Source organism: Marmota marmota, unplaced genomic scaffold, assembly GCF_001458135.2.
Source record: "Marmota marmota marmota unplaced genomic scaffold, marMar, whole genome shotgun sequence".
Classification (NCBI taxonomy): domain Eukaryota; kingdom Metazoa; phylum Chordata; class Mammalia; order Rodentia; family Sciuridae; genus Marmota; species Marmota marmota.
This window is the reverse complement of record NW_026000240.1, coordinates 15,036,298-15,108,386: the sequence shown is the minus strand read 5'-3', so window position 1 is coordinate 15,108,386 and position 72,089 is coordinate 15,036,298. Positions and strand designations below refer to the sequence as shown.

At 44.6% G+C, this 72,089-nt stretch overlaps 2 protein-coding genes across 5 annotated transcripts; one reads left to right on the top strand and one right to left on the bottom strand.

The window, feature by feature from the left end:
- The first annotated feature begins 28,935 nt into the window (after positions 1-28,935).
- LOC107143129 (P2Y purinoceptor 3-like) lies at positions 28,936-30,014 on the top strand. Its single transcript, XM_015486740.2, is given in 3 exon segments — positions 28,936-29,591; positions 29,594-29,895; positions 29,897-30,014. Coding segments are annotated over 3 exon segments (1,014 nt in total). The 5' UTR covers positions 28,936-28,997.
- Positions 30,015-47,885: 17,871 nt separating this feature from the next.
- On the bottom strand, positions 47,886-67,565 carry Mfsd1 (major facilitator superfamily domain containing 1). Of its 4 annotated transcripts, XM_015486948.2 has the most exons (16): positions 67,393-67,565; positions 66,271-66,323; positions 65,083-65,195; positions 63,583-63,625; positions 63,262-63,329; positions 62,074-62,182; positions 58,966-59,068; positions 57,185-57,283; positions 56,492-56,603; positions 55,339-55,395; positions 54,831-54,987; positions 53,302-53,399; positions 52,624-52,736; positions 50,780-50,827; positions 49,930-49,987; positions 47,886-48,541 (listed from the first exon to the last, which is right to left on the bottom strand). In XM_015486948.2, exons 1-16 carry the CDS (start codon positions 67,535-67,537, stop codon positions 48,538-48,540), a joined length of 1,380 nt encoding a protein of 459 aa, XP_015342434.1. In that variant the 5' UTR covers positions 67,538-67,565; the 3' UTR covers positions 47,886-48,537. The 4 variants fall into 4 exon arrangements, with proteins under 4 accessions (XP_015342434.1, XP_048649840.1, XP_015342435.1 ...); XM_048793883.1 differs by lacking the exon at positions 65,083-65,195 and having other exon boundaries at positions 67,393-67,535; XM_015486949.2 differs by lacking the exon at positions 47,886-48,541 and having other exon boundaries at positions 49,926-49,987.
- Positions 67,566-72,089: the final 4,524 nt, after the last annotated feature.

Sequence of the window (72,089 nt, the reverse complement as noted above, 5' to 3'; positions counted from 1 at the left end):
AGAGGGAGGTGGGAGAGCAGGAAACCCCTGGCTGGAGCATAGGACCCCCAGGCCTATAGTCAGACCCCTGGGCTCCCCTTTCAGGGATCCATGGTCCTTTTAGCTTCAGTAGTTGGGGATTTTGCCACCTGCAATTAGAGTCTAACTAATCCCCACTCACCCCCAGGGTCTCAGGTAGTCACTAAAGTGCACCTCGGCCTCCTACTCTGGCTGTGTTGCCTGCTCCAGCTTCAGCCACAGCCCTAAACCTGTCCAGCACCTGACGCCAACCCCTGTCCCTCCCTGGAATTTGGAGTGGCTCCAACTCCAACTTAGAGCACTAGAACCCCACAAGAATCTAGAACTAGACGTGGAGGTGGAAATACACCACCAGGGTGTCTGTGGTACTCCTGCTCAGCATCCTCAGCCCCTAGTTGAATACCTCCAGAGACAGCAAGGTCACTCCCTCAGGTGCCATCCCACCCCATGTGAGCAGCTTCTGCATCTGAGGACTGTCAGCATGGTGCCAAGCTGACACTTCTCCCTCAAACCTCTGCTGTTTGGGGCTTTTTGTTAGAGCAGCAGAGAGCAAGCTTCCTCCCGTCCATGTCTTGCCTCTTCAAACATTTGGAAACAGCACGTCTCCTATCGGTGTCTGTCACAAGCCATCCACAGTTGCATGTGGGTTATCATGCACATCAAAGCCCAGTGGATAGAAACATCTGGTGTCTGGGAATGACCAATGGACATTTTCTCTGGTCAGTTGCCCAGGGACATTGTGAATTTCTATCCAGCTCTGCCATGTCCCACATAGCACCAGAGATGGGTGTGACCTGCCAAGATGCCAATCAACCTGTTGACTGTAAGACATCACAAAGCAAGACTCAGCCCTTGAAACCTTATTCCTGCCTTTGATGTGCCCCCTTAAATAAACCACTGAGCCATCTTTCCTTATTCTAGCTCCAGCTCTTGGGTAGACTGAATGTAAATATATTTCCAGCTCTTAGCATTTTGTTCTTCACTAATTATTTTAGACTGTAAGTTTTCAGGTGGCTTACACCCTCTTCAACAGGAAGAAGAACCCCCAGAATGAGACTCTGGCTATCACCCCCTATAAGTGTCTATTTTTCTGCAGTTACTCTATTTCTTAAAATCCACAACTTCTGAGTCCTATGACACCCTGACTCTAGGTCTCTGCACTCTGGCTTGTCACATGTGAAACCATGTACTATGGTTTGGATGGGAGGTTTCCCCTAAAAGATAATATGTGAGACAATGCAAAAAGGGTTAGAGGAGAACTGGTCAGGTTTTGAGAGTTTTAACCCAATCAGTGAGTCAATCCACTGATGGGATTAACTGGGTGGTAACTGAAGGCTGGTAGGGTATGTATGGCTGAAGGAGGTGGGTCCCTAGGGGTGCCTCTGGGATATATATTTTGGAGTTTTCTCTGTCTGCTTTCTGATAATCATGTGAGTAACTTCCCTCCACCATATTCTTTCGCCATGATGTTCAGCCTCACCTCAATCCCCAAGGACTGGAGCCTGCTGTTCATGGACCAAGACCTCTGAAACCACTATCCCCAAATAAAATCTTCTTCCTCTACAATTGTTCTTGTCAAGTCACCACAGTGAAAAAGCTGACTAAAACAGCATGTTACCCCTCTCGCCCTGCCCGCCCTGGAGCCCAAGTTGCTGCTGATTGTAAAGCTCAGAAGACAGGTCACTTCCAAGGCACTGAGCGCATCTTTATTCTTTCTTTCCAGTTCTGGGATTGAACCCAGGGCCTCCTGCATGCTAGGCAAGCGCTCTACCACGGAGCCACTTCTCCAGCCCCATGAGTGTAGCATTGTTGATGACAAATCCTAAGACATTTTGTGGGCTTGCTCTCTTCCTTTTAGCAAACACACCACATGCTTGCTCAACAATTTTACAACAATTCCTGACACAGTGTATTTCCAGAATGTCTATGGCATTAAAGTTCCTGAGGAGCAAAAGTTCCCAGAGTTTTTTTCACAAGAACCTATTGCTGTGAGTGTCCCTCCTTTTCCTCCCTGTTTTGCTTAATGGTAGTTTGCATTTTATCTACTTTGTAACCCACGCTCCAAGCTAGACCCTTGGTGATTTGCTCAGCACTGGTATGGCCAGTCCCCAGAACAGTGTCTTTCACGCAGAAGGAGCTCAGTAAGGGCTGAAGAACTAAACAAATTCAAAGGCATGGATTTGTGGAGCCTACGTCCATTGCTTTTACTTGATTTTTGAATTCCAGGCTTGATTCTGTTAGTTGGGTAATTGGAGTCTAAACTCAGTATTAGACTTCTAAATTCATGCTCCTCTAAATTTAATAAGTGTGCTTTGTGCCTGCCTCAGCCTCCAGAGCCACTGGGATTATAGGCGTGCATCACCATGCCCAGCGGAAATTAGGCAGTAATTTGAGAATCTTGCACACCTTACATTGGTGAGCTGTCATGGTAAGAACCTCCATGCTTGTGACCCCTTTTTATTTTCAGATAGTGAGAAAGCTTCTGCTTGGCCTGTTGCCCTAAGTCGTCTTCAAAGCCAGCTCTTGAAAGGGATTTGCAAGTGGAACAAAGGTGACAAGTTGACCTTTGCTGGCCACAAAGAACTTTGTCCTAATAACCAGCTGCTTCGTGGTCTGTAAGGGAATGGTTCTCCCAGCTTTCTCTCATTCGTTGCTTCTAATATCAGCGCTGCGTGATTATAAACATCATTCTGCAAGTCTGCAGAGAGCCAGGTTTGAGTGATGATGCCCTTGAAGTGCCCCAGACCTAATTCCAGCTGGAAAAATCAGTCAACGAGGTGTTTTCTCCTGCATTGCATCATCTGGAGAACGGTTCACTGCGCCGTTTAATAAATTAACCAATAAATTAAACAATTTTATTATTTAACAAAATAACCAAATTATTTTCAGTTAAAGGTATGTCATAATCCTTGTGTATTTCCTAGCTATTTAAATATGATGGAATCTGCCTCCAAAGAGACCCCCAAGTTCACAATAAATCATCTTCTAATTCTTCTCCCCCAGAACCCACAGCCATTTCACTAGCACGTCTGTATATTGGAAAAAAAGAACTACCCAAACTTTTAGAGATTACTAAACACTGGTTCTAAACCACACTAATTTCTAGAAACCTAAATGCCACTCTGGCAAGGCAGAGCTTAGAGGATCCAGTGATAGCTTAGGTCAGTCTCAAGTTACAGGGAGCCACCTGGTCCAGGGACCTGCTTTCAGGTACTCCCAGTTTCCGAGTGCGTAGTGGAGGTAGGTACTTGGCCACTGAAGGAATCCCCAAGGGATGAGGGCCCCTGGAACACCCCTTCCCTACCAAGATGGTGAGCCTGGGGAATGGCAAAGACTTCAGAGAAGCAAGAAGAGTGATACCTGTCACATACCCTCTGGCAGCTCTCTCTTACTTGATCCAAGAATGTGGGCAAATGGATTTTTATTCAAGACCCAGACACAGGTACACAACTCTGAAGGGGCATCTGAGAGACAATGAAACCCTTCCCACTGAAACCACCTCCTTCATAACCCTCCAGGTTCCAGAAAACCACAACATTGTTGACCACCTTGGACTCAACCCCTGAGGGCTTCTGACAAAGAGGCCCAAGTCTGATGTAGGAGAAACAGCCTGCTGAGTAAAACTCCTTTACATTCTGTTCCTAGAGCCTCTTAAATGCCACTGGATGCTTTGGAAGCACACATGCTGGTTAAGCTTGGATTTGTTGCTAGCTAGAGATATGGCCCCTGTAACAGAAACTTGTTTTCCAAACCAAGTTTATGAGTGTGAGCTTCAGTCAAGTGGGTAATGAGTACATTTAACAACTGTACTTAAATGCAAATTTCAGGTATCACCAGCAAGATCGGAGGGAGAAGGAGATGCTCTCTTGGTTGCTAGGAGACTGGAAAATTCTCACCCCAATTGTTGACATGGTACCTGGGAAAGACAGAGGCTAGAGAGCCACTGTGGGGTCACCTTCCTTTGGCTTCTGTTGGAAGGCAGCAAAGGGAGAATTATGTAATAGTGGCTTCGGCAGCAGGCTGTAAAACACAGTCAGTGAAATGATCCACTACATTGAAACAGCCAGGGAGCTGCTGATGGAAGTTCAGAAGATTTGGGTACAAAGAACCAAGGCCATGAAGAGTGTCCAATGGGGCCAACAGTCCATGTGAGGAGTGGCGATGACCTCCAGGCAAGGGCTAAAGATAGTTGTGTTAGAGACTGAAATGTGTTGACCAGAGGGAAGCAAGCAGCTGCTCCAGTGATTGCTGGGAGCTGATTCCATGAGCCCCATGCACTCGTACAAGCCTGTGCCTCTACAGCTTATGAACAAGCCCAAATCAGGGGTCAACGAGCCTTAGTGTATTCCCTGCCTGACTTCCACCCTCCCCTGGCCAAGCACCTCAGTGGGACTGTTTGTCCCAGAGGAGCCCTTTCTGAGGCTGCTTGTCCCATCTCCAGACCACCTGTGGTCAGAAAAATCTACCCCACCCCATTCACTGGTCCACATTCTTCTAAAGTAAATACAAGCCCCAAGCCATTTCCAGAAGAAAAATCCTTGAAATCCTCTGGATCCCACGTCCTTCAGTCTAAACAGAGTTCCTTTCACCTTTGCACACAGATGTTCCTGGCCTCCATCCTCCTGGTTTTCTGTACCCAAGTGAATTCCCCTTCCTCTGTCCTCCAGGGGGCAGTACCATTCAGCCTGTTTTCCCCCAGCAGAGTGGAAGCAATGGCCCTCCTCCCGCCCTGCTGTCCTCCTGTGAGCATAGCACAGCATAGGACAGGCACTGCACAATGCTTCCTCCCTCATCCTGGGCCACGGGCGGTTTTCCAAACACAGAAAGGGACCTGCCTTCCACTGGCCCCTCTAACTCTAGACCCTCACTTCATCTCCCAACGTCTTCTGTGCCCTTATGCTGTCATCCGGCAGGTCTGCTGGCCCTGGCCCCCTATGTCCAGCAAGAGGAAGATAGCACAGAAAGAGGCCTAGGACCTTGTCACACACCCTTCCCGTGGATGGGGTCGGCTGATGCCTTTACCTTACTCACGTCCTGCCACTAACACAACACGCCACTTCTCTCCCAACCCAAGTCATGCTTCAGATGCCCCTGTGGCCCCTCTCTGGATAGCTGCCCCTGACAACGAAGGACCTGTCCTTTCTCAAAAACATGTCACCTCTGGCCCTTACACTTTGCAGATTGGTAATCGCCCTGCCCAAGTTGACTTAAGTCCTGGAGCATGTAAAGTCAACCTTTTATGAAATACTGAAAAGGTGACTTCACCAACATGAAAGAGGAGAAATACAAGGAGCCTGGGCATGAAGACAGGAGAGCCAGGGAGCATGCTTGCCCTTCACAAGGGAACCACCCTGTCAAAGTCCAACCTGTGTGCAGGCTTCTGGAATGCACCCCCTGGCCACCACTGCTTGGCTCCTCCTCCTCCCACACTGCACCACAGTTGCACCATTGGTGACTTGGTACCTGTCTGTTCCCAGATCTGCTGTCTCGGTATCACAGCGCCTGTGCACCAGAGGCCCTTGTTTTATTTAATGAGGGCCGCATGGGACCAGAGCAGTGCTACTGGCAATTTACACTCACCAAAACAAGGTCACCAAGGGCTCAGGGAAAAGTGAAAGTTCTTGGCTTTAAGGAGACAGCAAAACACCACTACAGGAACTAATACTACACCTGTGGGATCATGAGGAAGAAAGAGGCCACGTGCCAGGCTCAGTGGTAAACCTCAGACTGCAAAAGTGGGGCCCCGTGCACGAGTCAGTTAAGACGCGAAAGACAACAGATGGCCCGGCTCAGCCCTCTGCAAGCCAGGCTTCCTCTGGAGCCTTGGAACATAACCCTTGTGGGTCAGGGTCTACCCTGTCTCTGTTGCAGTGTTGACTTCCATGTCACTGTGAAGCAGCGCAGAGGACGTGTAAATCAGTGGGTGCAGATGCGTCCAAGAAAACCTTACTCATCAGCAAACTAGAAGAAGGGCTGCAAATGTTGTCACCATAAAGAAATGACAGAGGTTAGAGGAGGAATGTTTGCCCTGATTTGTTGAGAGCCACAGCCGAAGGGGCCCCAGCAAACTTCCAGCTGCCAGCAAACTTCCAGCTGCCAGTTGATGATTGGCTCACAGCGGCCCCAGCAAACTTCTAGCTGCCAACTGATTGGCTCCTCTGCAGTGATGCTCATTGGGCTGTTTCCCCCGCCCTTTCAGACCACTGGAGCTGCTCATTGGGGGACTTTTTTTGGCTCTGCCCATGAGACCCAGCCAATCAGACTCAAGAGCAGGAGGAGTGGGGGAGGTGGAGAGGCTTGGGGGAAGCCGGTGGTGGCAGTTGGGCTCTGAAGGTTTTTTCCTGAGGAGCAGTGTGGTTTGGTGTGTGGTTCTAAAAATAAAGTTTGTTTCTTTTGACAAGTGGCTCCNATATATATATATATATATATATATATATAAAATTTTAATTCTTTTAGTTGTTTATAGACCTTTATTTTATTTATTTATATTCAGTGCTGAGAATCAAACCCAGTGCCTCACAATGCCAGGCAAGTGCACTACCGCTAAGCCATAGCCCCAGCTCCTAAAATTTTTTTAATTAAAAAATTGTAAAAAAAAAAAAAAAAAACACAAAAGACTTGGGGCTGCGCTTGTGGCTCAGTGGTAGAGTGCTTGCCCAGCATGGTGTGGCTCTGGGTTTGATCCTCAGCATCACATAAAAATAAATTAAATAAAGGTTAAAGTAAACAAAGGAAGAAAAAGGTATGCAAAAAATTTTTTAAAGTCTTTACTTTGAAACACAGGTGACAGGCTGGATTGGCTTGTGAGTCACAATGTGCCAACCCTGTCTTGTATCATGATTACTTATTTCTGTGTTATTTCTCACCTCTAATCCCCAGCTGCCATGAGCTGAGCAGTGTTCCTCCAATGAGAATATCACTGGCATATCGCATTCATCTTTGAATCCTCCACTCTCACAGCTAGTAAGGCCCTTATTGAAGTCTACAGAGACATAAGCAGACAGCACTTATCAGAGGGGACCCAGTCTTATGCCTTCGTAAGTTCCAGGTGGATGGTGTCTACCCTACTTCTGTCACCTTTAGTCTAGGATCCAAATAGAAAGAAAAAAAGACTCACCCAACAAAAGCCCCTGCTAGAACCCAGGCATGACTTTTCAACTAGCTCTACGTCCTGCTGAAATCAACATGGAGATCACCAGCATCTGTTTTGTGGGCTCTCCCTCTGCGTGGAGTCCATCTCCAAGAGTCTTAGCATTGCTCAAAAGTCCAAATCCAAAGTCTCCAAGGCTCAAGGCCCACTATTGGCTGTGAGCCCCTGTAAACAGCAAAAGGAAAATCACACACTTCTAAGCTGCAACACACGTACTGAGCACCTGCTATTCATACCAATAAAAATATTTCTTCAGTTTTCCATCATTCTGGCTTGGTAGGGGGCCAATAAAGATTAGAAAGCTGGGAAGCTAAAGGCCTTCAGGCCTTTCCTTGGAGACTCAGCCAGAAGTGCACTGGGGTGAGCTTCCCTCCCTCAGGGCCAGCTTCCCTCCCTGGGTATCAGGCCACTGGAACAACAGTGCTTCTCATTTCTCTGAGCCTTTTGACAAATTGTCGTCCTTGCCCTGCCGACCATCATGAATTCTTCCCTGTGGAAGCCATTCCTTCAGACCTTCCCGGCTCCTCGGGTCAACCACCACTTCCTGAATGTCCAAGATTAGAACCAGCCTGGTGGATTCCCTCTGACCTCCTGTCCTCTTCAGCACAGACAATGTCAGGTTAAAAATGTTGAGGATGCTCCGCCTTTGGCCACAGGTGACTTAACAGACAGCCAGAGAACCAAAGTCCCCTTCCTCCTGCCATGTCTTGAGCTTTGAGAATGACCACGTGTTTCATAATCTTGTGGGCATTTCCACTCCTAAAAGTGTCATTTTCTGGACACAAAAATCACAAGAAGTGAATGGGTGCACATGTTTCAGAACGTGGCCTGCACATGCTTCAGAAGGACACATTTCTCAGCCCTACCCCCCTGTCAGGCCCTGGGCTGGGCAGGAATAGAGAAACCAGCTCTGAGCTCCCAGCTGCCTTCTCCAGGCTCCATGGGGCTCTGATAGGATTCCTCTCCTTCTCTTTATCTTCTTCCTCCTCCTCTTTTCCTTCTCCTTCTTCTTCTTATTCCTTCTTCCATTTATTCTCCTCCATCTACTTTCTTAGAAATTTCATCTACCTCCACCCACAGGAACCAGCACACCAATGAGACCTCTCCAGGAGTGGTAGAAATTTTCCTGTCACCAAAGAGAATAACCAGCATGACCAACACGAAGCAGGGCTCCCCAACCCTCTTGGCTTATACAGAGAGTGGTTCAGGTAAGCCCTTGATATTAAGCTCCACTCCAGTGCTCCTTATGATAGCCTCCGTCCCTGTGCCTATCAACAGAGTCTGACCCCTTCCCTTGGTCATCCTCTTTGTGAGATCCCTTTTGTTAATGGTGCCAAGCTCCCACCCTCAGCACCACACCTGGCCAGTTCTGAGAGTGGCCACCCAGTCTGCCTCACACGATCTGGCCTGGACTCCTCTTTCACTACAGATCCACTTACATCCTTGTCCCCGGCCACCTGCCCAAGTCTGCCTGGCTTTTCTGACTTGCTCTCATTTCCCTACTACCATCTGGAATTTGGCAGCACCCCTAAAGGAAGAAGCTCTCCCCTCTGAGACCAACCCTTGCTCAACTCCTGCCACTTCTGTGTCCTAACAAGTCCCCCACTCCCCAGGTCTCACATCCTATAAATACTCGTCCTCACTTAGGTGTATCGTTCCCTGCTCAGCTCAGACCCCAGAGCAGAATGTCCCTTGAGAGCTACATAGATGTGTGTTGGAGGAGGAGCCTCAGTCTCCATCAGTCCATCTCACTGTCCCCACCAAACAGGCTCATCTGATCCAAGAAACTTTAAAAAGGACCAACAAGGAAAATACTTTCCATATGAAACTCTTATCACTAACTGATATGTACATCGTATATTTATATAAAATTAATGTGCATTTAACTTACTTATCTTGCCTATATGTCATTAGAATGTAAATTTCATGAAAGCACAAGTTTGTTTTATCTTATTTCCTAAGTGTTGAGGAAAGCGCCTAACACATAGTAGGTACTCAATAAACATTGAGTGAATAAACAAATGAATAAGCATTCACAGTCCCAATCAAAAATCTTTTTCTTGTGAATTCACATATGTCCACTTACACATTAAGTCATCTGTTTGGGGCAAAAGAAGCCACCTCTGGCTTGATTAGCAAAGTGAGGTATATTTAGGATGCTACCAACGGGCTCCCAGGATTACCTAACATAAAAGAAACAGACTGGGAAAGCAATTTCCACTCAGATGGCCAGAAGGCAGGGTGACAGGACAGCAGGATCAGACTGGAATTCAGGACTCCTCAATCCTCCAGGGTCTGTCTTACTCCACTGCAGAGATGGACACTTGCTCGGCTATGTTGGATCAGCACTTAGCCCTTAGGGAAAGATGGCGCCAGATTATAGATGGTGGAGAAGGACTCCCTTCCCCCAGGAATTCATAAGAAGGAAGAGAAATTCCGAGAAACCAAATACAAAAACTCTCCAATCAAAAGATTGGGCAATTGACTTGGCTTAGCCACACCCATGCCCACACCAATCCAAAATGGCTTTCCCTCTAAGACGAGAACTTTCATCCACAACTGCATGCTCAGATAAGCAAAACTAAATTGTAGCATGATGTGTTAAAAAACAGTTTCAATGAAGTTTAGGAGTCGATAGTATAAAGACCTGAAATAGATTGACTCATTCAAAGAAACATTCGCACTTTAAACCTTCTCTAGTGGCCAGTCACAGCTCTAGGCTCTGCTGATTCATGGCACTGATCACCATAGCCTAGCCATTTAATCTTATGATCAACATCTATCACCAATTTTTATTATGAGATTTTGCAGACTGAGCAAAAAATATTTCTCTTGAGGACAAATTAGGCATCCAAAGTGACTCTTGCAAGTAAACACTGATGGCTGTGCCTCCCTGAGCTGCTGTCCACTCATAGGCATCGTGAGAGCCACAGAGGCCAATTCAACTGCACAATTTAAAAAAGAAAAGAAATACCCAAAGCGATTCATATACCATAATGGCCATCTGGTGACTGAGTAAAGATTTTTAGTGGTCCAATGATAACATGTACTTTCATTTATGCCTCCAATGGTTGTCATCCGTGGATATTAAGTGTGTCCAAATATCCTTCAAGACAGACCATAACTCACCATTAAGATGATGCAAGGCCCCATTAGGATGGCAGGCAGACCACCCATTGGTTCAAGGTGCTCACCCTGGAGCTTACACTCAATAGTAGAAAAGTAATGGCCAAAGAGAAGACCCCATGCAGGATGGCTAGCTGCCAGACCAGCGTCAGTAAATCAACTGGACCCATTAATACGTAATGGAGCTAAACTTACTGTTAATTTAGAGACTCCCGGCAAACCCAGGGAGCTCTTTAAAAGTAACTGCAGTAATAATTCCCTTTATGTAACTCAAATAAAATTAGCATTTAATGCTGGAGTTGAATCCTGTAGAAATAATCATTACAATGCATTTTTTAAATATTTCTCAGCACAGATTCTAGGATTCTGTAGTCCTGGCTTCAAAATCCCAGCTTGGCTGTCAACATTCTATGCAGCTCATTGTCTCTGCTTACCTGTGTTTCTGCTGGAAAAACAGGGAGTCCTAAATATTCCAAAAATAATACGCAAGTCCAGAGTTAATCCCTGTTAGCTACAATAGAGAACAGTCTGCTTCCTGCCATCTCTGTGTGAACTGACACGTTTTTAGCCAGAATAGGGAGGAGTGTTCAATGAGGAATCCAGGACTTCCATCAATGGTGAAGTAGGATACAGTTTCTCCTTAATCTTAAGGTTTTTCCCTGCAAAAGCACTGGTCATTCGCTCCCACTTCTATCTACCAGGTGAAATAATGACTTCAAGTATCTCCCAGGATTGACCTTTCTTAACCCAATCTGAACACTTGCTACCATGTAGGTGGAAGACACAGTGAAAGGAAGCCTTGTGCGCCTGTGGCATCATTTCTTCCCAGCATTCCTGGGACACCTCAAACAGGGTCTCCCCCACCTGAGGTTCTTGTGAGGAGCAAAAGAGATGATGCATGTAGCAGCACTCTGTGAAGAGAGAAAGCTACCCATACTGGACACGTGTGGCATATTGTTAGTACAACTCAGGAATAACCAGATGCACTTGAACTCACCATAGAGACACTCCACAGTTGATTCACCCAGGCCTGTCTGCAGTCTGGTGTTTTAATGCAGCATATCCTTTGAGAGCTATTCTGGGCCAAACACATACATTTAGAAAATACCATCACTTCTAAGTCACAAATGATTTTTTCAGAATACCACTTTGGCACTGGGCGCAGTGGCGCAGTGGCGCAGGCCTCTAATCCCAGCGACTCAGGAGGCTGAGATAAGAGGATCTTGAGTTCAAAGCCAGCCTCAGCAGTTTAGCAAGGCCTTGAGCAACTTAGTGAGACCCTGTCTCTAAAATAAAATATACAAAAGGGCTGGGGATGTGGCTCAGTGGTAAGTGCCCCCCGGGTTCAATTCCCAGTACCAAAAAAGAAAAAACAGAATACCACTGTGTCTATTAGAATGGTTAAACATATCTTTAAAACAATAAATGCTTTTAAACAAATGTCTGAAGAAATGTTTTACAGGGAGTTTTGTTGGTCTTCAGGGGCCTGAGCTGATTCACAGGACAGGCTGAGACATCACTCTTCTCCATCTAGCCCAGCAGGCCCCTCCTAGCTCTTGTTTCCCCAGAGCCGAGTCTAGTAACATGTTCCCACCTTCCCACCAATACAAACCACATGGATAACTTGGGTCCTAGGAAGAAACCAGGGTCCAGGCAACAAGAACTTCTAGCACATAAACTGCAGGAATTCCTATATACAATATGGGAATTTTAACACATTTCACATCTTATTTCAGTATGCAGATTTTTTTGGTGGGGGGGGGGCAGGTATGGGGACTGAATCCAAGGGCTGAACCACTGAGTCACATCCCTAGCCATAGACATATATATATATATATATATATTATATATTAGAGGCAGGGTCTCACTAACTTGCTTAGGGCCTTGCTAAATTGCTGAGGCTGGCTTTGAACTCACAATCCTCCTGCCTCAGCCTCCTGAGTCACGGGGATTACAGGTGTGCACCACCACACCCATCTGCAGATTTATTTGAATAAATACATAAAATTTTCTCAGTTCTCATGAATACTTGTAATCCATTATTAAAAAAAAAAAAAGACCAGGACCTTCTGTTCAAATTAATAACCAGCTTTTGATATACATGAATTTGCTTAATTGAGTTCAAAAGGCTCAAAGTCTAAGTACATAAATGAGAACACATGAACGAGTGCTACACTGCAGCTCCCTGGAATGCGATATCCGAGACAGGAAGGGTGTATTCCTACTGTCTCTGATACCAGTCATGGTACCATCCTAATTAGAGAAAGCACAGACTCGTGTGACCATTACCACTGTGAGCTCTTGGAGATAGAGGTTTTCAGCCAGGAACAAACTTCCATTTGCCACAAAGCCCTGTGAAGAATGCAGCTCCCCAGACTTGGATCACCAGAAGGAAAGGCCCTGGAAGACGCAGGCCATCACGGTGCTTGGTACAGCTGCCCACTCCATACAAGGGCCTTACTCAGACAATTGCAGAAGCTGCCACGCCCTAGTGGCCTGGCCGCACAACTGTCACACTATGCATCCTGCACTCTCCACACCAAGCAGGGAAGCCTACCAGAATAGGAGAAGCTGGTACAGCAGGTACCAGAGCACAGAGGGATAATACAGGGGTAGCTACAGTTCACGAGGACCCACTGTATATGTTAAGAAGGACTGGGAAAGAGGCTCAGAGCCTTCTCTAGACAGCCCCAGTGAGGAGATGGAAAGGCTAACTGTCCTGATGGGGTGGGTACCATTGCAGAAATTTGCTGAGATGCCATCCTATGCTCCATAAATATGCAAATTATTCCATGCTAATGAAAAAAACTTTTCAATGTTCAAGGGGATGGAAATGCTACCCAACTATCTTGATTTGGTCATATTGCACATATATTACACACAAGAATTATCACACTGCGCTTAAAAATATACAAATTAAAGTAATAATAATTAACCTCTAAAAACTAAGAAATTAAGACCTGCATTTTGCATGATTTTTTCTATCAGAAGCAGGGTCTTACAAACTGGCAATGTGCCATAAATTTAGATACTATTTAAATAACATTTAAATATTAGTGCATACTTGACTATTTTCATGAACCTTTGGAAATATCACTAGCAAAGGAAACCCATATGTTTTGTTATTATTTAAAATGTAACTAAATTTCTTCTGTGTCAATTTAAATTTGTATTTAAAAATTTAGCATAATAGCATGTACACATGGAAGAAACCATAATGCTTCGAAATACCTGAGTATTTAGAAAGGGTAAAAAGTCTTTTTTTTTTTTTTTTTGGTTATTGAAAATGCATTTACTCTTAATGTTTATAGTTCAGGTTACAGAGTGTAAATTTTATCAGCACGAGTGGCGCTGGGATTGGTCCTCTCAGGGCTGCTAACAGTGCTGTCAATGGCAGGCTGTAGTGACAAGCAACACCAAGGTTCTGCCCTGTTTCATCAGCACATATTTTCAGACATACAGAAACATTCAAGCTTCAAATCAAGGTTATGGTGTGCACTAAGAAGAATTTAAATTTTTTAAAATAAAATCTATGGACACCGGAGGTCCAGAGGGGATGAGTGACTATGGGATAATGCTGGGAAGGGACAGTGGCCTCCTTTAGGTCTCATCTGCAAATCAGAGGTGAGCACAACACCATGTCATCAAGTCATGGTGAAGGGAAAGGAAGGATTCCTACGAGGACATGAAGATAGAGGCCATGTCTTCTTGCTGTGTCTCTTCCTATTCAGAAAGCCCTGTTCTCTAACAGGATAGAAACAATTCCACATACTGCTCGCTCCAAATTTTAAGCTGCAGGTAACCTGGCTTTCAGGGAGTTCAGGTGAGGGGGGGAAGACAGCAGTACCAGATTCATGTGCTGGGTGCTCAGAGCTGCACCTCCAGCCCCCCTTGACCTATCAGCAGACCTCCCCAAATGCACGCAGCAGCTCTCAGAGCCGCACCTCAGCTCAGCCCCTGGGATCTGCCAGTAGATCTCCACACTCACCTGGGGCTCACCACGCAGCTGCTCAACTGCCCCTGGGGCTAAGTCTGCAGGAAAATGGAGCCCAGAGCTCTTCCCCATGGAGAAAGCAGAAGCTGCTGCACAAGGCCTTAATAGGACCAGTGAGGAGACCCACCGGAGAGGCCCTGAGGCAGTAGGGACAGCAAAGGTTGCAGCACCAGTGTGAGAGCTGAGAAGGAGCCGTGCCAGGGCCTCAGAGCCAAGTGCCTTCTGGGATAAGCAGATAAGGAACAAAACTGGACAGGTGAGGGCCGCAGTGAACAGGTGATCAAACACCTTGGCTGAGAGACACAGCCATTGCCCTGTAGCAGCGGGCTGCCATCAAGTGGAACTGACCTCTTCTTTCAGGAGAAGCTGGGACTCTTGGTGTTTGTGTGAAATCTTCCACTAATGAGGAGCCAGTCCCCAAAGCGGACATCCTCTGCAAACCAAATGAACAAGTCTGTCAGCCCCAGGCCCTTCAACAGCTGCCCTTTTGCACACTCTGTTACCTACTTGGGAGGTGAGTGGAGAAAAGGTAAATCACAAGGAGAAGGAAATTACTTTTCTTCAGCCATTTCCTAAGGCCAGGTAAAAACGACAGCCAGCATGCAGCCCGGGAGTGTTGCTCTTTGGGAATCACAGGTGGAAAGGATCAGATGAGGAATTGTGCTGCCATTACCTGCCATCAGGAGAAGCTTGTGAATAGGAACTTCCCCTACCCTGCTTAAAGTAGGTAGGATTAAAAGGGCTCCAATAAAAGAAGCAGCCATTATGAATTTTGCTCTCTGGACACTGGCTTGAGACCTAAGATGTGTTGTTGTGGGCATGTGGTACCAAAGTCCAGCGGGGGCACTCTGCTAGCCCAATGCAGGAAAGCTGGACGCACATCCACACCCAGTTCTGAAAAAGGAAAAATGACCAGGAGATGGGAGGGGGCTGTGGAAATGACCACTAAAATCAGTCCTTTGTCAATCACTGAAATTCCCAAATCAGACAGGTCCAGTTTCTTTTCCAAAAGACTATATAAATAAACTGCCTCATCCCTTCAGTGCCAAGGCCCTCTCTATTCTTCCCCCAGAGGGGGTAGGGGTAGTGTCCCTGGACTCCCAAAGACAAAGAAGAAGGTGCCCAAATGAGATATCAGAATAATGCCTGTTAGTGAGACCAGGCAAAGGACAGGGAGCTGATGGTCAAAGAAAAGGAAATGGGTAGAGAGCTCTTCCTATAACCCAGTTGCTAACAGCCTCCGGGGAGGGGAAGATTACACTTTCCAACACAAGCTATCACTCCCTGGACAGCTCTCTTCTTGCCCTTTTGGTTACTTTTGTTCACATAGGTAGGGTGGGAAGAGGGGGCATGAGAAGAAAGGAAACCTGTCATCTATAAAAGAGGCAGGACACCCCCACACCCTCGGGCACCAGCTCTGGACCCCCTCCTCTCCAGAGAAGTCCATCTCTCTCTCTCCTCTCTCTCCTCCTTCTGTCTCCCTCTGTCTCCCTCTCTCTCTCTCTCTTTTTCTTCTGCCTTTTATATAAAATTTACTTTTTGCTCTTGCCTCAAGAGCCCAATCCTGATTTTCAGGACTGCCACCCTCGGTGGGCTGCCTGGACATCTGTGTGTCTATGCACCAACCCATGAGGAAGCAAGAGAAGGGAGGAGGAAAACATAAGCAGGACCCCTGGAGAGCTGTGAGGGGGGACCTAAGAGGCGCTCGGAGCCCCAAGCACCAGCCTCATGGACACAGCAATCCCTCAAGGTGGAAACAGAAACCCAGAGCAGCACAAGACTCATAGAAGTCGGCCTTAAGGTGACAGTCCTGCAGCCATCAAAGGGGAAGTGGGAACCTTGCCAACGCAGCTCTGGCTGCCCCAGCCCCACACTCTGCCATGTGTGCCTGTCCCACCCCTCTGACCCCCAAAATGGTAGAGGATTTTTTGTTAGTGTCAGCGAAGTATTCAAGCGACAGGCTTAAACAGCAAGCTGCCTTGGTGCTGTGACCTCCTCCACAGATGGGCTCAGGATGGGGAGGTGACATGGCCCAGAGAAGCAGCTGGAAGGTAGAGGAGGAGGAGACTGGGGCCGCATCCCTCCCTCCCCTCCTCCTGAGCAGCAGCTGCTCAACTAAGATCACAAACACCATCCTCAACAGCTACAGGCCTCTGGTTACCACAACGTGGCTTAGCAGGCAATTCCTGAGCCCACTGGGCTCCAGACCCAGGGTGCTGACACAGTCAGATCTGAAGGGCCAGGTGCTGGGGCTTTGAGCAGCAGCACTACTGCAGTCCCAAGGGGTGATCTGGGGGCCAGAAGGAAGAGGCAAGTGAGCTGGCTAGTGATCAGCGAGGCTCCAGACCAAATGCATGGGGAGCCACACAGCTCAGTGAACTGTACTGAGTGCTAAGGTGGCCTTTGACCTCATGTAATTATGAGATGAGCCAGGCAGCAGGCACAACCAAGAGCACCACAGAAGCAAGAGTGCACAGGGGCAAGGAACAGAGAAAACGTCCTGTCCAGGAGTTGGCATGAGTCGGCATGAGGAGAACAGAGCCAGGCCGCAAGGCACCCTTCCAAGAAGTCTTGCCTGGCCCTGGCCTCCACTCTGCTTACCTTCTGCACACCGCCCCCTCCATGCTCCAAGCACACCCTAGAGCAGGGTTCAAGGTGGCTACAGGTATCAGACACCCAAGCTACAGATCACAGTTCACTGCTCCCTCCTGTGTCCGTCCAGAGGTCAGCTGCCCACGCAGCACACAGTCCCACCAACACAGGCCTCCAGCTCTTACCAGATGCCACTCCTCTGTTCCTATGCCCAACATGGTCACAGGAGCTCCAGCACTCACATCTGCATCTAGTGAGCAGAAGAAGACATGAGGAAGGAAAGCCCCAGGAGATGCAGCAGACACAAGAGGTGAATTCAAGATTGGTGAATTAGCTAAATGTCATAACCAGAAATTACTTATCACCTCATCCCATTTTAGTAGAATAACAGATGAGTAAGAATAATGACCTGACCTCTGTATGTTTATACAAGTGTGCACATCTGTTTCTCCAGTTATATAGTGAACAGAATTCACAATGGAGAGTACACATTAGCACGTGTCTGTGTACACTATACATACTATGCACACATACCACACACATGCACACACAGCCACATGTGGGCATGCGAGTCACCTTTTTATTTAGTAGACAGGAGTGCCACAGTCTGGCTGGGCACAATTCAGGAGCCACTTGTCAAAAGAAACAAACTTTATTTTTAGAACCACACACCAAACAAAACAGCTCCTCATAAAAACCTTCAGAGCCTAACTGCCACCACCGGCTTCCCACAAGCCTCTCAACCTCCCCCAATCCTCCTGCTCTTGAGGCCAATTGGCTGGGTCACGTGGGCGGAGCCAAAAAAAAGTCCCCCAATGAGCAGCTCCGTGGTCTGAAAGGGCAGGGAAACAGCCCAATGAGCATCACCGCAGAGGAGCCAATCAGCTAGAAGTTGCTGGGCCGCTGTGAGCCAATCATCAGCTGGCAGTCTGAAAGTTTGCTGGGGTCCCTTGGGCTGTGGCTCTCAACACAGGAGTACCAAAATGAATATATGCAAATGTTTACCAGTCTAGGCCTTCCTTAACATAAAGGATTACTGGGCTTAAGTTTAGTTCAGTCTACCACTGAAAAACAAATCAGAGCAAACAAACAAAAATACTCTGAGCCAGGCACAATGGCACACACCTATAATCCCAGCAACCCTGGAGGCTGAGGCAGGAGGACCTCAAGTTCGAGGCCAATCTCAGCAACTTAGCAAGACACTATCTCAAAATTTAAAAATAAAATAAAAGAGGCTGGGGATGTAACTCAATGGTAATATGCCCCTGGGTTCAAAAAAAAAAAAAGAAGGAAAGAAAATACACCAATAAGAGTTTTAAAAATACAATAGCAAAGTGATCTATTTAAATCATGTAATAATGTTTTCTTCAGAGCAAATGAAGGCATTTTATAGTCACCAGTTTTCCTAGGGGACAATTGGCTGCATCTCTCCTGCCAGCAATTCTTGACTGTTTATGCTGAGCCGCTGATACATGGAGAGATTTATATTAACCACAAGGAAAACACTGAATCAATAACATTGCTTAGAAGAGACCCAGTTCTTCTCGCCTCCTAGCACTCCCAATGCTGTGGAAGGAAACCAGGGCCCCAGTGGGGCCCAAACAGTCCTACTAAGCCAGGAGCAGGTGGCCAACACTCTGCCCTCGGCCTGGGGCCCTCAGTCCCTGGAGCCAGAGGTACTGCTCCCGGAACACTCCATCCTTCCTCCCCAGCACTCTGCCTGAAGCTCGGGCGCCCCATTGTCTGAGGCATCATGGAAACTGTGTTTTCAAGCCAAAATCAATCAACACATATTGATTTTCTTTAATTACCTCCAGTGGACCCAACGCTGAAGAGCTGATGTGATTTGAAAAATGTATCACCTCTTCATCAGATGTGCATAACTTGCAAGGGCCTTCCATGCAGGTCTGCAATCCAGAGGGGCAAGTCCTGTAAATATTCAGCCTCACACAGACGCCCCAGAGATACCACCTGAACGTAACTTGAGCTATTAGGCTCTCGGGATTCTGACACGGCCCCAAGACACCACCCCTTAATCTTAGTCTCTTCTGTGGTAAACAAGCCTGCTTTCCTTGGCTCTCCTCCTTCCAGGGTGATGGTACCCGGTTCCCTCGGCAGCCTAGTGATCGCCACGGAGGACACCTTCCTGATGTCAGTGTCTGCATGTGACCATGGTCTTTGTATGCTCGTGCTCCAAGCAGATGCTTCCATACAGTGCACAAGACTCTGCAACCTACTTTTCTCCACCCAAGGTGTTTGGGTGCATGTTCACATTGACACATGCAATTTCAATTTACTCAGAGGGACCTCCATGTGAAGGTCATAGGCTCATCTCTCTCCCAATGGGGATGCTGAGAAAAGGGAGCCCAACAATCATTGCCCAGCCCCATCCTCTGGGCACAAACAGTGCTGCCCTGAGCAGTGTCGTCTTTCCTGGTGCCCATCTGTGAGAGCCTCCCTCGGGGGTACTTACGCTGGAGGAAAGCCACCCACCAAACTGGATTAATATTCTAGTTGCTCGTAGTGATAATGAGGGTGTTGGTATGTTCATATCCCAGGGAATCATTTTAAGCTACCATGCTCAGGATGAACACTGAGAATGTGTGAAATAATGTCAGCTGAGATCACGTAGGTAGAAGTCAGGCTGGATGGTCAGGTGGGATTCAGCAGCTGAGGCTTTGCAGGGTCTGAGCAGCACAGATCTGGTTGGAAGAGCAACGTGTTTCTAATTTAAGATATGCCAAGTAGACCTAACTGGCAAGGAAACCAAGAATAGACGTACTAAGAAAAAAAAAACCTTGACAGGTGCAGGTTAGCATCCCACCGAGCAAGTTTCTCAAACTCCTGAGGCTCATCCAACATCAGGGTTATACAGAATTGGCTGCACACAGGAGATCTTCAAAGTCTGATTTTTAAAAATGTTTTTTCTTTCCAAAAATTCACAATGTTGGGTGAAGCTGGAGCTGGGGTTTCCATTCACACCTTTCTGTTGCTTTTCCACTCTTGCTCATCAACACAGCGCCTGGCAGAACCTGCCATGCTGAGTAACCCAAGCGTGGACAACCCTTCCTGTGGGCCAGCAGCAAGGCCTCCCTGGAATGGAACTGCACACAGGACCCAACATCCTAAGGAACCAAGACACCAGCCTAAAGCAGGAACACCAGTGAGCCCCAAGACTGTCAGCCCTGTCCCCTGAAACACCACCCAGCAGGCACAGAGACATCTTTGATTCATAAGGGGCCTGGAAATTATCAGATTAAACTGCTTGTTTTGCAGAAAAGGGAGCCCAACAATAATTCCCTGCACAAGTTCACACAGGAAACACTAACATACAAAGACTCTGAGGTCTTCATTTTATGCCTTTTGACCTGCATTGTGTGGCTGATACATAATGTCAACACATCATGACAATTAAAATATTCATTTTTAAGGGCTGGGCACATAGTTCAGTGGTGGAGCACTTGCTTAGCAGATGCGAGGCCCTGCAAAGATATTTATTTATTTATTTATTTATTTCATATATTTTCAGGGATTTTTTTAACTTCCATGCAGAAGTTGCCAAAATTTTCAGCAGCAGTACTTGAGGTCTTTATTAGAAAACCCCCATGGAAGATTGTGCTAACATCTTGGCCACGTGCTCTGCCCCTTGGGAAGGATTCCACTGCACTGTAGAGGCCAGGCTTGACATGTCACCTGGCCATAGTGATAATGAAGGTGATGGTATGTTCATATCCCAAGGAATCATTTTATGATAAGAGCAGGGGCGAAGCCCACCACTTCTGAGCAAAAGCTTTACAAGCCATCGAATGCTCCCTGTGTCCCTCTGCTATAAGAATGCCCAGGGGCTGGGGTCGTGGCTCAGTGGCAGAGCGCTTGCCTAGCATGGATGAGGCACTGGGTTCAATCCTCAGCACCATATAAAAATAAATAAATAAAGGTATTGTGAATCTACTATAAAAATATTTTTAAAAAAAGAATGCCCAGAGAGGGCTGGATGCCAGGATGGAGGAGAAACACAGAAAGGGCTGCACCTGACTCTCAACTGGCACCCAGTGGATGAAAAACAAACCTTCGCCGTCTGCTCCCTTCCAGTTCTAGGCCTCTTTGTCACTGCAGCATAACCTTGTAGAAGCTGACTGGTACAGTTCCTGCAGACAGTAAAAACAAAAGTACTGATGAGCCATGGTGAAATGGCTCAGATCAGACTTCTGGAGGATGAGGACATGCCAAGGTTGACCCATGTTTCTCTGTGGTGTGTTCATGTGACACAAAACTGCCTTCCAAGCACAGGGTGAAAAGCTTGTTGTGGCATTAACAGGTACTTTCCCCTCATGCTCAAGAGCTCATGCCAAAGGACCTGAGACTGAGCCTGCACTGGAGATGCTCCATCCACATCTGCTGCCCATAGATGCGCCTGTATGCTGCACAGGAGGTCATCACACAGGAGCAGCAGAGAAGCCCGGCCCCCAAGAGCCAGGGCCAAGGGAAGGCTCAAGCCACTTTTCCTCATGCCCATCCACAACGGCAGTTGCCACCAGCCTGCCTCAGAGCCAGCCAGTCATTGGCAGCACATCCAGCAAGGACGTCCACCCTGCAGTGGTAACATGACCCCTAGCAGAGCAAGCCTCTGTCTCCCTCTCAGGCAGCAAACAGGTGAGGCTTCATGGCTGACACCTGGGGAATACCCACATGTGCATGGTGCTCCTAGGCCCACACACATAAAGAACATGACAGACACGCTCCCTGCCCCTGATTAACTTATATTTGAGTGGGGAAGGGGACAAAAACCAAGAAAAATATTTAAAAAAGCAGATTTTGGCAAACATGGAAAGTAAACAAGATGATGTAGTCAGAAATTATAGCTCAAATTGTTAGTAGAGAATAAGAAGCCCTCTCAGAAGTGCTGTGTTAGCTAAGATCTGAGGCACGAGAGGAATCCAGCCCTGCAGAGAACAGCGTGAGGGGGACCCCGGGCAAGACTCCGAGGCATGAAAGAGGAAGTGGACTGTGGCTTTCAAGGAAATGGACTCGTGGTCTGGGTCCTGGGACCAAAGGCCATCAGGACATTAGGGGCTGAATCAGAGCAGGGGAGCCAGACTGTGGGAAAGCAGGACGCTGGGAAGCAAGAGGCCTTTTTCAGGCCGGCTGATGCTCCTCCACTTTGGGCAGGGCTTTGCTGATGCCGAGTTAGGATCAAGCCAGGCAAGGCTAGGCACGCCCTACAAAGAACGCTAGTCTCCATGTGCGTCCTACGTGTGAAGGCTTGTGACATCATGAGACTCTGGCTGTGCTCTGAAAACCGGCAGGACCCTGCCCTGCTCAGTCCATCCCAATAGGAAACTTGCAATAAGGGAAAAGCCCTACTGACATACACGGCATCTGCTCCCATTGTCCGTGGCCACCTGTTTTCTCAAAAGCGTCTGGGCCTTGACTACACAGGGTGGGTGGGTGTGAGTGCATGTGTGCACATGTCCCCAACAGGTGCTGGTGCTGGGTTGGTACATGCCTGAGGGGAGAGTGGAGGCCACAGGGCCCTGAGGTCCACAGGAAGACTCCAGGGGGGACAGCGGGAGGCAGTGGGAAGACTGGAAAGTGCATGGTCTTAAGCAAGCACCACTCAGACCAGCCTGGCTGCCCACGCAGAGAGACAGGAGCCCTGGGGTGGAGCTGAAGTGAGCCATGAGAGATTACAGAGGCGGAGACCAGGGTGGCAGGCAGCCGGAGGAAGTGGGTGGTCTGAGGGGGAAGAAGGGAAAGAAGACTAGAGAACAGCTTCTAAGGTTTTGCTTCAGCAGCTGACTCACAAGAGTGCCATTTATTGAAATGAAGAAGATGCAGAACATCAAATTTATTGAAAGTAAAAAGAGGAGATTGAGGGTTCACCTTCAGTCACATTAGTCTAAAATACCTGGATGCTGTCAGACAGTGCATTGTAAGAGTCTAGAGCTCAGAGGACAGCAGAGCGGGGAAAAGCAGATACACTGTTCAGAAATTATTATTCTAGAATCACAAGATGAATTTTCTCAAATAAACCTACAACCAGAAACCTAAGACAAAGGGGCTTATTGGTTTCTCACTAGAAATTGAGTTTGTAGATTTATGCAGAAAAGTTATGGAATGAAGCCTGTAAGGTCGGTGGCCATGTTGTTGGGCACAGGACAGCTCAGGTGCATAGACCACTTCTCCTACCCAGGCAGGGGATGTGGCTCAGTGGTCGAGTGTCCCGGAGTTCAATCCCTGGTACCCCACTCCCACAAAAAATAAGCTAAATACTATATTCTGAAAATGCATCCCCAGGATTTTCTATTTCTCACCCCACTCAATACTGCTTCTCATGAATCCCATGGACCACAGCTTCCACTGCAAGGTCATCCAGGGTGGCTCCATATGCTGCGGGTGATAACAATCCTCCCCTTTTACAATGCACTGGGTAAAGCCACCTGGACAGCGAGTGTAGACATGGAAGGGAAGGAACCTAGAGCTGGGCCCTGGGGAAATCCAGGGTCAGAGGCCACGTGATACCTGAACGTGAGAGAAGGAGGTGGCTGCTGTGGGCATTGGTCAGCTTTGCTGCCCAGCAGTCTGTCCCTTTCTTTTGGTAAGGGAACCCCACATATGCTTTAGGAAATCTCCCTCTCCCCGAGTGCATGGATTTGGGTGAAGGCAATCTCCCATGACTTCAGAGGTGCATTTGGCCAAGACCTTGGCCACTCAATGCATTCCATCCTTCTGGCCACCATGGTTGCTTCAGGAATGGACACGAAGCTCAGGACAAGATTGCAGGACTAACAGGTCCTTATCCCAGCACTTTCTGGCTAAAACACAATTCTCTTGCTGTGTCTGCACATGATTAAATCAAAAAGTGGAGTCTATGGCAGCCATCTGTGTGAAGGGGACAAAGACTTCATATGACCCTGGAGCCAGCCTGGAGAGACTGGAGCCAGGAAACAGCTTGAGCAGTCCTGTAGCACCGTCTGGGTCCCTGCCTCAGACCACCCATACCAGCTAACCAGGATGGCACCTTTGGCACAGGTGACTCCCCCAGAAGGAAGTCCTTGGCCAGGGGAGAAGCAGAGAAGAAACTCTTAAAAGAGCGCTCTGTGGAGGCATGTGCTGACAGAGGCTCAGGCAAATCAGCAGAGTCCCAAAGGACTTGACCACAGAGCCCCTAGGAGCCTTGACCAGAGCAGCCTCTCAGTGTAGCTGGGTCACGCTCCAAAGTGGCTTCTCTTTGATCATGTGGAACACAAGGAGCCCTGGACAGAGAACCAGGATCTGGAATCCAGCCACCAGCTGAGATCTTGGGCAGGTTCCTCACCCAACTCCTTGGGGGTCAGCAGTCCCTGCATCTATAGTGACAGTGCCTGCCTGGCACCAGCAACCCCTACTCTAAAGTCTCAGTGTTGTACTGTGTTCCACAGACACCTCTGTGCTGCAGTAGAGGAGAAGCACCCCCAGTCTCCTGGGTTCATCAGCATTCTCTCCCATCTTGCTAGCCACGAATCTCTTCTCCTCCCTCTTCACCTCCCCATAGCCATTTGGATGAAGGCCACATCGCTGCTATGGCAGCAAGCAGCACCTACTCAGCAAGGGGCACCTACCCTGGAAATCCTGCCGAGCCCCTCTGTGATCAAGCACAGTGACAGTGTCTCCACAGGTCCACTCCACTCCGGGGCTCTCCACCAGTGTCTGCACGTGGCCCCTCTGCCCTGGGGAATCTGTGCCACGTGTCTGTGTGCCCTCTCCACCCAGGGGACTCTATGCCACATGTCTGTGTGCCCTTTCCACCCAGGGGACTCCATGCCACAGTGCCTCTGTGTGTCCTCTCAGTCCCGGGGACTCTGTCCCACTTCTGCTCTCACTGTTGGCCCAAGGTCCAAGGGATGGGCTCATGGTGTTTCCAGGAGAGTTTCCTAGGCCTTTGAACCTCAGAAAGGCAAAGGCTTTTGCTGGTTGGCTCTCATTCCTGGCAGTCTTTTCTAGGAGTGCTGGGTGTGCACCGATCTCCACATCACACCACAACAGTCCCACTGCAGTTGATATGGCCAGAAACAAGACATGCACAAAAGGTCCATAGCCACCGAAATGCATTCCTCTTAGTAGCTGAGTTGGGAGCAGGACAAGAGAGGTTAACTTCCACAGGGTAACACCACATAGATCAGCATGAACAATGAGGTTTTGATTTCCCTGAGTCAGCTGTAAAAATACTGTTGACTTCATGGTCGATACATTATAGATTACCATATTTATGTCAGAACACATTGGCATGAAAATAAATCTGTGAAGATTTTAATACACGAGCCTGTGTTTAAATAAGTCCCCTTCCCTGTGTTTCACTGTGGACTAGCCTCTAGCTGTCGTACTAAACATGAAATCAAGACCCATTTTTCATTCTCCACGACTCCTGCTTTTATTTTGTCTTGTGTCTAATCAGATTCAAAAATATCCGCTTTGTTCTTTTACCATAAACATACATAACTGCCTACCATCATTAATAGGACTGTCAACTCACACTTGTGGTGTACGCATGAACAAAATATCTCTGACTGGTACACAATTAACAAATGAAATTTTGCACTGGAGACTAGCTTATATGTTACATCCACACTTGTTCAACAGTCCTGAGAAAGTCCTATTAGGTGTTTTAGAAAGCAAGCTTATATTTTAGAAACTATTGAAGGAAAGGGGGGTGAAATGAAATTCATTCTCTTCAGCACGTCTTTCTGATGCTCTGTTCTCAGAGGGACCCAGGTGAGTCTCCAGAAGACCCTTCAGGGAGAGCAGCCCTAACTATTCCTCCACCAAGTGTGGGCCTGCTCCCACCTCCTGACCATCACACCAGCCACAGGCCCTCGGAAGGGCCAGCCAAGTTGGCCTGGCTGCTGCCACCACTCCGAGGCAGGACCCTTGGGGAATGCGCAGCCAACAGTGCCGGGAGAGTTTCTTTGATTCCCGGGCAGAGTTAGAAATCTATAGCAGGAGCAGAAGCCAAAGGGTGCCCAGAGGGAAGGGAGAATCAGAAAGCAGAATCTGAAGACAGAAGCAATGAGGTAGAGAAATGACAGAAGCAGCCGGAAGGCATGGGTCAGGAGGGGCAGGAAGGGCTCTCTTGTCTTTAGACAATTCTGTGCTCAGCAGTCCCTCTCATCTGTGGGCATGTGTTCAGGACCCTGTCGAGGCCTGAAGCTGTGGCGGTCATCTGCCCTCTCCACACCGCTCCTACACACTGGAGCCTCGGATGACGTCTCAGATACAAATCAAGCCCAGTAGAGATCAGTAGCGCAATGACAGAACAATCAGAGCAACACTCTGGGGTGGAAGTGTGTGACTGGGGACATTGTCAAGGACAGGAGGGAGCCTTGAACACAAGCCCTTGAGGGCAGGGAGGACAGCCCTGCAGAGGAGGACTCGCAGGACAGGGCAGGACAGCAAGGGCTCCTTCACACTTGGCAGGACCACGCAGTTGGAAACTCGTGAACTGCTGCTAAAGGAATCTTCCACTTGAAGTTTCTGAACTGCAGCCAAGCACAGGAAGCCAGACCTCAGGTGTGAAACCAAAAACGAGGGGGACCTCTGGGTTCTGTTCCCTCTTCTCACGTGATCTCCAAAGCCAGCCTTCAAGGGGGGCTCTGTCCTCCATCATGAAAGCAGTGCTCGGGCAACTTGAGGCTTGACTTGCCCTTTTATTTCCAAATCTTACTTTTGGGGGGGGCAGTGGGTGGGGCAGGTAGGTTAGAAAACATTCCCTGGAAATCTTGCACTTTGCTAAATTTTTGTTTGATAAAAAGTCCAGGCTTTCCCTCAGTCACCCAAGACGGGGCTTCTGCCTGACCTCCCTGAACTGCAGTTTCTCAGCACCCCTCCATCAGGGTTTTTGAGGGACCTTTTCTAGCTGTGACTCTCTCTCCTGGTGAACCTGACAGTAACTGCAAACAGGCGGGGTGGGGGGGCAGTTCCCTGTGTCCTCCCCAAGTCCCTTTAATCCACAGCTCACCCAGGTCCATTTGCACTGGGAAAGAACTACAGCCTGTCTGTGGTCTTTACCACCACCCAGTGGTCAGTGCTAAATAGCAGCATATCATCTCCTGGATTTGAAACAAGAAAACCAACTCAAAGTAAAGCACCTGCTCCTGTAATCCAATCCTCATTGAATGTACCTGGGGCCTCCATTTAAAAAACCCATTAAAAATAAAATAATGTTGTGATGTTATTGGTTTTCTGATTCATATTTGTAAATTAAGAAATGTATATATGCCAAGTAAATACACAGGTAAATGGGTATCAAAAAATGTAGGCATATATTAACATATAAATAAACATATATATATATATATATATATATATATATATATACAGATAAATGTATATCAATGATTTTTGCAAAACAAAAACTTGTAAAAACAAATTTACTGGTTGATGACATTTATGAGACTCCACTAAATGGCTTCATTTGTTAAAGAAAGTTCTCCAAGGGCTGGGGATGCAGCTCAGTGGTGAAGTGTGTGCTTAGCTTACACCAAGCCCTGGGCTCCATCCCAAGCTCCACACAAAAGTAGTTCATTCTCCCTCAGCCAATCACATGGTGCCCCCACATGGCTGAGGGAGGGTCCTCCTCAGTCCCCTGATTCACGTGGCAGCACCTCAGACGCACCCAGGAACCACGCTCCTCCCGGGTGCCCCTGAGCCAGCCAGGACTCCATTCACCCGTCACTCCAGCCCAGCCCACCATGGTCCTGCTCACAAACATGAGGGGGCTTCATTCCAAAGCTGGTCCTCACCACCCCCAGCACACATTGAACCCTTCAGCTCCCATCCCTTCTATGTGCCCCACACTCCATGCCCCTCACTCTCCTCTGCCTCATGGGCTCCTCTCCCTTCTCCAGGAGCCCCAGGAGGCCCACTCCAGCCAGCCTTCTCCAGGAGGCCCTCTCTAACCAGCCTTCACTCCGTGCCCTTGAGAAGAACTGGCTGTGTCCTGTTTCCACGGCGTTTCATTGACCATTTCCCACATCTTACAATTAGCTATGCCTGTTCTTATCGTCCCCAAAAGACTGGGAGGTTCTGGACAGCAGGGCTGTGTCTTATTCATCTTTATATCCCCAGTTGTCTGACTAAATAAATGTTCAATAACTATTGGTTGACTTTCAGCGAAGTCCCCATTCCTTTGTGTTTGGTAGTTTGTTTTGAGACAGGGTCTCTCTGTGTTGTCCAGGCTGGCCTGAGCTCCTGGGCTCAATGGACCTCCTGCCTCAGCCTCCAGTATGTGCCTCTGCACCTGCTTTCCCTTCCCTGGTTTTGACTGTCCTCCTGAATGTCCAGTCCTAGAACTAAACTTCTCTGGATTCCCAAGGGCTCCATGCTGATGGGCTAACCAGAACACTGACTTCAGGGCTGTAAGACAGAAAAATGGGGTTCCTCCACACGGTCCCCACTGCCACCCAGGCTCACTGACAGGACCTGCTCTGTTATAAGGGATGGGGATAAGAGACAAGCTGCACCTGGCTTCGTGCCTCCAAGTTGTTTTCTTAGACGTCCAGGAGGCTGAGACGGTTAATAAGCAAATCATTCTCAGTATTCAAATAGCAGTTAATAAATCTTGAAAGGAATACAAATCGAGACCCAGCAGAGCCTACAGGCTTCCCCTCCCGCTGGGCACCAGGGACCAGCCATCCATTGCACAGGGGCCCAAGGTGAGCACCTGATCCGGCAGCATCACCCCTGGGTTGTCCCAGCTTCTCCTGCTGAAGCCCCCTCCGAGCTTCCTGACTATGCAAAGGGTCTGACAGGAGGAGGAGCTACAGAACGGGCAGCTCGGTGTGCCCTTTAAATGACAGCCGTCTTTCCCAGGTCATTTGACCTTCCTATCTCGACCCAGCCTGGAGCAGAGCTTCAGCAAGTTTCCTGGTAAGTCCAGACCCTGATTTTCAGGACTGTCTTGCCTTCGGGTTTCACTCTCCTCCCTGGAGCTGGCTGTGCCCCAAGGGGTTTGCGAGGGGACTTGGGAGCAGGGCTGAACCCCAGGTCAGGCAGACACTGAGGCCAGCAGAGGTCATGATGCTGTGCTATCCACTGTCTCCCCCAGGGCACACACATGCTCCTGGAGGGACCTCCCCAGGGATGGAGAAGCTGGGCTCAAATGCCTCGAGGGAACCGGGTCTCTGCCAGTACTCAGAGGACTACAAGCAAGTCTACCTTCCCGTGACCTACAGCGCCATCTTCCTCCTTGGGCTGCCCCTGAATGGCACTGTCCTGTGGCTCTGCTGGCACCAAACCAAGCCCTGGAGCTGTGCCACCACCTACCTGGTGAACCTGATGGTGGCCGACTTGCTCTACGTGCTGACGCTGCCCTTCCTGGTGGCCACCTACTGCCTGGACGACGCCTGGCCCTTCGGGGAGCTGCTCTGCCGGCTTGTGCGCTTCCTCTTCTACTGCAACATCTACAGCAGCATCCTGCTGCTCACCTGCATCTCTGTGCACCGCTTCCTGGGTGTGTGCCACCCGCTGCGATCGCTGCCCTACCGCACCCCCCGGCACGCCCGGCTGGGCGCTGCAGCCTCGTGGGCCCTGGTGGTCCTCCAGCTGCTGCCCACACTGGCCTTCTCCCACACAGACCACATCAACGGCCAGACCATCTGCTATGACACGACTAACCCCGAGAAGTTCGATGAGTACTTCTCCTACAGCGTGGCACTGATGCTGTCCGGCTTCGTCCTTCCCTCAGGGGTCATCCTGGTGTGCTACTCTCTGATGCTCAGGAGCCTGGCCATGCCAGAGGAGACCCTCGAGAGGACAGGCGGCACAGCCCGGGCCAAGTCCATGCGGACCATCCTGCTAGTGTGCGGCCTCTTCACCCTCTGCTTCGTGCCCTTCCACGTTGCCCGCTCCTTCTACCTGGCCATCCGCTTCCTGCGCTTGCAGAACTGCCAGCTCTTGATAGCGGCCAGCCTGGCCTCCAAGATCTGGAGGCCACTGGTGAGCATGAGCAGCTGCCTCAACCCCGTCCTGTACTTCCTGTTGGGGAGCAACAGAGTCAAGTTCCTGCAGAGACTGAGACAGAACCAGGGGGGAGACCATGCAGCCGGGGCCACCAGAGGGGTGCCCCAGGTAGGGCAGATCTGGGTACTGCCCTGGTGAGTCTGGAGACACATGAGGCCATCTTGACTTGACTGAACAGGGATGAGGGCTGGTGCAGGGTCTCAGCCCTCCCAGAGGAGCCCTGTCAAAACGGTGAGAGATTTTAAAACAAGAACAAGAGGGAACCACCAACACACAAAAAATACTTGCTTCTTTTAAGGAACTGAAAATTTATCTCCTAATTCAGGCCTCAGCTCAAGGGCCATCCTCTCTGCATCCATTTCCACGCACCCTGGGTATTGCTGACTTCCCCCCAACTTGGGCCCTCCCTCTTGTGGTCTAACAGTTTCACTACCAGGATTTGATAAGCTGTTTGCTTCTTTGTGGTCCATCTCTTCCCACTGGCAGACAGGACACCCACCCCAGCTCTTCAGCAGCCCCGCAGAGGGGCTGCAGGTAGGGCTGAGGGGTGCAGAGCAGATGGAGCCTACCTTGTAAGACACCTTCACGGAGGGGCTCATCCAGCCTCCTGGGCCTCGGAGTCGGGCTGTTGTCCCCCATTCACAGAGGAGACTGAAACACCATGAGGCACCTGACTGCCCAATGCCACCCAGCTGGGGCACATGCCCCTAAACACAAAGCTCAGCCGTCCTGGGCCAAGCAGGGCATGTTGGCCCAGGTCAGCTCCCTGCACAGAGGCTGCCCTCGGCAGGCACCGAGGACACTAGTGCACCTTCAGCTGCATTAACGGTGCTGCATTAACGGTTAGAAGAAGTTTATTGTGCTGCATGAAAAATGATTCGCCTCATTTCTACTCAAATGTGATCACTCAGTTTATGTTTAAAAAAAAAAAAAAGCTTTACCACCTGTCCATTCCCTAAGTAAAAAATTCAAAAAGTTAGAGCCAAAGCAATCAGAAAAGACAGCCTTTCTTGAAAACTCATATCTAAACAAGGATGATCTGCAAGGACTCCTTAGATGGAATCGTGCATAGCCTAGTAATTCATTATAATCTCCTACAAAGAGGTGGACCACCCTTTCCATAAGAATCAGAGGGTATCCCCTCATTCCATCCCACTCTGATTATAGCAATGTCTGAATAAGCCATGCCTATGCCTAAGTTAAAAATTTTATTCTGGAAGCACAGTTTATTGCTTTCAAGGCCATGCAATAATTAGCACTAGACTAAGTGTTGCTTAGCAGAATTCCTCAGGATAATTGGCTTAATGAATAGGCAGGAATGTTTTCTAATTAGCAGGTCAGCTGTTTCCATACAAATGTTTCTATAGGAGCTGAGAGCTTAGCTGTGTTTGCTCTTCTGAACACTCTCAGCTCTCGTTTTTATTACTAATTTCTGTTCTTTTGGGGAGGCTATAGAAGGAGATTTCAGCCAACTTCGTTGCTCCAATTATCACCCCTTACAGTTAATAAGGTTTCGTGTTACTGGAGAAGCCGTGCACCAGATGGAAGTTTGGAGCCACCGTCACCCATCAGGCCAACCCCTCTAGTGCCCATCACCTTCCCAACCCCAGAGCAGGAAGAAAATGACCTGGAACCCTCAGGACCCACAGCCTCACCTAAAGAACATCACATACTCCTGGCCAGCCTTCCTACCTTCTGGTCGTGGTTGATATGGGTGCTTGCTATTACCTTTCTGATACCTTTTGCTTCTGCTGAGTTTTGTGATCCCACTCAACAGCATAGAGGCATCTATTTTTAACTTCTGGAAAGTTGGGGTCAAACATAGTTGGCATGGTATCCTGGGTTTTCAGGGACAGGTTTCTTGAGACAGCAGAACCATATTATTGCCTGTGGGAAAAGGACCCCAGTGTGGGTGGAGCTGGGAATCCATGGTCTGACATAGTTAAGAGGAAATTCCCACCTTCCTGGTGATCAGCAAAAATCCACCTACTGAAGGGACAAGGACAGCAGGAAAAAACAAGTTATTCCCAAATGTACCCATTCAAATGTATAGTGCCCACCCCTGTGGGGGAAACAGGGCTCCTCAACTCTTGTCATTCCCCTGAGTCTTGAGCACCCTCCATGATTTCACCTGCTGCTCACCTGCATCTCTGTGCACCGCTTCCTGGGTGCTTCCTTGGCTGTTTGGACAGGTTCAAACAAAAGTGAAGGCCAAAAAATACTATCATGTTCAAAATGCCACCACTGGAGTTGTAGTGCATGAAAATAGGAAGGCCACTGCCACTGGCAGAAGTATTGGCCACAGCCCAACATGTCAGGTGATCTGGTGGCATCTGAGCAGAGCAGTATGATCAAAGTTGTGACTGAGAAACTTAACCTGGCAGCCCCATGGTTGAGTGAGTCAGGGGAAAGACAAAAACATAACAGCTAGACTCCTGCAGTCTCCTGAGGTGACCTGCCCTCCCTTCCAGCCCTCCTGCACTACACGCAGGTGTCTTCAAACAGCATTTCCACCGGGTGCAGTGGCACACACCTGTAATCCCAGTGGGTCAGGAGACCAAGGCAGGAGGATCACGAGTTCAAAGCCAGCCTCAGCAATTTAGCAAGGCCCTCAGCAACTTAGCGAGACCCTGTCTCTCAATAAAATTAAAAAAAGGCTGGGGATGGGGCTCAGTGGTTAAGTGGCCCTGGGGTCAATCCCCAGTACCAAAAACAAACCAGCTTTTCCCACACATCGTCCTTCCAGGGTTACCTGTGTAGGTGAATATTCAAAACCACCGCAGCAAATGACATCTCTGAAGGAGAAGTGAGAAAAAGGAACAGGGACCTACGGTGTACAGAACCATGAGAAGTTCTGACTGCCCAGAGACAGAGCTGCCGTTGAGCCACAGCATAGAAAACCAAATGACAGAACAGTTTCCAGAAAGAGAGAAGTCAAGGACATTACACGAAATGGCCTCATCTGAGGACAAATGTGTATCTCAGCAAAGAGCTCAAATACCACCTCTCCCAAGAAGCCCACCCTAACCCCTACCTGCTGCCGGCCCTCTCCCATCAGACTTCTCTAGGTCATCTTCCCCCCATAAGTAAGAGAGTCCTGACTCAAGTCCCATTGGCTCACCTCCTACATGATCTAGCAAAGGCATGTACTCATGGTGCTTACTAAAACTTTGTAGAATAAATGAATATTCATGATTCTCCACACACTTTTCCAGAATTACTGCTAAATTCAATTTATGAGTGCCTATAAAACTAAGGCACAAGTTGTTTGGTATTTATTTGTTCCAACACCCACTAACTTCAATTCAAAGCAATTCCAGAACACTCATTACCTGCAAGCACTCTCGCTTTTTCTGTTAAGTCTGTATTACAAGAGAAAGGAGAAATTTTTCACAAAATTACTTGCAGTTAAGCATAACCTGAGCTTATCAACTTGCGTCTTCTCATTATCTTTTACTTTCTCATAAACAAGCTAAATCTCTTTAGAATTTCAATTTCCCAACTTTAGGTTTTGTTGAGGGTTTGCTTCTTTAAAGTATATCAAACAACTTCAAAGGTAATGGCTTCTGGAAGAATGTAAGAAGCAGAACTTACATTCTTGCAGCTAGCTGTAACTGGGCATTTTATAGTGCTTAAATCACAAACAAAGCAAAAGCTTCCACCTTGAGAAAATTAAGGAATTGCAGGGTTTGAGAATGTTCCGCTCTGCAAACAGAGAAACACATTCGTAACAGAGGCGCTAGGAGGCTTTAGTCTGGCAAACAAATGGCTGCTTTCAGAGACTCCTTTCTCTCTACTTTTGTAGCCTCATTTCTTGCAAGGCTAGGCAACACCTTTGATTGCAATTGCTCTTGCTACCTGGAATCCATACCCAAATCATTGCAGCCGGGACGCTGCCTGCCCCCCATCCAGTTCCACTGAAACTACTCAACAACACCAAGAATCCCAGATGCAATACGTGGACACCACTGACCCTCCCAGGTGACCCTTCCATGCTGTCTGTCACTCTTAAGCCACTCCTTCAGCTTCCCGGCGGCAGTTGACTGTCCCAGGACCATGACCCTGGCTCTCTGCTCATCCCAGCCTCTTCCTGGGCCAGCCCACTGACTCCCTGATGCCCACTGCTGACGTCATCAGACCTCCCTCCAGGGCAATACTCTTCAATTCCACACCCATGTTTTTATCCATTTACGTCCATTCGTGGGTGGCAACCCATATGAGTCTTCTCAGGCCCCACAAAGCCAAAACAAACTCATTTCCTCCCAAGCCTCGCCTCACTCCCAGCAAATGGCTACATTCTGTCATCTGGACCTCGCCAGTACAGCTGGAGCCTGTGCCTCCCTTCCATCCTCACTGCCGCTGCCTCGTGTCTCTAGTGCCACTGCTCCAACCTGTTACCCATCCTCCGGGTCCAGATTTGGATCCCTCAGCCCCCAATTCACCTCTTCCTACAGCATCTTTCTAAAATGCAAATCTTAACAATCCCCAACATAAAAGACTTCCAGACACACAAAAGATGAAGGCCACAGTCCTGAATGTGCAATTGTGATCCACTTTCAGCCGAAACTCCCAGGTGGTGCTCTGAGACCTTTCCTCCTCACTCTCACCTTACTCTCCTGCCAGGTGAACCACCTGCCACCCTCCACACCACGGCTCCAGGGCTGCTCCAGGGTTCTCCTCGAGGGTCCTGGAAGATCCTGTCCTCTCTGAACCCTAACACCCTAGCCACTGCTTTCTGATGGTCCCCACCACACTGCATCACAGTCTCTGAGCCAGAGCTCTGTCCCCCACCCATCCATGCAGCACTTGAGTGAGGAGACCCACATGACCTGCATCTCTGGATTGCTGGCTGTTCTCAAGCCCTGGGTTCAATGCTGCCCCACTGAGTATAAGTGTTTACGCAGGACCCAGTTCACCCACGTCAGCACCCAGCGCAACAGCACTGCAAGCATTGGCGTGGTTTTCCCTGCTACTCTGTTAAGATGCAATCAAAAGTAAGACATACTGATTTCAGAGATTCTAAAATGAAAACCTAAAGTCCATGAAATATGTAATAGTAAGTTGCTTGACCATAAAAGATTGATGTGCTTAGTCATTAGACTAGGAAGGCATTTTTAAAAAGAAAGAAAGAAATCCAGGTGATGGATAATAAACTAAAACTTTAAGACAACGCAAACATCTGCACAAAAGGGAACATAGCATGTCCTAGCAAGCAATGAGAGTATTTTTTCTTTGAGCAATTCATAAGGGAGTTTGCATTCTGGTCGTGATGTCTGCAGCCACCTATGTCTATATTCAAATTCACAGAACTGGAGGGAGAAGAGCTAGCGGGCAGGAGGAAGAACACACTGCCCAGCACTCCTCAGCACCAGGCGTGCAATACGGGAAGACTGTCCTGGGCAAGGTGGGTGACGGAGGGAACTCCCTGAAAGGTAAACCAGACTGTAAAAGAAACCACAGAGACACAGAAGTCAGAAACTTCTAACCAAATTAGAAAAATGTATGTGAGAGACGTGTCAGCTTGGCTGCTGAGGGTCAGGGGAAGGGGCAGAGATAGAAGACAATGCAGAGGGTAAAAATATAAATTTTTAAAAATTGGCTCAGCAGAACCTGCAGAACAGAGAGGGAGGCTAGCCTTAATGGATACAGAGTTGGTGGGGGAAGCAGTTCAGTAAAAACCAACCAAAAATCACTTGCCCCCGTGGTGGATAGTGCAGCCAAATTTGGACCTCTGGTGCTGAAAACACTCCTGGGCTTGGATCTGGTGGCCAGCACAGGAACCATCTATAAGCACCACGCAGCAGCAAGCCGAGGAGGTGACCTTCAAGGGAAGTTGCCAGCCATTGCCTGTTATGACTAGGGTTGAACCAGAGTGACTGGAACAGGTGCAAAGAAAATTGTGCCTGGGCCATACAGGGTCCACATACCAAGGGAGAAGGCTCCCTTGTCACAGGGGCCTCTTTGGAACTACTGGGAAGATGCCGACAGCAGCCACACAGAGCCTCTGCACTGCAGGGCAAGTAGCCGGTAATTCGCATTCATAGCAGTGAAGGTGAACACTGTGGAGGGTTAATCTCTACGCCCCAAAAGGGGATTTTACCAGAGGCCCCAGAGATCCAGACGTCCAGCAGAGACCAGCATCTCCCCAGCAATAGTGGGTGTGGATCAAATCCCAAGTACCCACCAACCGAGAAATTCAGCCACAACTAACCCCCAGCTACTGGATCCTCCAATTTAGAACTCTGCACCACCCCCACTACAGGACTACCCAACATCAGCCCTCCCCCATCCTTCCCACCCAAAACTGGGAGGCTGCAAGTTGAGCTACCACAATCAGCTCTGCCTCCTGGCCACACCACAGCAGGTGGGTGAGGAACAAAGAGGCTTTTGTGTGGACAGTGTTGACCACCTCAGCAGAAACAAGCCCTTTTTTTCCCATTAAGATTTTTTTTTCCTTTTTTTCTTTTTCTTTTTTCTTTTTTATTTCTTCTGTATCCCACCACTGTTTTTTTTCACTTTCTTAGCATTTTAAATTTTTTCAAATATAATTTCATTGTATTGGGCTGGAGTTGTGGCTCAGTGGTAGAGCGCTTGCCTAGCATGTGTGAGACACTGGGTTCGATTCTCAGCACCACATATAAAGGTCCATCGACAACTAATAAAAATATTTAAAAATAATAATAATAATAATTTCATTGTATTTTATTATTTTTATATTTACCCGTTCTTCAAAATTCTGCATGTGTGAGTGGGCATGTGTTCTCACTGTGTGGATAGGTTCAAATATATATTCATGCATATATATATACACATATATATTCATATAATTTTTCTTTCACATTAATTATTTCTTCTACACCTGTTTATGACTTAGCCTTGGTTTGATGTAGGTGGGGTACAGTTATGTGTAGATTTGTTTGCTTCGATCTTACTTTTGCTTGCTTGTTCATACCTTGGGGTTTTTTTTTTCCCTCTTACAGCCCTTTCTTCACCTTCTTGCCCCATTAACAGCCAATTTTTCCTGTTCCTTCTTCCTTTCTTTAATTTTTTGTTACTATTACTTAATTTTTTATTCCTCTTTCTTTATAGTCAACTTCTACTCTCTATCTCCTGTCTCTCCTCTATTCACATTTTTAAATATTTCAAAATTTTTCTTGCCTTTCTACCCTATTTTCTCTTCACCTAAGAAATTGTAACTTCATTAAATAATATAATTATATAGTTTATGTAATTCCTACCCCACTCATGTTTTAATTATTAATAACAGTGGACAATATAATAAACACCTGTTGCCAAATGTCTGGTCTACTTCAGTTTTTGATTATTGGTGCTGAGGTTAAATGCTGACCCCTCCAGTCCTATATAGGAGGCAACTACTGTGATAGATAGATATCAAAGTAGGCACTGGATATTATTTTAAGACTGTACCACTGTTGCTCATATTACTGCTATTCCTGGATCTCCCCTTCCCTTTAAGAAGGGCTGGAAAGATGCTGGTCTCTGCTGGACGTCTGGAACTCATGTTCCACAGAGTAGAGATCTTGCCACAGAGTAATACTCCCAACTCAGCTGAGTAATAGAAAATCTCACCCCACACAATATCTAGCCCTACCTGAGCCTCAACAATACTTCAACATGTAGAATTAGGGAGACAAAAACTCCAAACCAACAGTCAATTCCCAAGAAGGAACCACCCCAGGAGACCTCAGCTCACACCTCCAGGAACACCCAGAAACCCACTGGCTGAAGATATATGGAAAAAAAACTTCAACATAAATGGAGTCTGAAAACAAGTGGGAATAGCTATTCTCATTTCTGACAGTGCAGATTTCAAACAAACATTAATAAGAAAAGGCAAAGAAGGCTACTGCATCCCAGTAAAGGGAACAATCCAATAAGAAGTTATAACAAAAGTAAATATATATGCCCCAAATGTCAATGAACCCAAATATAAAAAACACCAGTGAGGATGTACAGGAAAATGTAGACTGATACACTATGGGTGGGACTGCAAATTAGTACAACCAGTCTAGAAAGCAGCATAAAGAGTCCTCAAAAAACTAGAAATGGAACCACATGACCCAGCTCTCCCACTCCTTGGTATCTATCCAAAGGACTAAAATCAGCATACCATAGCAATATAGCCACTTTAATGTTTATAGCAATATAATCCACAATAGCCAAATTTATTTCATTAGCCCAGATGCCCATCAACAGATGAAAGGATTAAGAAAATGTGGCATATATACAAAACTGAGGTTTACTCAGCCATGAATAAAAATTAAATAGTGGCATTTGTCAGTAAATGTACAGAACTGAAGAACAGCATGCTAAGTGAAATAAGCCAGACTCCAGAAAATCAAAGATTGAATGTTTTCTCTCATATGTGGAAGCCAGGCCCCAATAAAGGGAGAAATGTGGAAGGGATCAGATACCACAAAGATACAGGAAATATCAGTGGAGTGGAAGAAGGAGATTGAGATGGAGGGAGGAGACAGGGACAGGAAAGGGGAGGAAATCTGGAATGAATTTAACAAAATCATATTATATGCATATATAAAAATATCACAGGGAATTTTATTTTTATGTATATGTAGAAAGTACTAATCAAAAATAAATAATTAGGACTGGGGCTGCAGCTCAGTGGCAGAGCAATTTCCTAGCACGTGTGAGGCACTGAGTTTGATCCTCAGAGCCACATAAATAAATTATTAATTAAAGGCATACTGTCCATCTGCAACTATATAAAAAAATTGGAAAAAATAAATAATTAAATGAGCAAAAGTAAAATCAGTAGGGAAGGAGGAGGGGAGTGAAAGGGAGAGAAACAGGGGACAAAATCAAATCATATGTATGTATGACTTTGTCAAAATGAACCCAACTACTATGTATAAATGTAATACTCAAATAAAAAATCAAAATAAATTTTTAAAATTGATAGAAATTTGGGGCAGTTTCAAGTCGTGGAAGACATTTTTAAACACCCCTTAAATTTGATTGTTTTCCTGGGACAATTCCTTCCACACTCCCATTCTCCAGCCTGGACTGTACCTCTGTGGGTTCTGTTGGGTCTTTCTTCTCCACTCTGTCTCCCTTTCATGGGTGATAACTGCAAGGTCCTGTGATTTTAATGACCCCAACCAAGCCTACTTTACATCATCTCCAGGTCTCCAGTCCAGATAATTGCTTCCAACATGGGACACTATTCACCCCCCTGCCCAGAGTTTCTCATGCCAGTGTTTGAACCCCAATTGTATAAATCAAACTCAGCATCTTCATCTTTTCTCTCCTGACCTCACCCTGTGGCTCCTCTCGCCCTCCTCATCCTGCTGAGCTAGACTCTAATGAGCATGAGCTGGGCATGAGGAGGTTCTCTTTCTCCTGAAACTTGTTTACCTTTACCCATGGCAAAGAGGGGCTGCTTCAAAGGTTAAAAACTACTTCAACATAGTAGTTTTAAATATAATCTCCACACTTTTCTTGGAAAAGTGAAAATCCCTCAGTATTGAAAAGAGAGATCAGCCTTGCAAGAAGCTTGGAAGGGTCATGAAGGTCACACTTCCAGCTTCTTGGGAATGACTATTGTAGTCTAGAAATCTCAGAGGGCAGCCTGTTGCCTTTTTGAGTAATGTGCCCAAAGAAATGTGAACTCCATCTTCCAGGGCCCAGCTTGCCTAACTTGTCCAGTAAACACAAGGTGTGGAGCGTGACTTCCTTAGAAAGGTAACCATAGCCTTGTTTCGTAAATTAAAAGTCAAGAGTGCTGCTTGTGTTCATTGTGAGCCTGGACACAACAGCCAAGAAATGGAAGCAACCAAAGTGTCAATCTGCTGAATGAAGAAGGTGTAGTACATGTGCACACGAGAATACTACCCAGTCAAAAAATAATGAAATTCTGTCATTTGTGACAATGTGGATGTCATTATGTTAAGTGAAATAAGCCAGGCACAGAGAGACAAAGAGGCACCACATCACTCCCTGGTGGAATCTAGAAAGCAGTTGATCACATGTCGATCTCATAGAAATTGAAAGAATAATGGTTACATGAGGCTGGGGAGAGCATCTGGATGGGAGAAATAGGGAGAGTTGCTCAACAGGAACCAGTTATAAGACAGAAGTAAGTTCTGGCATTAAATTACTCAATAGAGCACATTGTGGCAGTGGCAGTGTTACCACGGTTGACCAGTGACGAGTCCTTGCTTCCCTAATGTTGAAGAATAACACCAGAGAAGCACAACGAGGCAAGGTAGAAATTAGAAGTTTATTAAAAGACAGCAGAAAAGACTTCTCCCGGAGGAAGAAGGGGACCCAAGAGGTGGAATCCGTGGAAGTGTGGTTGTTTCCCCTTTTTATAGTTTTGGTGATGGAATGTAGGGGGGAAGGGTTGGGACACAGGTGGGCCAAACAAGTAATCTGGGCAGGAAGGACTTCATTATCACTTCTTTGGGATGGGCTATCTCCAAATCCGTTGGGGGCTGTTTCCTGGGTTCCATTAACATTTCTTTGGGGTGGACTTTGGCCTAGGGCCTTTCTGGGACTTCATTAACATTCCATGAGTTGTCCTGCATTTCAGGAATCATTATCAGCATGGCCTCCATTTTAGATTTCACTCGGTATTAGACCCGATTTACCTAACTACACTGACTACCTAATTTTAAATCTGGCTTCAGCAGCAGCTCCATTTCACCACAGAGCGAGGGAGGACATACAGAAACACAATGGACAAATCCAGCACAGAAAACCAAAAGCCGTCTGAGCTTAGCTGATCCAGAGGCTGCAGTGGGACCTTGTGTTTGAAAAATACTGTCTCTCAACATACACATACCCACACACAAAGGGAAAAAAGATTCTTAATGAAAAATGAAGAAGTCATCTCCACTGAGGTGGTCAAAGTAGTCTATGAGAATGGATGGCCACTGTCTAGCCCAACTGTCTTTCCATTTCTTCTTGAGTCATGTATTGAGAGTGAGAGCAAAGGGCTGGATGTGGTTAACCCCTTCTTTTTGTGTTGCTCTCTGAGCTACCATTGGAGTGGCCTCAGACTGAAGCTGGGTGAAATGAATCTTAGCTTCCCTTCTCCCCAGTATGAGGTAGGATGGAGTGGGAAGTAGGGTCTGCTGTTGAGAGCCACGGCTGATCAGAATGATGCCTGGCATTTGCCAGAGGGAATGTTTGAAAGGTGACACCAGGAACCATTGAGACGATGATTTGAGTTAAGCTATATATAATTGCTGTGATGCTGGATTGATTGTATTGTATATTTGATCTTTACTGTCGGGCAATGGGGCGGCTCTTGCCACACGAATAACCAAGCCGCCTCAAAGCCTTGTAGGTTCAAACAGCAACTACTTTATTTCAACTCTCACCGGCACTGCACGCACGCTTTTCTGCCAACGCCACCCACGCGGCCCTTCCAGAAACCCCACACACCGGAAATCCCTCCTCCGGCACTTCCCCAACCAATGGGAATTCTCCGGGAATCCCTGCGAGAACTCCAAAGTAGCTGGCACCACCTCACAAACCACTCCCCCTGGCAAAATGCCAGGCACCATCCTGACTTGTTTACAGACTCTAACATTTCTCTGGCAAAATGCCAGGCGCCATCCTGACTTGTTTACAGACTCTAACACCCCAGCAACTGACCCAAAAGACACTGAAGTAAATATCAGATAAAGAATTCAAAAGACTGATTATAAAAATGATCAATGAATTCCAAGAGAACACAGAAAAACAATGGAATGAATTAAGTCAGTCAGTATAGGATATTAATGAGAAATACAATAAGGAGATAGAAATATTGAAAAATTTTAATAGTCATATTCATGACTAATAAGTCATATTTATGACATATTAAATATTGAAAAAGAACCAAACAGAAATCTTGGAAATGAAAGACACAATAAATACAATAAAAAAGACAGAATCTTAAAGCTGGAAAATAAAGTGGCCAACCTTGAACATTGATAGCATTAAAGAAATGATAGTAAGTAACTCTGATAAGAATATAAAAGAATTCTGGGACATTGGGAGCCAAATTTAAGAATCATGGGAATAGAGGAGGGTTGTGAGATGCAGGCTAATGGAATGGAAAACCTCTTCAGGGAAATAATAACAAAATTTTTCAGGATGAGATGGACATTCAGGTACTGGAGGCATTCAAACCCCAAATAGACGAGATCAAAAAGGAACCTCTCCATAACACATTATAATTAAAATGCCTAACATACAGAACAAATATATAATTTGAAAGTATCAAGAGAAGGAGTTGGGATGTAGCTCGGTGGTAGAGTACTCACAAATGTACAAGGCCCTGATTCTAATCCTCCTCGCTGCCAAAAAAAAAAAAAAATCAAGGGAAACACATCAGGTCATTTAGAGGTAAGCCTATCACAATTACTTCCAATTTCTCAGCACAAACTATAAAAGCCAGGAGGGCTTGGAATAATATGCTCCAAGTCCAGAAAGAAAATTACTGACAACCAAGGAACTATTTTGAAAACTTATACTCCAAAATATTGAAAAAAGAAATGGATACATTTCTAGACACAATCTGTCAATATTGACTGGAGAGGACATAAAAAATTAAATGGACCAATAACTTATAATGAGATACAAGCAGTTATAAAAAGTCTTCTAACAAAGAAAAGTCCATTACCAAACTCTACCAGACCTTTAAATAATTAATCCCAATGCTCTTCAAATTATTCCATGAAATAGAAGAGGATGAAACACAAATTCATTCTATAAAGCCAGTATCACACTCATACCAAAACCAGATAAGGATTCCTCCAGGAAAGAAAACTACAGATCAATATCCCTGATTAACTTAGAAACAGGAATACTTAACGTTAGCCAGTCATATTCTTGACTATTTAAGTCATATTTATGACATATTAAGAAGATTGTACTTCATAACCAAGTTGGTTTTATCTAAGGCATGCAAGAATTGTTTAGCTACACAAATCAATGAATGTAACTCATCACATAAACAGAATTAAGGGGAAAAATCACTTAGTCATCTCAATTGATGCAGAGAAAGTCACTGACAAAATTCAGCACCCATTCATGATTTTAAAAAAAAAAAAACTGAAGAACTAGGGATAGAAGGAATTTACCTCAATATCATAAAGGCTGTATATGAAAAACCCAAATCCAACCTCATAGTAAATGGGAAAAAACTGAAAGCACTTCCTGCAAAATCTGAGACAAGACAAGGATGTTCACTCTTAACCACTTCTATTTAATACAGTGCTAGAAAATCTAGCCAGAGCAATTAGGCAAGAGAAGGAAATAAAAGGGATAAAAATAGGAAATGAAGAATTCAAATTATCACCATTTGCAGATGATATGATCCTACACTTAGAAGATATAAAAAGCTCCACCAAAAGACTGCTAGAGCTAATAAGCAAATTTAGCAAGGTAACAAGTTGCAAAATCAACAAACAAAAATCAATAGCTTTCCTATAATACCAACAATGAATCTACTGAGAAAGAAATCAGAAAAACAATCCTATTCACAGTAGCCTCAAAACAAAAATAAAAATACTTAGGAATAAATCTAATCAAGGAGGTAAAAGACCTCTACAATGAAAACTACAGAACACCAAAGAAAGACATTGAAGAAGACTTCAGAAGATGGAAAGACCTCCCATGTTCATGGATAGGCAAAATTAATATTGTTAAAATGGCCATATTAACAAATCAATATACAGATTCAATGCAATCCCCACTAAAATACCATTGACATTCTACAAAGAACTAGAAAAAAATAGCCCTAAAATTCATTCAGAAGAATATAAGACCCAGAATAGCCAAAGCAGTTTTAAGCCAAAAAAAGTAATGCTGGAGGCATCACAATACCTGACTTCAAATTATACTACAGAGCTATAGGAACAAAACTACATGGTACTGGCATTAAAAAGACACATAGATGAATGGTACAGAAGACACAAAGACAAACCCACACAGATATAGTCAACTGATCCTTGACAAAGGTGCCAAAATCATACCTGGAGAGAAGACAGCCTCTTTAACAAATGGCTCTGGGACAACCGGTTATGCATATGTAGGAGAATGAGACTAGACCCTTATCTCTGACCCTGCACAAAAAACAACTCAAATTGAATCAAAGACCTTGGGGAAAAAAATCACTTAGTCATCTCGATTGATGCAAAAAAAAAAAAAAAAAATCAAGAAAAAGAAACTATGCAACCCCTAGAAGAAAATGTAGGGTCAACACTCCAGCACAAAGGCACAGGCAATGACTTTCTCAATAGGACCTCTAAAGTTCAGGAAATAATGCCAAGAGTTAATAAATAGGATGGCATCAAATTAAAAAGCTTCTGCCCAGCAAAGGAAACAATTGGAAATGTGAAGAGAAAACCTACAGCATGGGAGAAAAATCTTTGCTAGCTTCTGACAGAGGATTCATATCCAGGATAAATAAAGAGCTCAAAAAAATTACCACAAAAAAACAAATAACCCAGTTAATAAATGGGTAAATGGACTAAGCACTTCTCAAAAGAAATACAGATAGTCAACAAACATATGAAACAATGTTAGCAGTTAGGGAAATGCAAATCAAACATGCACTGAGATTTCATCTCAATCCAGTTACAATGACCATCAAGAATACAAACAATAATAAATTTTGGAAAGGATGTAGAGTAAAAGGAACACTTTTACACTGTTAATGGGACTGTAAATTAGTACAACCACTACGGAAATCAGTATGGAGTTTCCTCAAGACTAGGCATGGAATCATCATATGACCCAGTTACACCACTCCTCAGTATTTATCCTAAAGAATTAAATTCATCTTATATAGAAATACCTGAATATCCATGTCCACAGCAGCACAATCACAACAGCCAAACTATGGAACCAGCCTAGGTGTCCTTCAATGGATGAATGGATAAAGAAAATGTGATATATATATACACACACACACACACACACACACACACACACACACACACAATGGAGTTTTATTCGGCCATAAAGAAAAATGAAATTGTAATTTATAGGAAAATGGATGGAACTTGATAACATTAAGCAAAATAAGCCAAGCTGGGAGCAGTAATCCCAAAAGCTCAGGAGGCCGAGGCAGGAGGATAGAATGTTTAAAGCCAGCCTCAGCAACTTAGCAAGGTTCTCAGCAACTTAGTGAGACCCTGTCTCAAAATAAAAAATGGGCTGGGGATGTCTTTCAGTGGTTAAGCATCCCTAGGTTAAATCTCCAGTACAAAAAAAAAAGAGGGAAGGAAGGAAGGAAGGGAGGGAGGGAGGGAGGGAGGAAGGAAGGAAGGAAGGAAGGAAGGAAGGAAGGAAGGAAGGAAGGAAGGAAAAGCCAAACTCAGAAGGTCAAGGTTGTAGGTTTTCTCTCACATGTGAAAGCTAGAAAGGAGAAGTGCACGGGCAGCAGGGATCTCACAAAAATCAAAGGTAGATCAGTAGAGGAAAGAGGTGGTGTGGGGTCGGGGGACAAGGAGGGGAGAGTAAGGGGACATACTGGAAAATAATACTAAATTCAATTATATTGTTATATTGTACTCATGTACGATATGTAACAATGAATCCCTATCATGTTAAACTTTAACGCACCAATAAAAAATGTGGGGGAAAAAAACCTTTGAAAAGATAAAATAAATCTAAAATGGAACGTCAAAAATTGGGAGTGCTGGAACTCTTGTGATCCTCCACATTGCTACCAACAAGGGAGAGGCCAGATGGCCACTGACTAGAACAAAGCAACCAAAGTACCATCTAAGAAAGAAAAACTCCTGCAGGCTCATAGGGACCCCTGTGAAATGTTCTGCAGGCCCACTGAATCTCATTACACAGCATGCAGCAATCAGAATTATGGGGCAATCATCAACTTAGGGGACAGGGTAGGTTAGGCAGGGCAGGTCCCAAGATATGGGATTGATAAAAGACCCACCAAGGAGAAGCCTGAGCACATGGGTACCTGGCCACAAAAGTACCATGGCTGCCCAGACTGCAGAAGGTCAGGACTTCCCAGTAGTCCCGACAGGAGCTCAAACTTCCCATTCACCTCTCAGCAGCAAGTCATGGCTCAAGGCTGACTTCAGAGTCCCTACTGGGCTCTTGTGCAAACCCTTCAGCACAAGGCAGGAGCTGATGTTTTCAGAATTCACTAACAGCCTACAGACAAGCCAGAGTGGTTCTTTGCTACCACGAATACCAGGACCAAAAAAGCATTATTTTACTTAGCCTTTTCCCCACCCTCTCTTCTGCTTGGCCTCTAAGGACAGATACCCTTCCAAATACAGTTTTCTTCCCATCAGTGCACTCCACTTCTAGCCCTGTTTAACTTCCACCTACATCCTTCAGTTTTTTTAGAAAACACTACCTGTTATCTTCAAACAGCACTAAACTTGCAATGGTTATGTTGTAGGTTTAAAACTTTTATGATGGGGCTGGGGATGTGGCTCAAGTGGTAGCGCGCTCGCCTGGCATGCGTGCGGCCCGGGTTCGATCCTCAGCACCACATACAAACAAAGGTGTTGTGTCCACTGAAAACTAAAAAATAAATATTAAAAAATTTAAAAAAAAAACTTTTATGATGCAACAAACTAATTGTGGAAAAACTGAAATACATAAATCAAAAAGTAATATCACCAATGTCACCCAGATATTGGTGTACATATTCTTCAGACAGATCTGTTTTTATATCTTGACATTATGGATGGTCCAAAAAAGCAGACACCATGTATTGCTGATTTTCCCTAGCAAAACCACTTAATGACTGCTGAATACATTAAGTGTGACACCATGTACTTAGGGAAGCTCCTACACTTAAGAGGTTTTCCTATTACAAGCTACTAAATCTTGCAATAAAGGTATCATCTTAAAACGTCTTTGTCCACTGGTTTCTTCAGGATAAATTATTAGCAATGGAAAAGTCAAAGGCATGCAGCCCACCAACAACCCCTTTAGATCCTTCTATTCATGTTGACACTTATTCTCCACACTGGTTATTTCAATTCCTTTTTAGTTATGTATCATTCAAAAGTATTTGTCTTGTCCTCCTTCCTAGGGACTAGGACTATGATTATTATTAACAGAACACACAGTTTCTGTCCTCCTCGAGTGACTATCGAAGGGAGAGAGACCCCCCACACCACACTACCGCCCATTCCTCACTATAACTAAGATGAGCCAAGGAAAAAAGTACAGTTTTTCTAAGAACACAGGAATTTTAGGAGCCCCTGATACACCCTAAAGGGTCTGCAAGAGCTTCCGCAAGGAGTGACAGCTCTGGGCAGGGATGAGGCTTTTAATACAAATCGGGGAAAATAGGGTCATGGGGAGCCTGCGGGAAATGCCGTGAGCGAAGGGGACAGTCCGTGAGCGAAGGGGACAGTGCAGCCAACTATGGCACAGGAAATGCCAGTCAGGAAACAGATGCTAACAAAGCTGGCCTGCATGTGGGGCGCACTCTGGATCTGTTCCAGGGTGTGTGTGTTAAACATCAGCAGCTACTGTTATTTACACACTGGCTTAACATCTGCACCTCACATATCTGTAAGCCCATCAATAGAAAGCAAAATTCTCAAAAAAACTCAACATTATTAATGTGGAAACTGAGTGCACTGAAAAGTGCTTGAAGGTCTATCAGAGAAACTCCATGCTCATTATTTTTAATATAAAAAACGCAAATGTTATTTAAAGTTTGACCCTGAAGAAAGACCTATTCTGATAATCTCTCAAAGACTGTCACCAGGCACATTTTTCTCTATTACAACTTAAATTTTCTTACAGATTATCTTCCATATGAATAAAAATTCAAACCAGTGCACTAATTTATTTTATTTTTTTAGTATTTTTTATTTGTTGATGTACCTTTATTTTTTATTTATTTGCATGTGGTGCTGCAGATCGAACCCAGTGCCTCACACATGCTGGGCAATTGCTCTGCCACTGAGCCACAACCCCAGCCCCGAGTGCACTAGTATTTTTTCAAAAATCAAAAGACAACTTCAAGTATTCCTTTTGCAGTGCTTTTATTTATCTATATATCATAAGTTGCAGAATGTTTGAGTTATTAACTTGTCTATAAGAAAAAACTCTACAGAAAGTTTGTGTTACAAAAGTATGCCCCAAGTGGTCAGGTCTCCAGTGCAGAGTGTGCTGCCCACTGCCCCTGGCTGTAGCGGAGCACAGCCTCATGGTGGGAGCACAATAGTCCCCACCAAGGGAATGCCCTGCAGGGAACCATCCTTCATTCTGTACAAAAGAGCCCTTCCATCCCCCAAGAACTTCCTGTTTTTCATAGGATTCTCTTTTTTTGAGATAAGAAAAAGCCACATTCCTAAGACACACTTAGTGAAAATCATCTAGATACAAGATGCAATGTTTCCCATTACGGACCATCCTGGCTGAAGTCCACCTGGATGCTCCTGAACTGTTCACTGTTGACTGGCCTTTTCCAAAGCAGAATTCTTCAGCCACACAACACAAAAGACAGGCTAAGGCAGTCCTCACAAACACACTTCCAAATAGGTAGATCTGAACCATAAATATGACTTTCCACTCCATTATTTTTCCGAATAACTAAACTCTAAATTAAAAAAATATATAACGGAAGTTTCCACATGAACGGTGTGCACAGCCCATTCTCATGCGTCACTGCTGCTTCTCATCTGCAAAACATGACACAATGGATCATTGAAAAGAGGAAGAAGAAACCATGGAGCCTCATCTGGTTTACAAAAGAAAAGCCACAGCATTTTAAGACATGTGGTATTCAATACAGTAAGTTACACACTTTCCTGGGTAATTCTATAACTCTTCTTGATTATAAAAGTAACATAGAAAATTTATAAAATATGGAAAAGCAGAAAAATAACCCTATAACCTTGCCATTCAAATGGCTTTATTTCTTCTGATATTTTCTCTACTAAGACACAGGTGAGTGGGTTTCAGACATACACACACTGACATACTTTTTCTTGAATAAAATCAACATATTGCATTTCACTTTTGTCTTACTTATTAAGTCCCTTTAACATTAAAAGTCCTCCTACATCATTTCTAATTTTTGGCATGATAAAGACCATCATAGATGGTAAAATTCATATTTCTGATTTTTTCCCCAGTGGTAGAGACTGAACCCTAGTTCATTCATACTAGGTAAGTGCTCTACCACTAAGCCACACCCCCAGCATCTGATATTTTCTTCAGATGTATTTCTAGAAGCAGAATTACTTCGTTAGAGGTAAATTTGATAATATGGCCAAAATCCCACCTTTCCCCAAAAATAACCTGTTCTACAAGACTTCGATCTATTCAAGTCACAAGACTTACAATTTTAAGGCATATGCATTTAAAATAAAGAGTTTAAATCATAAAAAAATAGTGTCTAAAAATTAGAAATAACAAGAAATAGAAAAAATAAAATAAAATTTAAAAAAAAGAATCTGAGTAAAATAGCATAATAGAGCTAAAAAAAAAAAAAGAAATAGAATTACTGTTTTAGTAAACTTAGAAAAAATTAACTCAAACTCCATGCTATATACTTAGTCTGTTCCAAAAGAGTCTGAGAACAGAGTCACATGCTGATACTAGAACAAGATGAAAAATTACCTTAACCACTTAAGCAAAGGTAAGTATCTGGGAGATGGGAAGAGTACAACCGCCCAGGAACTCAGGGCCAGGCCTTTCCTCTGCCACTCAAGAACTACCCCTCTCTCTGCCAGAAGGCAAGGTCAGCCCAATCATGTTTTATTCTTAATTAAGCTGCTGTGATGGTCTTTTTAATTTTTTTTTGAAACAGGAATTTTGTCCCCAAAGTTCCAGATATAATTGTCAGCTCTCAAGAGAGATTAATTATTAGAATTCTAAACCCAATAACTTGAAATAGAATGCTAATATTTAAAACTTTCAAAATAAAAGACAACTCAGCGGGGTTGCAGCTCAGTGGTAGAGCGCCTGCCTCTCACTCACGGAGCCAGGGTTGGATCCCCAACTCCAGAGAGGAAAAGACAAAAATAAATAAATAAAGACAACTTTTCTCCCTTTTCACACTTACTCAGTATGAGAAAGTTTCATTTCTTCCCTTTTTCTTGCAGAATAATTTAGGTTCCCATCTAAAACACAAACACAGAATCTTTTCATTCAAATATTATAAGTAAAATTCATCCGTGCAAATATTTGCATGGACAAAGTAAATATATAAGTAATATAAGTAATATAAAAAGTAATATAAAAAGCTATGAAAGAAAAAACAGAATTCTTATGTGATATAAATAATCCTTAATTTTAGTTTTTATCTTTAAATTTGGAATAATGTATTGCTTCAGGTTTTATTAATTGAAACATTATGTCAATATTCAGTAATAGTGAAAATTAAGAGAAAGTAAAGGACATGACCTGAAACTATTTAGACAGCAGGTATATTACATTCTGCTGAGCACATAGCATCCGTCAGCAGCAAAGACAACATCAAAATCTTACAAAGAACAGAAATGTACTAATCTACGTTGTACTAATATGTATTAGCAAAAGGAAAATCTGTATTTCCAATTATAAACCAAACACTTTTGACTCTAAAATGCAAACTACAACTACAAATTTGCCTACTTCTTATTGTTTAAAAATATAGGATGGCAACACATAATGGTTTAGGTTATTTTTTAAATACAATATTTTTGTTCATGTAATAATAACATCTAAGACTTTATATTCCAAAATGACAGCCATTTTAATAAACATGCAAGTCCAGAATACATAATAATACGACATGATCAAATGTGTTTCCAAGACTATTAAATCAATGAAAACACTGGCCTACAAGAGGTGTGCAGACAACCCAGGGATCCCACACGATGACCCCGGGAGCTTGTCCCACAGGAGCTTGAGAAAAAAATATCACTTCTTACCTCGGACACGATTCACCAAATAAAGTAAGACCACAGATAAAAGTGACACTACGAGTGAAAAAAAAGAAAAAAGAAACAGGGTCTTTTAAAACTAAGTATTTCTTCTTAATAATCTCTATGTAATTACAAAATGTAGATTCATCAAATCTTTATTAATTGGCTTTTTAAAAAATTAAAATAGTAGTCTCATTATTGGGTTTTTCCAAAAGCACTAAATTATAAGTCACACAGCATTTTCTGCATGAGAACTGGCTGCTACTCAGCCAGGACCGCAAGGCCTGAAAGAGAAGTTTAACTCTAACCCCATGCCCATCAGCAGATGGATGGATAAAGAAAATGTGGAGTTTTATACAGCTACAAAGAATGAAATTACATTTGTTGGTAAATGAATGGAACTAGAGAACATCATGCAAACTGAAATAAGCCAGATCTAGAAAGTCAAGGGTCAAATGATGGATCTCATATGTAGAAGCTAGTGAGAAAAGGGGTGGGGGCTCATAATATAGAAAGGGGATTAGAGGAAGAACAGAGTAGGGAAAGGGGATGCAGGGAGTTCAGTGGGGAGAACGAGGGAATGAAACAGACCAAACCATGCTATGTGCACATATGAACATGTCACAGGGAGACCACCCCACAGGAGGGGGGGCCAACCCCCCACGCTGCCCCAACCTCCTTCTCTCTCTAAATGCTGGTCCTTCCAGAACTTTCCAAGCCGCTGCCAGCCCCTAGACTGCTTACCATTTCACAGAATTCCAAACAGAAGTAGTCCCTTGGGGATTTCAAGCCTGAAGACACTGTGTACATTTTAGAAATGAAATAACTATACATGAAGACACAGTCACCAGACTCCTGGGGCCAGGAGAATCTCAAAAGTGAGGGCTGGCTTTTCCTTTTCCAAGTCAAGCAGTTCAATTTACTTTAAATTAATATGGCAATAAAGAAGTACTTTTTAAATGGCACAGTGTTTGGTTTGAGACCCAAATATATGTTGAACTGTGGACTGAAATTAAACCACATGCTACAGCATTAAAAACTGTCAAAACACCTCATGACCTCATGCTAGATTCTTAAATGACCCACTGTTAAAAACAAATGATGATATGTCATGAGCTTTGTAATGTTTTGAACAACCAATAAAAAAAAAAAACAGAAAAAAAACGATGAATTTTTAAAATTTGATGCACTTATTTCTAAAATTATAATAATAAAATGAACTCCAGGCTTCTCATAAGCAATTACATGCAAATACCATGTCTCAAGCACAGTTTTTATTGCTGCAGATGCTAACAGTTTGCTAAAATCATCACCATGATTTATCATTTTAATGAAGAATGAAACTTGATAGGTTATAGAAGACATTCTCAAATACAATTTACTGTATATGATAAAGATTATCAATGGAAAATGTTGATTTATTTTTATAGTTTTTCAACAGTTTCCTAATACTTTTTATTTTTAACCAATGAACGAGGTTAAACCTTAAATGACAGACTGAAAGTAAAAGCAACTTAAAACAGCCTAATAAATGAACCATGAGCACTCACCCCAAAACCACTGTACTATGCATACATTCAAGGACCCTCCAAACCCTTTTACTTGAAAAGGGAAAATTGTTTTTAAACCATGAATATTTAAAACAGAACACAAAGCAGATTCCACTGATGCCTTCATAGACAGGAATCTTCCAAGAGGGGACCAGAGAGTTGACAGCTGTGAAACTCTTATACACAGGCTAAGAACTGGGCAAATCTGAACAATTTTTAGAGATTCAGTCTCAGAGAGGGAGACAGAAAACAGCAATAATAAAACCTAAGGATAAAAATATCATCACATGACATACTCACAATAAACACAGGCAACGAAGAAAACTTCTAGAAACAAATATCCCCAAGTATCCAGTATCATGCCAGCAATAATGGAAATGATGGCCAGCCCCAGGTTCTGAATGGACTGCATGCTGTCATTGAGAAACAGAAAAGCACACTTCACTCTGCAGTCTCCACAGAGCCAGCACCTCCTGCCAGCCACATGCTATCAATGATAAAAGATGTTCCCACGGGGGATGATGGGACAGACTTTTTCCTTCTCCCATAACTACTTCTGCTACTAGACCATCTGCTCAAAGGTAAGGGAGCCTGCCTCCTAAGTGCATAAGTACTCAACTCCTTCATACCCAAGCAAAGGGCTCCGTGCGCACCAGCCACAGGTGCGGCTGCCCCTCCTGCCTTCTGGGGCCACGATGGGGCTCAACATCTTGAGAGGCCCTGGATGGTGGGCAGAGGATGGCAGGGTCAGCAATGACCTCTTACAGCTTAGCTCACAGCAGCTTCTACTGGAGACCTTGAGCTCTTGGGGCCACCACAGTATCCTAAGTAGATTAAGGGACTCTTAGAGCTACCACTGGGTTCAGAGCTATCCCAGAAGCCTTTGATAGCTAGATCCAAGAATCAGAGCTTTACAATAATTAAAATGACTCAGCAGAAGAAGACATAAATGTCCGAATGTGTCAATACTATACTCACAAGCCATATGCAGTTCCCAGCTGGTGTTCAGGAACAACAAATGCTACCATTGGCCACAATGCACAGGCAAGCAATGAATAGGAGAGTCCCAGAAGACACTGCAGAAGCCGGGGAAAGGAAGAGTCTCCATTAGCCAAAAGGTGATTTCCTTTGATACAATTTAGCAAAACTGACACAGAAACTTAAATATAAAAACATTCAAGGAAATTTTACTGTGATTAGACTAGAATTCACTCAAAAGGCACCAACCCATCCCCTACCCATTACTCTCTCTAGTGCCAAGCTACACACTGTCTTAACCCCTTTTGCTAGTAGTGGTATTGTCTGCAGACATAGCTGGCTGGAGCCAGGCAAGGGCCTGCAAGAAAATACAGTTAATATGAAAACGGCTCTTACTGATGTTCTGGCCAAGCTACTTTCCAGTATTCGCTAGGGTTACATATTAGGCAATTGAGGCAACATATGTCAACAGTCCACTATCCTGCCTCCAGGGCCATCAGTCACACCTGGGAGGTGGAGCAGAGAACCACCAACCACTGGTTGTTAGACATCACCTAATGCTGACTTTAACTTTATGACGTAAGTTTAAATAGGTATCATTTTTACCTATCAGACTGGTAAACATTAAAATAATGCCAACTTCCCATGCTGGCAAGGAAAACAGACATGTCTGTGTATTACTGGTGAGGTTTTAGAGTTATAAATGGGAGCCAGGCATGGTAGTGCACACCTGTAATCCCAGAAGCTGGGGAAGCTGAAGCAGGAGGATGGCAAGTTTAAGGCCAGCCTCGGCAACTTAGCAAGGCCCTAGCAGCTTATCTCAAAATAAAAAATGAAAAGGGCTGAGGAAGTGGCTCAGTGGTAGAGCACCTGTGGGTTTAATCTCCAGAGCCACAAAATAATAACAATAAAGTAATAAACGGGCAGAAGTTACTGGAGCAGCTTCACAACATCCACCTGGATGGTAACTGCAAAGGCTCTGAAGCAGCATCTCCATCCCTGGGACAGGACTGCCCTGAAGGAACGCTCTGCGGTGCAATCCTCACCACCAGCCTGAGCATTTATGCACCAGAGGTTCCTGTATCTACAGATCAGAGAGGCAGCACTTGGGCCTGAGGTCTTAAAAATGACAATGTGAATGAAGAGCAGCAATAAGGACTGTGAATTTACTACTGCTTTCTTACCTGCCCAGAATTAAAGATGGAAGAATAGACACTGGGCAGGTATGGGTGTTGCTACTTTTGATGGCAGGGCTTCTTTGAATGATGCTTAAGAAAGGAAAGGAAATAACTAGCGTTTCATCTTTCATAAGGCTACTCTTCTTCAAATTCTACTTCAGAGCTGAAATCATCCTATAAAAAAAAGTTAAATGAACTAAAAACTCATGAATCAATAATCAATAATTACACTTGAAAAAAATAATTAATTTGCACAAACTGAAATCAATCACGCCAGAGGGGCTTGTTAAACATGCTCCTGACATGGACCCAAAGGAGTCCTCCCTGAAGCCCGGCCCCCAATGGCATTACCATAGCGATCCAAGGGGTCCACATGGTGAAGGCCAGCATCATGTGGGATATGAGAGTGGTGGCCACCGCACAAAGAACCCAGATGATGTTCTTCCCTGTCTTATCCACCAAGAGCCCAAATATTGGGGACATGGGTGCTGATATGATGTACACGACACTGCCCAGAGAACACAACAGTCAGTGAAGTGCAGCACAGCTGAAGAGAAAGTCCAAGAAGTCCCAAAACACTAGGCAATGCAACTCCTAACACTTAATGTAGCATTTTTCTAAACTGACCATCATAAAAACAGAACGTAGTAATTAATTAATTTTAAAAAAAGAAAACAGAACATAAAGAGTAGTCTCAGAATTCTCTGGCTTGCCATAAACACTAAGGTGGGCCCTCAGGATTACAGTCCCAGTTCCATCTCAGGTTCACATGTGCTACTGGGTCACATGCACCCTTCTTGCTTCTTATAACATTTGTTTATTAAGACCTGCAGAAGCTCTTACAGAATTAAGTAAGTACCTGTTAACTGCACTTGCTTCCTGAGGAGAAAATCCAAATTTCTCTATAAAGAAAACTCTAAAATTTAAGAAAAAAAAAAAAAGCATATTAGAGAGAAATACTGTTTTTTAAAAACAAAAGACAAAACAAAGGTGAATGAAATTAAGTTTAATAAACCATTTTTGAAATAATTTTCCCAGCTCATTTGATATTTGAGCAATCTACTGAAGTGTAAGTACTTACAGAAATATTTCATTTCCTCAAATGCAATGCCAATTTTTTTCCCTTCTACCTATGCTGTGGGCAGTCCACACAGATTTTCAGAAACCCAAATACACTGCTGCAAGGAATTAAGGATGCTTTTTTTTCTTTAAAGGCAGTACTGGGTGGGTTCTTTGATAAATAAGATCCTTGTTTCAAATTATTTAAAATGAGAACATAACCTTAAAGGTTATAAATACATCCTTTTACACTCATCAAACTCACATATTGCTCTGTTTAAGCAGCTATCAATGAAAGAGGAGAGAAGCTAAAGAAGAACTCGCTTTGAGACTCGAATCTAAGTCGGAAAGAATTACAGTCCTAGCAAATGGCAGGACACAATCATAACACATCAGTATGTGGTCTTCAATCCCAATAACCACTTCCTCATCAAGGGATAAAGGGAAACAAAAGGAATACTGGTTCAAAATCAAGTAAAACATCAGTATTAGGAATCAAAGACTATTTCAAAATCAACTACTAAGGCCAGGCATCATGGCGCACACCTGTAATTCCAGCAACATGGGAGGCTGAGGTAGGAGGATCACAAGTTCAAAGCCAGCCTCAGCAGCTCAGCAAGGTCCTAAATGATTTAGTGAGACCCTGCCTCAAAATTCAAAAAAATTTTTAAAAGGGCTGGGGATGTGGCTCAGTGATTAAGCACCCATGGGTTCAATCCCCAGTTCAAAAAAATAAATAAATAAATATCAGTATTATGTGTCAAAAACTGTTATTTTTCTTCAAAAGAATAACAAAAGTATTAAACCAACACTAAAATCCATGATAGCCCAGGATAGGAAACAATTCCTGTATAAATATAAATTATAACAAAAGAAGGTTTAAAAAAACATATTTATAATTGAGCTTCCTATAATTTAGCCAGAAAAAAAATGGAATACTAGAGAATACTCACTTTCCCAGACCAATAAAAGGGAACACGGCAACATAGTAGCAGACACAAATGATGAATATCAGCCACAGAGGTAAGGAGAAGTCCTTTATATCAGTCAACTTAATAACTTCACCTTAGAGAAGCAAGGGAAGAGGCTATGAGCATAATTCTATCAGAAGAGCTTTCATCTGTAATCAAGAATTTTTTTATTATATGTTTAATCTTTGCAATTCAGTTCAAAAAAAATTCTAGAAAATTAGATAAATACCACCTCTGAGATAACTTACAAATAAGGGAAAGCAGAAAGCAAGAAAGGCACCTACCTTCCCCCTCTCTTCTTGAAACAATAACTATTTCACAAATATAAAAACTAAAACTAAGACTGCAAATTCTGTCAAATGTTAAGAGGGGGAAAAGTATCTAAACATTGAGACAAGGGAAAATAGACATGAAAATAAAACATATGTACTAGTCCTGCTGGGAACTTATTGCATTGTAAACATCAGCTATAATACCAGTTACTCAGGAGGCTGACACAGGAAGATTTCATGTTCAAGGCCAGTTTGAGCAACTTAGCAAGACCCTGTCTCAAAATAAAAAGGACCAAGACTGTAGCTCAGTGGTATAGCACCCAGTGGTGCAATCCCTGGTATCACCAACAACCAAGAAAAGCCACAATTCCCCAGAGCCCAATCTCCTACCATTTAGACATACCTGTTTTTCCTTGTTCTTTATGAAGGATTCTCTCTGCTCTGTGATCCAAATAAGCAAGGGCCAAGGCACAGATTAGTGAAAGGATACATGTTATAGCCCCTAAATTTAAAAAAAAAAAAAAAAAAAAGGAGATCTCAAAATGAGCAGACTGGAGGCTCCTGAAAAGCAACACATTGATCCATAGTGCAGCGAGTCAAAGGGAAGGGGAATGAGGAAAGCCCAGGACCCACCCTGACAGTGGAGGAAGTGCTCGCGCCAAGTGCCCAAGGAACAGCAGTTTCTGAACTCCACTCTCCCAGCACAAGGCTGGAAATCATCCAGTCCTGCACAGCACAGGACAGCCTGGTGGAAGCTGACAGCCAGCTAGCAAGTGAGTCTTGGATAAAGTCAGCCTAAGCACCAGCTGCCGACAGGCACCAAGGACCCAGCCACCTCTTCTCCTGGTGCAGTCTATGCAACCCACTCCTAGCACCCACAGACCCACATTCCCAGGCACAGCTCCCTCGGGGCTTTCCTTCCTACAAGCTCAGCATTTCCACTAAGTGCTGACCTCACATCATCAAAGTAAATCAGGACAGACTCAGTGACACTTATGCATCTCAAGAAGAATTCTAGGAAGAGGCTTAGTGAAATAAATGAATCTTTCATCTTCAACTGACTAACACACTGTAATCCAGTTGAGAAACAGCTGAAATGACAGGAAACATGGGTTCCACTGCTGGCACCAACAAGCCATGTCACACAGGACCCAGAACCTAACCCCTCTGGGCTTCAATTCCCCACCTGTAAAACAAGAGGCTTTGACTTGATGATGGCTTGGGTCTTTTCTGACTCTAAAATTCCCATCACAGAGACACTAGGGAGATGCTGAAGAGCATCTGGAAGTAAAAAAGGAGCTCTGGTGAAAGCAAAAGACTTCAGGGGAGGGTGTGGAAAAGGGAGTCTTTATAGAGGTCTGCCCGCTGGGATGACCTCCACTGTCCCTTTAACAGTACATATAGCCCAGGAATAGCCCATGTCTGCATGTAGCCCATTTCAGCCATTTCTCAACTGGACCACAGTGTGTTAGCCATAAGGAACAAAAGATAAGCAAATATTGGACATAAGGCTTTTACCATCAAGCCGCAGGTCTCAACACATCCACACTGTGGGGCTCAGCAAGACAAAACCACTCTCAGAGAAAAAGCACAGGAGGTAGATCCAGAAAACTTCAAATGCTGCTCAGAGATCCACCCAGTAACTAACACCATTGAGCCTTGGCTAAGAAAATTAGTGGCAAGAGTGACCTATACAGTTTTGTAACCTACCACAATTTTTCAGAAAAGAAAACTGAGACACAAATGATTAACCTTCTTGACCCAGGCTACAGAACTAGTTAGAACTACTTAGAGCCAGAACCAAAACTCAGGCTCCCATCTCCCACATTGGTGGATTTTTAACCACCAATAACATACTAGATCTATCTCCAAGCTCTCGACACTCTGTCTTCCTTCTGCTCTAAGCACCTTGGAGAACAAATTCCCTGCCTGCTCTCAGTCTGTAGGCTTTCTCTTTGAATATACATAAGGAGGAATAAGACCCTCCCTTTAGAAAATAGAAATCAAAATACAAAGAGGGCACTTGACTGTTACTTCTAGTTAGGTCAAAGAATTCTCAGACTGTGGGGCAAAATCACAACTGACGTGGCTGGACACTAACCCGGTAGTTTTCCTCTCTGCCACAATACCGCCTGTGACAAGCTTCCAGGAGTGACAAGCTGTGGGACATCAGGGTCCACTCACCAACCATAAGTGTGAACCCAAGGGTTGTGTGACCAGCAGAACCCAACGAAGCTTCAATCTCAGAATACAGCCACCCCATGACGTTCATGTTCACTGTACTTCCCTAAAGGAAAAAGAGAAAAACAAACAAACAAACAAAACAGAACTTTTGATTATTTATACATCTGCCTCGCTTGGGAAAAAAAGAATTTGAGGTAGCTTAATTATAAAGAAATGATTATAATTCGGACTCAGGTTAAACAGGAGATATTTTTCTTAATATAAGAAAATAACGAATAAAGCCACAAAGTTGCTACACGTACACAAAATGTTAGTTTATTAGAAAATGCAAGTATGCAAAATACACAATACATTTACAACTTCCTAGCGCCAAACAAAAAATGAGATGAGTTATAAAATTCAGAGTTCCTAAGACAAAACTATACCATAGCTAAGGAAAAGCACAGCTATTCCTGGTACTGAAATATGGGGGGCCAGGGAGTGTCCTTCCTCTGAATATCCTTAAAGTGAACAGTAAAAGTTATAGCAGAAATTGTCACCACTTATTTACTCATTCAGCAACTCCTGAGTCCCTGTTATATGTCAGCCATTGTTCAGGAATATAACAAAGAACACAACAGAAAAATGTCTAATTTTCATGAAGCTTACATTTTAACAGGGTTAAAAATGTACACTAAATAGTTACAGGTACTTAAATAAAGTGGGAAAGGAGGATACAGCATTGTGGGAGGAGGCCTGGCTGAGACTGACTGTGACAGTGGAGCAGACCATTGGGAAGGGAGCCCAGGACATCTGGCAAAAGCAGTATAGGTGGGACAGCTGGTGCACAGCTGAGAGGAGCCTGCCTGGAATGTTCGAGACCACAGGGATGTGAGGAGGAGAGAGGAGAAGTCTGGTGAGGAAACACCAGGATCACCATGGATTAGCCATCAACACCAGGATCATCGTGGCTGGAGTGTGCCAAGAGAAGGCATCCAAAGATCATGCCCAGGGCACCCCAGCTATGGGGGCCACCAAGACAGTGGAGAAGAATGCACAGAAAGGAAGAGGAGACTGAGACTGCCGCGTCCTGGAGCCCAGAGAGAGCCCTCGTGCCAAATGCTGGCAGTGGACGACGCTAGAGACAGAAATGACCACGTCCCAACAAATACAGCCACAGAACTCACACAGCTGCCTCTTACAAAATGCAGTCAACGGCAGGACTCCATTGGGAAATGAGGTAGTGGACCCTGCTCCACCAGCACTGCAGTTCCAGCTCCTCAGAGACGCTGCCCCACACCACTTCACCCACCATCTCAGAGCCGGGCTTGCCAAGGCCTCAGTGAGCACTTGTTGGAATAATAAGCTTAAAAGCGACAAGTTACCAATGAAAATCACATAATGCAGTGGAAGAGCTCCTTTATCCTCTACACCATCAATTCCTTTCACCTCCAACGGCTTCGCACAGCCCCCAAATATGTAAACCAGATGACATCAATAGCCCTGGCTGAAGCAGAGGGGCTGCCAAGGCCTGGCTCCCCACCTTCTCCAGCCTCCCCACCACTCCCACAGCTCTTGCCCTAGGTCCCAGAACTCCCAGCCTCCCTCCAGGAACTCAGGGCTCCTTGGATGCTGCCCCAGGAGTACCAATAGGGTATGAGGACGCAGAGACCCTGGAGGTCCCTGGTAACAACAGAGTCAAGAAGAACAAGTCCTGCTCAGCGAACTATTTTCTTTTCTGAGAAGTTACTCAACCAGATCCACAAACTGCCACAGACATATCCTGACTTGTGCAAGACATATAATGAAGCTTTTGAGAGTGCTTGTAGAAAAATTGAGAAAACGTGGAAAGACAAACTCAAGGCGTTACAAACTGAAATACTATTCCGGTATTTTATCAAAGTGATAAAAGGGCTGTTCAAGGCAGTGATAGCCCTACTGTCAACAAAGGACCCTCTCCTATCCCTCAACAGGGAGGCCCAGCATCTCTGGACGGGACGTGGACCTGTGTCTCAACAGTACTCAGGGCCCCAACAAACCTTGTGACTCTGTCATCCCCAGTCCCCAGGCCTAAGGAAAGAGAAGTAGACGAGTTTCACAGGGAAAACGTCAGAATACAGAACTATGTGCAATACTGACTAGAAAGAACCTGCATGTACACAGCCACATAAATGATAACATATTCAGTAAAGACTTTTTTTAAAAAATTTTAGTTGTAGATGGACACAACACCTTTATTTACTTATTTTTATGCGGTGCTGAGGATCGAACCCAGTGTCTCACACATGCTAAGTAAGTGCTCTACAACTGAGCCACAGCCCAGCCCCCTGTAAAGACTTTTATACTGGATTTCTTCATACTATTAGTCTTTGGAAGTCTGGTTTTTTAATGGCAAGAATATTTTTTTGACTCCTCTATTCATAAGACTTTATTGGGAAAAAAAAAACCTAACATGACTCAGGACTGCTGGAACATCTTCTAGGATGCATTAATAAAACCATGAAGTCCCCTGGGCAGCCTCTACCAGACCAAACCACTCCTGGATTCCAATGTCTAGGCTTGTAAGTAAGCAAGACAAGAATCACACCAGTGAGGTCACCAGGACCCACATCACATAGCTTAGACAACCACAGGAAATGGATGCCTCTGACCAAGAACTTAAGCACCGTCTTCACATAAGCCACATGCTGTGGCAGGTGGAAGGCACAGAAGGCCAGAGCGGGGACAACAGCAGAAGCTGCTCAGGAAGGAGGCTCCTCGCCACATGTAGCTGAACTTCATGGAGGTGCAGGCAGGAGGCGCCTCGGCACAGAGGGCCTGGGCCTCCCATCTCAGCCAGCAGAACCTGCTTGGCCCTGTGCAGAGCCTTCACAGCAGGGATGCAAAAAATGGTAAGAAATCAAGACAACAAACCCAAGATCATCCCTGTACTCAGACACTGAACTAACGAACATTCACGTGGTCATTTTAGATGGTATACTAACTAAATAAGGTTAGAAATGCCTCATTTAAAAAAAAGTAAATGCTATACTGTGGCCTAGAGAAATATACGAAAATCAATGCCACATCTGTCACCCAAGAGCACACATCACCCTGTGATTTCTAAGCAGTAACCATCATCATACTTACGATTCTAGCCATGCTAAGCTGCAGTCCAAATACCAGGTTTAATTCTTTGCCTTTAAACCAACTGACAGCATATGTGTTCTGGGCAACTGCCAAGGATTCCCCACCAATCCTAAAAGCAGGAAAAAAAAGAGAAGTCACAGCTTTTAAGAAAACACCACAGCTATCAATTCTGACACACCTTCTTTCAAAAGAAGGGTCCCTATCCCCTCTGCTGCATGTAGGTGGGCCTATGTTTCAACCAACAGCCTGTGGTGGGAGTGACACATTGCGTCCCCAGTACCCCAGCCAGGTCCTAAAAGCTGACACCCACTGCCCACTCTAGGAGGCTACCTACACCTGTGCCAGGAGAAAGCCAGCCACCCAGAGGCCACATGAAGCCACATGTTGGTGCTCCAGTCAGCAGTCCTCCTCTCGTCCCCAACACACTTCCCGACTCCTCTGGTAACCAAACCGTGACTCCTATATGACCCACATCATCCTTCAGGACGTTTCTGAGCACAGGCCCATCTCTGAATCCCCTGAAAGCTCTTATGTACGCTCTGCTTCCTTCCCTCTCCCTCAGAGCACTTGTGGAGGTTTGTCACCCATGGCCACACATCCCTGGTGCTGGTGAAAGCCAGAGTAAGTCATGTTAAAGACAAAGGAACTTGTCATCTGCAACTCTCGAGGCAGGAAGCCCAGGACTGACACTGAACGGGCTTGCTGAATAGACTTTCAGGGCATCCTGCTCCTGCATAGCTCCTGGGCAGGGAGCAAAGGGACCTGCACAAGCCCAGAGAACAGCAAGGCATCCAGGACCACACCCCAGAAACCGACGGCCTATGCTTTCCTAAGTGAGGGTTCAACACAGCAGAACAGGCAAACAAGCCTGGGGATAAGTCACTCTGGAGCAGCAGTTAACTTCAAACTGACACAGGGCCAACCACAACTTGCAAAACTGCTGCTTATTTTAAAGGAAACTGAGACAACTGAGGAAGAGTCTTATATGCACAGAGGCAACATTTCAAGGATTAGAAATGACTCCTCAGAAGAACCATAATATATTTTTTAAACTCTTACTAAGAGGCTGGAGGTAACTCACTGGTAGATCATGTGCCCAGCATGTGCCAAGATCCAGGGTTCAATTCCCCTCACCAAAGGAAAAAATCCTTAATAAATGTTAAGATAAATAAAATTATGCAAACTTACCCAAACACAAATCTTCCAAATTCCATCAGCCAAAAAGCATTAACTATTGCACCCAGAGCAAAAATCACCTAGAATGTAAAATTTAATAATGACTGAATAAAAGAACGTACTCAAGAGAAACAATAAATCTTAACTTCTATAATAGTTTTACTATCCTCCTTAATAAATTTGTGAAATTAAAATGCTAACGTACATGTATTTCAAAGCTTAGACTTAGATATTTATGGGCCTTGCTTGAGTATGCTAGACATTCATTAAACACATCATTAGACAAGAATTCAAAAGTCACTGTCAAATAAATAATAAATACATTGGCCTTACCTGTCCTATGCAAACAAAGCAGCTAAAAATAATTGTGCCCCATCTGTTTGAGAAAGAGGGGGTAAAAGTTTTAATTTCTTCTTACATTAACATTAGTGATCACAGATTCCTTTACTACTCATTCCTTCTGGTTTTCTCTATCCACTCTGCATCTCTCCACAGAAAGAGCAATGAAGTGCTCATCTCCCTCTAAAGTCAGCAACTCTCCCAGCCAAATGCTATTTACAGAAGTCTAGACTTCTGAGGAGCTTTCAGAGGCTTTTATAATGGCATATATTAGTTTAAGCCATTACCATAAAGAAGTTCCCAGGTCAAAACTATTTAAACATGGAAATTCTTTATAAAATTTCTATTAAGAATTTAGGACTGATTCCAGGAATTCTACAGTAATTTTTAAGTGGTTATAATTCCTGATAACTAAAAACTAGTTTTAAAACAACACACATTAACCATGTTAATACCATTACAAATCCAATATCCATCCAAGTCTGAATAATGATTAATGTTTCCCCAGAGAAACATTAGAAATGCCACCATTAGAAGAGCCCTTAAAGGTCATACAAGTAAACTGCATCTCTGAAACTTAAATCCCTCTCCAGCACTTTGTGAGACGGCCACACCATGTTCAGCTAAACATTCCCTAGTACAAGATTCACCATGGTTCCAAGACAGCATGCATCACTGTCACCCTGACCAAGTAAGCTCTTCGTCATTCTAAGTGAAATGTGGTTCCCTAAAAATTCAAGCCACTTCTACCCCTTGAGACTAAGTAAAATACAGTTAACTCCTGCTTCAGACCCTAACTTTTCAGAAATTTTCAAGTCAGCCCCCAGGTCTAAACACTCAGTTTCTTCAGCCTGTATCCATCAGACACAGATTCAAATATGCTCCATCACCTTCCTCTCTGCCTTCTGGAAATACCCCCAGTGGATCCAAGTCACCACTGCAGTCACCAAACTACACACAATCGCAAGGATGAGAATGGCAGAGCTCACAGTGCTGCTCCCTCTTCAGCATCTAATGCAAATCGCAAAAAGTCGACGCCAAGGCACAAACATAAAACCCACACAGAGCCGAGGAAGTCCACACCACTTATGCCCAACACGGTGCAGCCACCTCTCACAAAGCAGGATATTACCCATGTTTTTAACAATGAGAAAACAGAAGCTCAGCAACAGTCGGGAAGCTAAGCAGGCGGCAGCAAGGGGGTCCAACCCTAGTGTGTCTGATGTGAAGTGTGAGCATAATTTAACTGAAAACTGAGTTACCCTCGTCCACCAGCAGCCTTTGCTAGCCCTGACCTTAACTGAAGTACCAAGGAAGTTTCAAACACCAGTTCCAGGGATTTAAATAACATTTTTTAAAAAACTCAAGCAGATTATCAGTCAATATGCAAAGCCTATTTGGTTCTTTCTAGAAATACCTTAACCTAGCCCTGCATTTTCCTAATAACCAGGTGAGATTTACCCACAGGTAAGATTTTTTTTTCCCCAAGCTTACCGTATTCCAAATACTCGGTCTATCAAAAAGCCACCCAAGAAACACAAAACCACATTGGGCCAAGAGTACCAGGCATACAGCAGCATGAACTTCGTGGTATTCACCTGCATATCCTATATGGAAAGAAAATAGAACCCTCTTTTTCCAAACAGTTAGGTTTAGCAGCTAACAAATGAAAGATAAAAGAAAGTGGTTGCTTTCTTCTTTCTGTGCTGTGAAAGTTTCTTCACCATTTGTAAGTCACTTACTTGGAAATCTCACAAAAGCTACAGCCTCTGCCCCAGAAAAGTGATCGCACCTGGGAACTTCTTGTATCCATCTGCCACTTGAGGGGTTTCATGGACCTCAGGACATGCAACTGTTGTGGGGACTGCCTTGGTCTGCCTGAAGGTCCTATATTCTTATTCCTTGGTTAGTGACTGCAGTGGGCATTCACCTAGCAAAAGATAACCCTAGCACATCCACATCCACCCAACCATTCCTCCTCCTCCACCTCCAACACCTACAATGCCTACACTTGCTCTTTCATTCTAGAAATACAAAGAGCCAATTTATGCATTTTACTTGCTCAATGATACAAAATTTACCAAGAAAAAAAGGCAATGTAAATACCCAAGAAACTGTAAACATCTCTATTTTTACAGTTCAAAACCAGACTAAGAATACTGACAAGGACAACACTCAAACTGTACACATTTAAAAATGACAATAAAGGGACTGGGATTGTGGCTCGGCAGTAGAGCCCTGGCCTAGCATGTGTGAGGCACTGGGTTGGATCCTTAGCACCATTAATTAATTAATAAAATCAATGTATTGTATCCATCCACAACTAAAAATATTTTTTATAAATGACAATAAAAACATTTAAGAAAGCAAAGCATTATCCCCAAATCATTTGTCACTCAGATGTTGGAGCAGCGGGAAAGTGAAATAAAAACAAAAACTAGTATTTTGGCAATCCTGTAGAAACAGGATATTATTATTTACCTAAGGTATTAAACAATTTCAAGTCACATATATGCTATAAATTAATTTCTTGTGGCAACTCATTTCAGCTTGAGAACACTCCTCCTGACTTGTGGGTCTGATGACTACAGATGTTAGTGGACTTTTCAGACTAGGCAACACAGGATGTGCTGCTACAACTGTTCCAAAGCAAAGGAACAAAACTGAAAAAAACCAACTTACCCGCTTAACCTGGGTCTGAAGGGCAGCAGGACTGTCATAGCAGAAATAGCTGCCTAGAAAAGGCAAAACATTTTGCAAGTAACAATAGTGCCCACATAACAATTACAAGTTGCAATGACTACCCTAAGATGGTTTCAAATGTTTATACTACAGGCTCCAGGGCTGAGACTATGAAAACTTTCTGGCCCACTTCCTTATTACCAGTATTTTCTAAGTCATAGCCAAATAAGTTCCACAGTGTAGTATACATACAGCAAATAATGGGAACTTGAATTATGCTGCAAGCAACAGTTTTTCCATTTTATTTTCATATGTCATGTTTATTGTTTTATTATCAGCTTCATGAACCAGCTATATTTTGTTTATATAAAGCTAACAACACACATTAACGATTTAACAAACCTACTGGACAGTTTCCTAACCTTAACACTGATGTCAGCAGATATCCTGGGAGCAAAAGAGCGTGGTTTAGCTGTTCTGACTAGACCAGAATTTTAAACAAATTCTAATTCTACAAGCAAAATACTTAATGTTAAATAATTCAGGGACTACAGTGCTAGGAATAAAGAAAAATAAAGCTGAGAGTTCTAAAGAATCAAGTTAAAAATATCTCTTGGAGGATCAAAAGTGGGGAGAGATGTGATATTCATACACTATGATTTATTTTAAAGGTACAATAACTGACAGCCTACAATAGGGTACAAATACCGCCCCATTTCTACTCTCCAAATACACAAACCTACAAATTCAGAGGAACAAAACTGTTACACGTTAAGCTTCTGAAGCACAGGCATACTACCGAAGTGACCCAAGATAAGGTAGCTGTTGAGTAGGGGCAATTTCTTAAAACTTTTCGTGGTTGTTGCTGATCCCTGTCCCTAAGCCCAGAAACTTTCAGCTCCCGCTTTAATCGCTTCCCAGGATGGGCGAATGGGTGGGTGGGCATCTCTGCAGAACGGCAGCGGAGCGACAAGAAGCACGGAAGCCAGAGCCCCGCGCCTCCGGCACGTCCCGTCTCGTCCCTGGGACCTAGCTCCCGAGCCACCGCGCCCGAGCTCCCCACCCGGCCCGCGCAGCACGGCCGCCGGGGAATGGGTGCGGGCGGCTGAGGCCCGCGCTCACCGAAGCCCAGCAGGCACATTAGCAGCAGCACCACCAGCCGGTGCGCCAGGTGGCTCGGGTCGTACAGCGCGGGCAGCGCGCGGGGTCTGCCCGCGCCGCCCGCGCCGCCCGCCAGCAGCGCCCGCGCCTCCTCGACCTCCTCCATCCTGCCACTGCCAGCCGGCCGGAAGCGGGCGCGTCACGTGGCGGAGAGGCCACGTGACCGCCGGGATCACGCGGGGCCGCGCCAGTCCACGTGACGCACCGCGGGGCTGCGGTAGTCGCAGGCCCGGTTGATGAGCGTCAGCTCTGCTGCTGTTTTGCTGCTGTTGCGCAGTGTCAATAGGGGCGACCGAAAATTAGAATTGCTAGCTCAAGGACAGGTGCGTTTTCAAAACTGCGCTGGTGCCCGACGCTGTATTGAGCGTTTTGCGTGTTTACATGCCCATTAGCGAGGCAGCCGAGGTACCGCGGCATCCCTGATCAGGCACTTTTTTTTTTTTTTGGTCTTTGACAATCTCATCAGTGAAAATGTCTATATTAGTGTGGACTCAGTTTGCAACTTCATTATATTGAAGAAGGTTGAATCTCTTCGTATGTTTCACAGCCACTTATGTTTTGTTTTCCAGGAATTCTCTTCATGACCTTTACTCATTTTTTTTTTTTACATAAGTTATTGAAATATTTTTCCCTATTGATGAAATTGGCTTTGTTGCTGGCAGGCGTTGCAACTCTTTTTGACTTTGTTTATGATATTTTCTTCCATGTAGGTTTTTAATGCCAAATGAATCTCTATTTTCATGACTTCAAGAGTTTGCTCCCCACATAAGATTTTCAGTAGCTTTAAAGCTCAGGCTGGTGTCTGGGACCTAGAGTTGCTCTTTGGAAGACTGACGCAGGAGGAAGAGCTCAAGGCCAGCCTGAAGTTTCTGGTTTTCAGGACAAGAACCAAGAATAACGAAACACTTTAAAAACGGCTGTTTCACAACACAGACTCCATCCCTTGAAATGTTATTTTCCAACTGCCTCAAGTGGTTTCTACTTCCGCTGCTGCATGCCCATGATACAATGCTCCCAAGGCAATTAGAATGATGATCTTAGTCTTGGGGTTTGGTGTCGAAGGATGATGAGACAGCCATTCAATACGTGAGCAGAAAAAGCCAAAACAAGGTTTTGTGCCCTCCCAGAAGGAGGGGCTATGTCAGTAGGCACAGTCTCACCCTGTGGATCAGGCTGTTGATCCTGCGTGCATTGGGGAAGAATGGGTCCAGGGATAGGGAATGCATTTCAGAGGCAAAAAGATTTGACACCATCTGTAGAAGAGTGGATTGTTGTTAACTCTCCAATGAATTTATTGGAGAGTATCTGTGATTAGCTGGCGTTTGGGGGGCGTGGCTTTGCAAAACCAGATTCTAGGAGTTCAGAAACTTGCGTTTTAGGTTTCTTTTTGATTATAAAAATGTTGGGCGGGGTGCGGGGGGCGGGGCTCAGTGGTACAATGCATGTGCGGGCTCTGGAGTAAGTCCTTATCGCCCATTAAAAAAAAAATTATAAATTAAACCTACAGAAAACATGGTGGAATGAGATGGACATTATTACCCTAGGTACGCGTACGATTGCTCGAATTGTGCGTCTCTACACCGTGTACAGAGAATTGAAATGTTGCACTCCATTTGTATACGATGAATTGAAATGCATTCTGCTGTCATGTACAACTAAGTAGAAAAAAATTTTCAACTAAATCTACGGAAAAATCAGAGAGTACAGTGACCAAAAAACGTCATGCATCCGTGGGTACCCAGAGACAACCCCAGAGCGCTGTCCAGCGAATGCACACGGTACTCAGCACTGGGATCCCTCGGCTACCTACCAACCCAGCAGCGTCTGTGTTCCCAGGAACACTGAGCCCTTGTGGTGAGCTGACTTCTCCCTGATAAGGAAGGACGGTTGTTGCACCTTTCCTCATCCTAGCACAAGAGGAGTCTTTCCCTGCAGTTTTTTTCCCCGTTTTTCAGTTGCCTTGAGTCTTTTATTTATGATATTTTAGGCTTGTTTTGCCATAAGAAGGATTGTTTTCAAATGTAGTCAAAGCTATCAGTCTATTCTGTTATTGTTATTTTGGAACAAGGAAATCCTTTTTCCTGCACCTGGATTATAGGGGATTTTTGCCCATGTTATGATATTTTTTCCTAGTACTTGTATGACTTTATTATTCAGACACCAATTCCTAATCCATTTGCTGTTGGTTGATTGCATAGCATGAGGCAGAAGTCAAATTTTATCTTTTCCCAAATGGCAACCCACTTGCCTCAACTCCATTTGGTTGAGATGCCACCTTCATCTTATACTAAATTCCCAAATGGGTTTGTGTTTGCTAACCCTAACTGTTGCTGTCTCTTCCTGAATCAGCACCACAGTTTTTATTTTATATGTCTTAGGCTGTGATTTATTGACTAATTCTGGTCCTTCATCATGACTTTTATTTTGCAATGTTTTCCTGGGTATTTTTGCTTATTTTTCCATTTGAAATTGGTATAAACATGTATAGCCCCATAAAGAAATTTTATTAGTATTTTTAAATTAGAATTGAACTTTCTAAATTAATTTAGGGACACTTGACACTTTTAACCTTAAATCATCATATCCAAGAAAAAGGGTGTCTTTCCATTCATTCAAACCTGCTTTTGTATCTTTCAAGAGAGTCTTAAAGATTTTTTTACATACATTTTACATTTTTCTTGTTAACTTCATTCTTTGTTGATTTGTATATTCGGTTTTTTCCAACAGTAGTTCGCATAACTGCTCGTATATATGAGGGCCATTGGTTTGGGGTATTAACTTTATATTCTGCCAACTTAGTTCTCCTATCTGACTTTTTTTTCTTGAGCCATGAAGAAGATTATCCGGACACTTTACAAAAATCTAAATAAATAATTTGTTTTCTGTTCACATTAACATCCTGATTTTGATTATGGTACTGTGGCTATGAAAGAACTTGTACTTAGAAAGCTCACACTGAGATATTAGAAACTGAAGAGTTGTTCCACCTGCAGCTTACTCTCAATCTGTTCAGAAGACTGTGTATGTGCACACAGATAAGCATAAAATGGGTAAAATTGTTACCGCTGTTTACCGGTAATGAGTCCTTACTTCCCTGATGCTGAAGTATAACACCAGAGAAGCACGCCGAAGCAAGTTTAGAGTAGAAACTTGAAGTTTTATTAAAGGACAGCAGAAAAGACTTTTCCCCGGAGGAAGAAGGGGACCCAATAGGTGGAATCCGTGGAAGGGCTAGCTAAGGTTTACTTTCAGATTTCCCGAATTCCTGTTGCATGCATTCCTGTCCTTTGTTCTGTTATCTTGCAGTGATGAAATGTAGGTGGGAAGGCCCAAAAGGTGGGGGACAGACAGACCGGGAGGAATAATCTGGTCAGGAAGGGCTTTTGGATTAGCATCTCTTTGTTTGCTGGGAGCTGTTTCATTAACATTTCCTTGGGATGGGCTATGGGCCTTGGGGACTTTTTCAATTCCCCTTTTCCTGGACTCCATTCTCAATATGGCCTTCATTATTGATTTTACTTGATATTAGACCAGGTTTACCTAACTACACTAACTACTTATCTTTAAATCTGGCTTCAAAATGAATGTGGTGAAATGTCACTAATTAGTGGATCTGGATTTGGGTTTATTTGGAACTCCTTGTTCTAGTTTACAACTTCTAAGTCTGAGATTACCTCCATAGACTTGACCACCCAGAGAACCTTGGGCAGCTTCACATCTCAGACACCTGATAAATAGCCCAGCTTGAAAATGCTTATGCATATGGATGAGTCCCTTAAATCAGGAGTTACACCAGTAGGCAGTGCTATAACCAGGAAAGCTTATTGTTCTATTACTATGCACACAATAAGCATGTGCATTCTAAACACATTGACCTATTTTTAGCCAAAGTGCACTTATTTTATAACTACTTAGTGATGGGAAAGTGAGAATGACCTCAGAATGCCGAGGAGACTCCCATCTGGGACCATTCAGTTTCCGGACTGGTTTCACTGGTCTGGGGGAAGCTACAGCTTCTGAAGCAAAGGTAGATACAGACAGAAAAGACCTCTCCGTGCACAGTGCAAGTTTATAACATGCAATGTGAGGAAATGCAATGCTTTAGGGCTGGGAGCCCTAAAGCAGTGATAAGCAAGCTTGATCTGAAACCCTGAGCAGGACTGCTGGGGTGGGGAGGTAAGAGCATTCATTGCATCCCAGAGCAGTGGTCACTTGCAGGCTAGTGGGGGCAGCAGGATCCATCCACTGCCATGTCAGCTCTGAATGCCAGATGTACAAGCAAAGTGCAAAGGCTGCTGAAATCCACCAGATTGGAATTTAAATCTAGGTATTGCTTCCACCTATGGACTCACAAAAAACAATTGCTACTCTCTGGCCAAGTTTATATAGTCACAGGAATGAAAATGTATACTCATTTGAATGAAATACCAATCTTAAAAGAAAAATGGCACACCACGAGTATAAAATTATATTTTAGAGTGAATTGAATTGAAAAAACCAGGAGCCCAGGCCCTGGGAGGCCTAGGGCACACATCTTGGCTAGTTGAGCCATTTTTTTCTGTTTGATTGGCTTTGGTTTTGTATTATTTTGTTTTGCTGTTTTCTTCTGGTTTTGTATGACCATGAATGCCATGGCCTGAGCTTGGGGACTCAGGGAA

What these genes read in the sequence shown, in the direction of transcription:
- Mfsd1 (XM_015486948.2), bottom strand. Translation starts at nt 67,537, where the DNA reads ATGGAGGAGGTCGAGGAGGCGCGGGCGCTGCTGGCGGGCGGCGCGGGC. An exon ending in TGGGTTCACACTTATGGTTG is followed by an intron (nt 57,284 to 58,965) that starts GTGAGTGGACCC and finishes TTTTAAATTTAG; the next exon opens with GGGCTATAACATGTATCCTT. An exon ending in CCTTTTATTGGTCTGGGAAA is followed by an intron (nt 55,396 to 56,491) that starts GTGAGTATTCTC and finishes CTTAAATTTTAG; the next exon opens with AGTTTTCTTTATAGAGAAAT.